At 40.8% G+C, this 72,089-nt stretch overlaps 4 protein-coding genes across 6 annotated transcripts in view; all 4 read right to left on the bottom strand.

The window, feature by feature from the left end:
* The window catches only part of zgc:65851 (uncharacterized protein LOC321113 homolog), a 7,671-nt gene extending 7,189 nt beyond the window's left edge, over window positions 1–482 (bottom strand). The window contains exon 1 of the mRNA XM_022218951.2: window positions 1–482. This exon is cut by the window's left edge and continues 502 nt beyond it. Within this exon, the coding sequence (XP_022074643.2) occupies window positions 1–242 (242 nt within the window). The 5' untranslated portion in view covers window positions 243–482.
* A 10,944-nt stretch (window positions 483–11,426) lies between these two features.
* On the bottom strand, window positions 11,427–36,679 carry mxd1 (MAX dimerization protein 1). Of its 2 annotated transcripts, XR_007942864.1 has the most exons (7): window positions 35,750–36,679; window positions 34,982–35,081; window positions 26,465–26,494; window positions 18,922–19,036; window positions 18,577–18,736; window positions 12,645–15,722; window positions 11,427–12,384 (listed from the first exon to the last, which is right to left on the bottom strand). XR_007942864.1 is itself a non-coding variant. In XM_022218958.2 (6 exons), the coding sequence occupies exons 1-6, from the start codon at window positions 35,814–35,816 to the stop codon at window positions 15,526–15,528; spliced, it is 669 nt and encodes a 222-aa protein (XP_022074650.1). In that variant the 5' UTR covers window positions 35,817–36,679; the 3' UTR covers window positions 11,427–15,525. The 2 variants fall into 2 exon arrangements, 1 of the variants encoding a protein (XP_022074650.1); XM_022218958.2 differs by having other exon boundaries at window positions 11,427–15,722.
* A 902-nt stretch (window positions 36,680–37,581) lies between these two features.
* snrnp27 (small nuclear ribonucleoprotein 27 (U4/U6.U5)) lies at window positions 37,582–45,267 on the bottom strand. Of its 2 annotated transcripts, XM_022218957.2 has the most exons (6): window positions 45,066–45,266; window positions 41,645–41,777; window positions 41,118–41,233; window positions 40,920–40,999; window positions 38,247–38,311; window positions 37,582–37,880 (listed from the first exon to the last, which is right to left on the bottom strand). In XM_022218957.2, exons 1-6 carry the CDS (start codon window positions 45,100–45,102, stop codon window positions 37,826–37,828), a joined length of 486 nt encoding a protein of 161 aa, XP_022074649.1. In that variant the 5' UTR covers window positions 45,103–45,266; the 3' UTR covers window positions 37,582–37,825. The 2 variants fall into 2 exon arrangements, with proteins under 2 accessions (XP_022074649.1, XP_051806281.1); XM_051950321.1 differs by lacking the exons at window positions 37,582–37,880; window positions 38,247–38,311 and adding an exon at window positions 39,457–39,707 and having other exon boundaries at window positions 45,066–45,267.
* A 920-nt stretch (window positions 45,268–46,187) lies between these two features.
* Window positions 46,188–71,377, bottom strand: add2 (adducin 2 (beta)). Its single transcript, XM_022218953.2, is given in 16 exon segments — window positions 46,188–47,517; window positions 49,196–49,249; window positions 49,252–49,278; window positions 50,989–51,115; window positions 51,210–51,296; window positions 51,407–51,523; window positions 52,370–52,618; window positions 55,902–56,078; window positions 56,666–56,764; window positions 56,987–57,130; window positions 58,248–58,397; window positions 62,001–62,081; window positions 62,537–62,688; window positions 67,521–67,662; window positions 68,187–68,384; window positions 71,247–71,377. Coding segments are annotated over 15 exon segments (2,010 nt in total). The 5' UTR covers window positions 68,334–68,384; window positions 71,247–71,377; the 3' UTR covers window positions 46,188–47,260.
* Window positions 71,378–72,089: the final 712 nt, after the last annotated feature.

The following is a 72,089-nucleotide window of genomic DNA, read 5'->3' as shown; positions in this document are numbered from 1 at the left end:
TGGGTCAGGTCCATCGCGGAGTCCGGCATGGAGGAGAAGACGCGGCCGGGCGCCGCCGTCCTGCGGTAGGCGGTGGAGGACATCACGGAGGGGGACCCATAGGTGCGGTGGCTGCTGCGGTACCCAGCAGAGTGCAGGCGGGACGGGCTGCTGCTACCCAGACTAACACGACCGGGTCGGGGGGCATCTCCGAAAATCTTCCGATAGGAGCTGCTGCTGTAGATGTCGCTGGAGTAACTCATGTTTGCTTTTGTGGAGTCCGGCCGGTAGTTCTGCACAGGAGAGAAAAGTGCGTGTGGAGTTTCGGAGTGTGTGTGAGGGTGAGTGTGTGTGAGAGAGAGAAAGTGAGATGCGAGTGATGTCTGGCCAGGACATGTGCTTTTATAGCGAAGGCGCAGCGGCGCATCATTTGACGCAGCAACAACAGAAGATGAGGGAAACCTGCAACCTTTTGCAGAAAGCCTCCACCCTCTGGGGAGACACGAACTCACTCATGCAGCTCCTTGTCTCTGTCCTGTAGCTCAAGCAGCAGCACAACAACTAATCATGGTCACGTTTTGTATGAAGGGGCTTTATTTTACATATTTCATCTCATACATCTATTCAACTTCACTTTACTTCAAGTTAATGTGTCACGAGTACCTGTTATGTTTTGTTTTAGTGACATGCAAATAAAATCGCATCATGCTAAAATCACACATGTAATCTCAGTGCATTCATTATGCCACGGGACTGTCTCATGTTACCTCAGTCCATACTGTCCACTGTCATTGCAGTTTTTCTTTGCTGTCCCAGCAGAATGGTAAATGGGATCGATGTGTCGAGCTGTGCGCCAAAGTGTGTTTTGGTGCTGCAGTCTGCATCCAGCCGCCCTCATCCCTCCGACCTCCGCAATATCGGAATACAAGATGAGACTCATTACAGTGGCCTGATTCCTGCACACACACACACACACACACACACACACACACACACACACACACACACACACACACACACACACACACACACACACACACACACACACACACACACACACACACACAGCCTCATCTACATCCCTGGACCGTGCAAAACACCAGTGTCCCGTGCAGTGATATGGTGTTATATTGATTAATTAAAGTATCGAGATAATAAAGTGTGTTTTTGTTGAATGTTATCTTTGTCACAAGATAGAAAAAAGCATTACACAGTTGTTTTTTAAATAAACTTAGGTCGCTTTCAGTGCGTGTAGGTGTATACACAGCTATGGTGCATATCAAAATTTGATTCCCAAATACCCAGAGGTAGGTAGAAGTTGATGGATTTACTGAGTTAATATTAAATCCCTCGCAAAAATGTAAGGTGCATCATTTCTAACACAGAGTGAGCTATCCCCATCCAAAACTGAGACTCTGTAGTCAAACAGAAAGTCCAGTGTGGCCTGTGTGGGGTTCAGAGCTGCAGAGCTGTCGCTGGCCTTGGTCCTGATCCAGCCTGGAGGCAGGAGGAGGACCACGCCCCTGTGAAGGAGAGGGCGGCCACCCACAGGACTGCAGCCTCGCCACCTCCAAACACCACCCACGGCGCCTCCAATGCACTTGATCACGCTGCCTGTCTGGAACTTTGCCAAAACAACGAAAATGTGCAACACGGTGAGTGTCAAGTCATCTTAAATCACCATAACCACGTCCGAAGAGACTGTTTTATTACGACTCATATGAATAAATGATCATGTAAAAGCCATCACACACAGCATATTTACATAGACCTGTGTAAATAGAAGAGAGCTCGTTAGGCTGCTTGTCTTATTCTTTTGTTGATACCAGAAATAATCTATGTAATCTGACCTAACTTTAAGATATCAAATACAATTTTATTAGCTTATTTATCGATCTGTGATGTGTCCTAAGGGACTGACTTAAAATATTCGGATACCGATATTGCTTGAGCCCCTTCTGCACTGAAGCATGATTCTACATACACTATATACATACACTGTATATATGTCTGTGTGTATCTATGAGTGAACTAACTTTATATACCAGCACAATTATCTGGAATTGCAATTCTATCCCTGTAATTACTGTCAATGTGTGAAATATGCACTTATGTTTTATTACTGTATGTAGACAGAGAGGCAGACAAACAGATAGATAGATAGATAGATAGATAGATAGATAGAGAGAGAGACAGAGAGAGAGAGAGAGAGAGAGACTACAACCACTAGGGGGCACCAAAGCACCAGCATCACACACCTGTACAACAAATCTGAGCTGACGCTGAGCAGGTGAACAAAAAACCCTTAATGTTTGAACTTCTTCATGCTCACGTCTGTGCGTGTAACGCTGATGATGGATTTCAAGTCTACTGGGCAACTGCCTGTAATCTGTAACAGAAAACTGTGATGGAGCTGCAGGTGACCCCCTCAAGGTCACCGAACTAGAGCACAGAGGTGTGAAACCACAAGATTAGAATTAAGTGAAACTAGAATACAGTCTTTGAACACCTCTATATTCATACAAGTAGACTACCAGATTAACAGAGCAAGTTGGGTGGGATGGCTGAATCTATTATGTAACAGAAAAGCATTTCAGATTTATAGGTGTGTGTGTGTGTGTGTGTGTGTGTGTGTGTGTGTGTGTGTGTGTGTGTGAGAGAGAGAGAGAGAGAGAGAGAGCGAGAGAGAGAGGAGACCTTGGCAGTTCAGCCATTTTGACCGTTTGTGGTAACAAAAGGGCCAAATGACGGAGAGTGCAAGTGACTCATCAGGAAATAGCAGGTACCAGAAAAGTCTGATTTCTATCATGGTGTGTGTTGCTCAGCCTCCCCACCCCTCTTTATTGTTACCAAACAGCTTAGTAACAGAACAGACAGCAGCGTGATTGACTTTATTCTACTGATTCAGTAAAGTGATCCATACCTTCAAATACTCATTCACTCAGTCAACTAACAAATCCCATTAGTAATAATTCAAAACATTTACTGTATTTCGGCTGCACAGTAGAGTAGTGGTTAGCACAAGTGCCTTGCAGCAAGAAGATCCCCGGTTCAAATCCCGGTCTGGGCCTGGGATCTTTCTGCATGGAGTTTGCATGTTCTCCCTGTGCGTGCGTGGGTTTTCTCCGGGTACTCCGGCTTCCTCCCACAGTCCAAAAATATGCTGAGGTTAATTGATGACTCTAAATTGCCCGTAAGTGTGAATGTGAGTGTGATTATGTGTCTGTATATGTAGCCCTGCGACAGACTGGCGACCTGTCCAGGGTGTCCCCTGCCTTCGCCCGAGTCAGCTGGGATAGGCTCCAGCACCCCCACAACCCTAGTGAGGATAAAGTGGTGTATAGAGAATGGATGGATGGATGGATTTACTGCATTTTTTCAGTTTTTTAAAGTGTGCAGAAGAAAAGTACAGCATTTTTACAGCAATAAATAACTACTACATCAATTCAGAGACATCTATACCATGACTGTAAACACATTAAACAGCGGGCTGCCTTGAGCAGTCCTTACATTACCTTTGCCATGCAGCCCATGCCATTGGTTGGATTTTACAGGAAACATGCTGGAGTGTTTTACAGCACAAAACCAAAAGAGGGCATTGTTCTCCCAGCAGAAACTGAAAGGAAGCTTCCAGGGTTTGTGGCAATGGCAAATGGTGGAACAAGTGAAAGGCTGGTGGAATAATACAAAATAAATAAAGGCTATAAAGGAAAACAGAACATGACCACACACAGCGAGCGATGCCTGGTAGAAGATCTTTGTGACATGCTGTAGTAGGAGTGCATGTTATTAATGACTGCATTCCATTTTATCCCCCCTCATACAGCACCATTTTATTATGAGGCTGGCTCACTAGCATGACATAGTGGTTCAGTTAATGGAACCAAGCCATCAGTCATGCTATTAGTTAAACTTTACCTGCTTGGTGATTCAGAATGTCTGCCATGAAAGAGTAGCCTCACAGTGCCTGATTGAAGCTAAGCCAGATCATATTCATTATTATTAGGAAATAAATATTACAAGCTATTATGCGCTGTCACACTTAAAACATGTTGTGTAGACAATGTACAGTATCCAGTAAGGGCTCTACTAGCTTAGATTACATTTTAGTTGTTAGCATATAGCGATAGTGAGAGTCTTGAATTTTTATAAGATGGTATTAATTGATAAGGAACAAATGAGTGTTTAAAAGTTCATCGCTTATGTTATTGTTTGCTATTGAGTGTGTGCGACTGTTGGTAAATAACAATGATTACATTTAATTTAAGATGCATAGTTATGAAATTTTATCAAGTCTTACACTGAGACAATTTTTCAGGAGTAAAGCTTTGCCTATGAAATTTTCTACTGATTAGAATAATTTGCTAGGTTGTACATTTTAACAGCAATAAGTCCTTACATGCTGACATTTCTAATTTTATTTTCAGAATAAAGAGGCCTCTTTGTGGTGTGCAGCAAGCAAACAGGAGGCATTGTATACAGGCTAATATAAATTCTTCTAGCATATGTGTTGATGCTTAGCATTACAACTGGGACTAGCTGTTATTTGTCACAGGAACTTCATGGTAGCTAGCAAATTACTTTAGAAATATGAACAATTAGAAATATTATCTATCTTGACATTGTGTCAGTGAATTCTACATCATTTGTGAAGGGGAAGCCTGCTTGTGAGCCAAGTGGCAGTCATTTTTATTCAGAATAGTTAAATTTATTTGGAATTTTGCAGAAAAAAATGAAAATCTTGCTAAATTAAAAGAGATATTTTCAGCAATTATTCTTTAATGTAGGTAGATAGATGAGATAATGGTGTTGGTAGGACATTGTTTGACACTAAAGAGTGGTGACTACAGAGAGAGAGAAGCAGCTGTATCAGTACCAAAGTAAGTATTTTATTGAAAATCTTTTTTGTTATTATTATTTTTTTCTTTAAATGGGATACTTGGGCTACCCATATTAGAAAAATGTCAGTGTTGGATGTGAGAATTGGCCAAGCTGATAATCAGTTGACCACAAACAGTTAAAATCAGCCTAGATTCTAACAAAGGCGCATGCAATAAAGATAAAAGCATGTTCATACAATAAGAATGTAAAAAAAATGGTGCAATTTCCAGAATTATTATTATTTTTATTATTATTATTTTTCTACAAACATCTATCTATCTATCTATCTATCTATCTATCTATCTATCTATCTATCTATCTATCTATCTATCTATCTATCTATCTATCTATCTATCTATCTATCTATCTATCTATCTATCTATCTATCTATCTATCTATCTGTACAAGCTATGAAATACAGTTAATATTATGCTCAAAGACGCAGATAGATTATAAGTACAAAAGGCTTCCATCATTCTAGTCTTGGTCTCAGTGGTTTATAGTTATAAAGGTACACTATTAATTTAATAATGTTTAAGACGTTTAAACTTGCATATTTCCTCTGTTCTCCTACCTGCCTTGGTGGGACTCCAACACTATGACCCTCCCTTCACCAGCTTGCTCTCTAACCTTTCTGTCTCCACTACTGTTGCTGGCAGCAGAGCCACACTCTACTTACCGTGGTTCCATGTAATTGACTCATAAACAGTATAAAAACTGGTTCACAGTGTGCACAGTACTCTTCAGTTGTTTAACTGCAGCAAAACACGGCACTGACCGGAATTAATCTGAAGTAGGCTTAGGCCCATTTATAATTGAACACTAGATGTTGCTCCTTCAGTGTGATTACATATTTATCGTGTTCAGTGCTGCTTTGAAATACTGCAAACAGCTCGATTGCCATGTGATTACTGTGTATTTTAGCATCTAATCATTTAGTGGTGTTATTTTTTGTGCATATAATGGCATGTAATAACTCAGAAATCCCAGATCTCCATGGAGGCCCAGACACAAAACATTCTCCCGCAGCCCTGCTCCTTTGAAACTCGTCTCCCTTTGGTGCTTTGATGTGCCAGGTGTTACTCACAGGCACTAAGCGAGGACTTCTATGAAGAGCTTTACTACGTGTCACGTACAGGCCACTCAGCTCCCTCGCTTTTGTTCTATCTTGGATGCACCGATCTTGTCTGATGTGCACTCTTCACTCTGGTCCCCTGAGACCTCTCTTTACTGCATCCGGACGATCTCCTCCATCTGTTTGCACACACACACACACACACACACACACACACACACACACACACACACACACACACACACACACACACACACACACACACGCACACGCAAACCACACGTATATGCTCACTCTCAGACCTCTATCCCTTGATCTGAGCCACCGGCTATGATGGAGGATGATCATGTGCTGCTGTTGTCACTCAGCCATGGAGCCTGGCTGCATGTGGATGCTGTAGAATCTCTGATCTGATGATGAAATCCTGTGAAGCTGAGATAAAGTGGCTCAGATTGGATGGAAATTTACTTACTGAATAGTAAGTAGGGGTATGTAGCTTGATATGTGCTCTCAAAATCAGTTTCTAAAGATACACCCTAGTTGACCTTACTGAGGTGGATGATACTGATTCATTACATTTGCATGGTGTGAGTTCCACAGATTTATTAAGTATTAAAAAATGTTAAATTATTTTCTAATTCAAAATCATCAATCTTTGGAAGACTCCAGAGCTGCACATGGTTAAATAGCCTTTATTTTCCAGCAGATGTTTGTCATACACAGGTAGCATAAATAAAAACAATATTAATGGAGTGGGTTGTGCAGGTCACAGCTTTTAATTTTCCAGGTATTGCACATGGTTGCTGCGACTAACTGGTGATGTAGTCTTACACAGCTAGACCATTCTGTAGTGCTGACACAGGGCTGTGTAGAATGATCTGATTGCACTTTATTATAATACAGCTGAGATGAATAAGCTGCAGCGTGTTTGTATTTCTTTACAAACACATTCTACATCTGGTGAGTCAGACTACTGGTGACCTGTTCAGGGTGTAACCCTACTCTCACCCAATGTCAACTGGAATAATCTTCAAGCCCCACAATGCTGTACAGAGGCAAGGGCTGTAGCTAATAAATGAATGGATGAAATATAAGCATGCAATACAAAATGCCAGCATCAGTACCGTAACAGCAATTTGGGGTAACAAGATTTGTTTAAGCAACAACAACAACAACAACAAAATCTGTGACGTACAAAATAAACAGAGGTCCTCATCTCAGTGTTTTTGATTGTTCATAGTTTTTTTATTTTTATTCCTTAATTCACTTTTATGTATCTTATATATTTTGAATATTTTTTACATATGCTCTTCTACAGTTTGTGAATAATTTCCTTTGCACCATCTTTGCATTCAGCTGCACATTGTACTTTTGATTGGGCTTGAGAAAAACCAGTGAGGCTTATTACACTAGTAGAATCCATCCATTATCTATACCAGGGGTGTCAAAATCCGTTCCTGGAGGGCCACTATCCTGCATGTTTTAGATGTTTCCCTCTTCCAACACACCTGATTCAAATGATCAGGCTCGTTATCAGGCTTCTGCTGAGCTTGATGATAAGCTGACCATTTGAATCAGGTGTATTGGAAGAGGGAAGCATCTAAAACATGCAGGATAGTGGCCCTCCAGGAACTGAGTTTGACACCCCTGATCTATACACTGCTTAACCTTCATTAGAGTCGCAGGGGACTGGAGTCTGTCCCAGCTGACTTAGGGCAAAGGCAGGGGACACCTGGACAGGTCACCAGTCTATCACAGGGCTACACATAGAGACAAACAAGCCCTCACTAGCAGAATACAAAACATAAAAAGCTGTAATACATATCTGAATGTCCTTCTCAGTATAGCATGTAAGCTTTGTGTGTTTTGTCTTTACAACCTCTGGTGGTTTAGCTTGCCTTTTTCACTTGTGCAATAGAAAACAATAGATATTATTGATCACAGGAAACATGCAGTTCAGGTGTGATTGTGCTTAATCATCACCATCTGCAACCACCATGACTGTGGGCAGAGTCAGAGGGTGGAGTGAGTCATTACTCTATGCGCTCTTCATTAGTGACTCCATGCTCATAACTGATTAGATTTCTTGAGTCCTCACTCAATTGTTCTCAAGGGCTCAGTGTTGTTATGTTTCCATGGCACACACCATTTGTTGTTTGACCGTGACGCTTGTGGGCGTGTATGTGTTGCGCAGGTGTGTTGCCTGCATTAGGCGTCTAAATGCAAGTTTGTGTGTGTGTGCATGTATGATTGGTCAGGACGGTGCTGGGAGGCGAAGGTCAAAGGAAGCTGGGTGTGCAAGTCCCGGATAAGCTGCTGGATTTGACTAATCTGACAAATGAGGACGTGGAGAGGTGGGTCAGTAGGCCCATGACCCTGACACACGCTGGTAGACAGATATGCAGTTACACAACTACGTGAATAACATAACCCCAGCAGATACTGTATGTTATGTCAATACACTCAGCTGAAGCGTGTTGTACTTGGCTCAGGCTTAGCTGCATTGCGGTGTTTGTCTCCTGTTACATGCGCAGATTAAATATAAAGTGTGTCTTTTGGTGGATGGTTTTACTCAGAGTGCTTCACAGACGGATGTGACTATGATGTAATATAGATAAATAGTTAGACAGACAGATAGTTAAACTGTAGTCACAGCAGTCTTGACTCTGTGGTTAAGGACATCAGCTCACCTCAACAATGAAAACCATCCCAGAGAGTTCAGGGTGTGCATGCTGTTGTCGTCAGTCATTCAGGGTTTGTTCTGGCGTCTCTGTTGTGCTGATCCTCTCTCCAGCCTTCCTGACCCTGCTGTAGCTCCCAAAACCACATAGCAGGCTCCCCTTAATGACTCCAACATTGTACAGTTACCATAAACACAGCAAAGCCACACAGCTTGGATTTCAAAATTATTAACATGTAGCAAGTTTTATTTGTTGCTATTTTTCGATACACAGAGGTCTATTTTTATACTGTCATGAAGCATTAGTCCCTCTCCAAATGTTGATTTAACCCCAAAAACTAACCTCTGTGTTTCAAAGGTACATATTTTAAAGTTGTTTTTCCCCATGAAAATAATCCCTTCCTACCTTTAAATGGCTTAGAAGTAACTATACTTGGCCGCTTCCTTTAAAATGTGCAGCTCTATAAAATCCTCACCTCTTTCTCCACCAGCCTCTCTGTTACTCACAGCAGCTCAAGCACACCAGCTCCTCTACGACTCTGCTCAAACACTGTATAGCTGCTTTCTATTACACAACTAGCAAGTTGCACTGTTGGAGTAATTCTGCTATACATCATTGAGGTGGAAACTGATTTTAAAACAGCCCAATGATACAGAAAGCTTCACCCTGCATGCTAACAGGATATTGGTTCTTTCAGTTTGTTACATATGGGAATCCAGCATCTGAATCTGTATTTTTGACACTGTTATCGGGAAACTACAGCTTCAAATAGCAATGCTCAGCCATGCTGTTAACTAAACGAGCTCAAAATAAACAAAAAAAATCTAAGAAATGATAGGTAGTTGATTATATTACTCCTATATTTTGTTAATGTATGCTAAATGAACCAATTGTTCCAAACCTATCAGGCTTTTGTCGCCCTAAAATGAGGCTCTTACGTCCTGTAGCTCATCATAACACTTCCTTGTGTCTGTGGGTTCAGGCAAGTTGTACAATGACAGTGTGTGAAAAAGTACTTACTAAATTAAAATTGGTTGCAATTGTACAAAATTCACATCAAGACATTAGCCTATATTATGCATTTAGACACGTGCTGCCTAATGGAGGAAGTGGAATTCACTGGCATATTGGACGCTAGCTCGCTAATTTGTTACCAGTTTAGAGTGAACGGTATAGGAAGTAAAACAGAATATGACTGACATGTCTTGTTTGGCTTTTGACCCTAAATATTTTTAATTCCATTTAAAAAAAACATGGATAAAGTTATGTTATGCTAGTAATCAGTTAGCTAGGTTAGGATGACCAAATAGCTCTCATTCATTTTTAATTCATGAATACAACTAACTGTGAAACCCAATATTTCTCCATGAATGTATTTATAAATATAACATTGAACACATACATACACAAAAAGTTACATTTTAATATTTTATTAGCTTGCTAAAATTGTACATTTTATAAGTTATGCTATAGTTATGCAACAGTGATTTCTCTTTGAGCTATTAGGGCGCTACAGATTATTCCTAGGCAAAAAAAAAAAAAACATTAGTTGAGTCTTTACCAGTTGAAACATTTCAGCTCGTAAACTAAACTAAAACCTAAGTAACGTAAACATTATTTAGGTTTTCATGGTCAAAGTCAATTTAGTCACTATTCTCACACGAGCTAGCAACAAGTTTCTCAGTAGCTAGTGCAACCCAGTTCCTAAGGGGTTGAGACTATTTGCTAAAGAATATCTAAAAAAAAATAAATGTTGTTTTATGTAGCTAAAGGATGTGATGTGAAGAATGAATCGCTGTGCAGACGTTTTCTTACAGCTGATATTTACAATACAATACAAAACAGTAACTTTATTCATCCCCAAAAGGAAATTCCATTCTCTGGGGTCTCATCTGTTTACTTGAGAATTAAATAATCTGATTGCTAATGGTAAGAAAGACTTTCTGAATCTTTCTGTCCTGCAGCACAGAGACAGGAGCCATCCATCAATGTTTCATTGCTCATTGAGGCAGATATGAAGTGGATGATCCATGTTTGTCAGAATGGCCTCCATTTGGGCTTGTCAGAGCAGGAAAAGCATATGTGTAATTGAGAATATTAAAATCAAGTGTGCATTCCTTGTAGATTCACCACTTCCTGGTATTGTGTGTGCTGGCTCAGTGTCACGACTTATTAGAACATCTGAGCTTCTCCTGTCTGCATAAGTCAAACTGTCTGTTGTGGAAACAGTCATTTGTAAGTGTAAAGTGCATTTGGGCAAAGGTGCAAAGTGTGGAGAAGGCTTGCATTATTGTTTCACCTACGGGAGCTCAGACATGACAACCAGCTCAAGTAATATTGTTGAATTGTTACTAAAACTGATGAGGACTTCCAGATCTCTCGTGACAGAGACAAAAAAAATCTATGGCTCCCTCCCCTCTCAATAGTCAGATAGCTCCAGTAGGGATGCGGGATGCTTTTCAAGATGCCCATCCCTCTTTATTCTCATTCTCCTGTTCTGGCTTAGTGTGTATTGGTTAATGAGCAGCAGTCAGATGGCTGTGATCACACAAACATGGGATATGTCCAACAGATAACTCTGAAGCACACTGGATGGCTGGCGAGGATCAAGCCCCCATGGAGGCTTTCTTTTCATCTCCTGTGCAAAAACCTCCTCATTACTGTCTATTCAACCTCTATGTGAAAATTATTCATTGCATGAAAAACTGGTGGGCTGGGATCCTCAGCTAAAGCCTTCATTTGTCCTTTCAGTATAATTATTGCTGAAGCTTTTGTGTCTTGAACCACAAATAAAGACAATGACAAGGAAATAGGTAGGTAAACAAGGGTTTCAAATGTTTTATTCCCTTAATGTCACTGGCAAATATAAATTGCTGCTCCACAATTCATTGTCAAAGGGTTTTCTCCCACATTTGAAGTGATTTATTTAGAAGACAGTGTCCAAATTCTCCAATTCTTAAAAAGTAAGTGCACAAAACGTTAATGTTTTTAGTCAGCAAATAGACATTTGACCTTTCCAAGGAGAAAGGCGGCAGGTGATGACGATGTTCATGGAGCTATGATGCAGTGTGTTTGTATGTGTTTTGTGTATAAATGCATGAAAGCACCATGCCTGAGACCGTCACAATGAAAAGGAATGACCTTTGTGATACATGTCGATATTTCATAAACACTCATACAAATCATATACTTCTGCTAGGTCGTACATTTGTGTCTGTTTTAAGGCATTATTAGCCACTTTGTATGCAGGGACAAAACGTGCAAAACCCAAATATACACAGGAACATGAGTTTCCCCTGATGCTGGAAGCTGTAGCTTAAACAACTGGTCTGACTATAGTCTTGTTCTTTGAGAGATTCCACACCTGCTTCTTAAGGCAGATGCTGAGAGCACCAGGGTCTTTGTATTGGGGGGTGAGGAAGGAGGGAGCAATAAGTTGCATGTGATCAGACACACAGAATACACTGCTGCTGCTCCATCACACACACCCACCCATCTCCCTGCACCATGGATGCCAATGCAGCATGTGGAGGAGGGAGTCACACTCACACATGGTCGCTTGGCAAACACAAGCACGCATACAGGAAATGCGCACGCACACACACACACGTCTGTCTTGCTATCATTGTGGGGACTTACCATTGACTCCCATTCATATCTAACCCCTACCCTAACCCAGACCAAAACAATGCCTAACCCTAAAGAAACGTTTTTGCTCTTTTACATTTTTTATTAACAACAACATGGCCAAGAAAATGCTGTTGCCACCTGTGGGGACCTCATTTTAGGTCCCCACCTATATAGCAAACAGTCAGGTTGTCGTCCCCACCGGTATAGACACACACACACACACACGTTTCTTTTTCTATACCGGTGGGGACTTACCATTGACTCCCATTCATATCTAACTCCTAACCCTTACCCTAACCTTAACCATCACCAAATCAATGCCGAACCCTAAACAAACGTTTTTGCACTTTTACATTTTTTTATTAACAACAATATGGCCAAGAAAACGGTGTTGCCACCCGTGGGGACCTCATTTTAGGTCCCCACCGTAAGACAAGTCCCCACCTTTATAGCAAATAGTCAGGTCAAAGTCCCCACCGGTATAGCAGAAACAAGTACACACACACACACACACACACACACACACACACACACACACACACACACACACACACACACACACACACACACACACACACACACACACACACACACACACACACACACACACACACACACACACACACACACACACACACACAGGTAGATTGGTGGAAGACAGATAAGAGGCCATGGATGGAGGAAAGAAAGGAGGAAACGTGTGACTCTCGTAGACAGACATTAATGCTCAGATTAATACATGAAGTCGTTGACAAGTGGACTTTTTTTTTTTTTTTGCATTTTACTAGTAAACAAATGAACAGGAAACCAGAACAGAAACAGAGCCTAACAATTTGTCTTTTTAACCCACCCACCCTGGAACCACCCCAAAAATTTCTCTCTGAAGACAGTGACGAAATAACCACACACACACACACACACACTTGCATACTGTACACACATGCACGCACAGACAGATGGCATTTCAGTGAACACACCTGCCCACACACACCTTCTTTTCAATACATTTCCCCTGTAAGCGTGGCTACACACTTCTTCTCCGTTTGAAGAGGTTTCAACTTGACAAAGGTAAGCGACATTCCACACTTAAAAGACTGAACAAGCCTATATCTATTTTTCCGGTTTTCTTTTTCTTATGTAGGTTTTTAAAATTTTTTTGGTGTACCATCTTCATGCTTTAACTGAGATTTGCAAGTGGCGCATGCACGAGCAGGCAGGGAGCTTCCTTTGGCACCGTGCTGCTACACTGCAGGGTTTGAGGACGTCTACATTCAACAATCTGCGATCCTCTCCCTGCCCGTGATGATTCTGAAACCGCGTGAAGGGCTGAGATCTCCAGAGGCCGAGCGGTCATTTTGTCTGAGGTTCCTCTGCACGGGAACGGGGCACGCAGGCAACACAGCTTTGCCAGAGGAATCATCGCCGCACTCAGCCTGGCCACCGGCTCCTCTCGCTTTTATACTTTTTAATTCACGTTTTTACAAGTTATTCAGATTTTTTTGTCTTATATTCCTTCATTTCAAAGGGTGGGATGGCTTTGAAAACAGGTAAAAGTTAGAATCAACCACAAATAAAACACTTCATTTCCTAGGAGCACCGTGTCGAATTCAACAGACACAAAAGCCTCGAGGCACAAGAGACAGTTCTAAGCACTCTATGGACTGACTATGCTGTGCAAACAAACTACATATAAGAAACTCTCAATAAACCTCACAAGAAGAACATAAGCTATGACTAATTAAATATATTTTTTATATATTTATATATTTAGTAAATCTAATAAATACATTTGCTGATAGACATAGAGATCTTTCTGTAAACTATTTACATTAAAAGGTTTACATTTTTGCAGAGACAATAAATAGCTATGAAGGCAAGGCAAAAGAGAGAAAATCTGTGGTTTTAACATTTTAGAGCTTTTCAGATGTGAACACACAGAGAAAGATTCAGCCTTGTGTTCCAATTGAAAAGCCAAAGCCACTTGTTCTGTTTCAGGGTGACTCGCCTCAACTCAAACTGAACTCCTCTCCCTTCATAAATAATTTTTAGGAACATCCACTCACAAAAAATAATGCTCTCAGTCTCACCTGCCTGTCTGCTCTACATAGTGGAATGTGCTCCAGTCTTTCGACTGCTCTCAGTAGATCAGCTCTAATACCTGGTGAACGGGGCAGTGAAGGAGTAGTGTACAAAAACGTACCAGCACCTGCGAAAATATACCAGCATTCGGCCTGGTGGCTGGTGTTAAAAGTTTCCAAATCTGCTAGTGGCCGCCGTTATCGCCAGGCTCAGACATGACATACACACATATGAGAAAAGGATGCTGTAAAAACGCCACCGTCATCAGAGAGAGGCAGAAAACATCAAACCCACCCCCATACCCTCCCCGAGCTCCCCATTCACAATCTCATGCTGCACGATTTTTTTTTTGTATGTTTTTCTGTTACGTGTTCCTCTGAATGGCAGGTGTGGACAGAAAATTACAGGGTAGTTGCGAGTCTGCCTGCCAAAGCCTGGGTACTAAGGGACGTATTGCTGTCGGCCCCGACAGTTTAACACCACGCACAGTCTAGTTTAGTGTCCGCAGAGTCAGCAGACTGACATGTTTTTCAAACACTCATTTCGTCTGATAACTGCCATAGCTGCAGCAGGGGCCTTTAGTTATTAGGAGACAGTGTTTGAAAAAGATGACACAGTTTTGTTTACAAAAGCAATTTTAAGTGCAAAGTACCATGCACAGATGGTTGACTGGTGAGCGGGGCAGAAAAAAAGCCCCACATCATGTCAGTGTGTCACACCTTTGGAAGGTCTCACTGGACAACTAGTCGGGATGGAGGGGTGTGTGCATGTGTGTGCTAATGTATGCGTGTGTGTGAAGAAAGGGTGAAAAGTGCTTCCCATGGCTCTTGAGGCATAGAAAAAGAGGCAGTGGGACATTGTGTGGTAACATTCTCTGGCTGACAGTTGTGTTTCTGACGGACGGAGGGGGTGGAGTGTCTTTAAAATCCCACTCGTTTGATTGGTGCAGAGCAGAGCGGGTGACACCCTTAAAGACTGACCGCTGATGATGGGCTGGATGTGTGGGTGTCTCAGAGAGGTCGCAGTCTGAATGGAAGCCACCGTGCGAGGCCTGGCTGGAAGAGAGGCCTCAGGCTTGGTCACTCCTGATGGGGAGGGAGGGGGCGGTGAGTCTGAGCAGGACCAAGGAGTGGTGAGACAATGTTGGGACGGGATTGGCTGAGGGGAGGACGTGGGTGTTGGGTCAGTGACCAGTGCTGTTTATAGGCTGCAGCCCAGCTGCTTGGCCCTCTCCTGAGTGTCCTGCAGGCGCAGCAGGCTGGCGCTGGAGTAGCCCTCATCACTACAGCTGCTGCGCAGGCTGCCGCGCTCGTCCCCTGAGTCGCTCACACTGCTGGTGCTCCATTCCAGATCACCCAGCAGGTAGTCCGTCCCCTCCACGTCCACGTCCAGGTCCTCTGTTGGAACACAAAGGCAACATGATTATAAAGCTGAATGACAACTCAACATTATCATTTATCTAATAAAGTTTCCCTGACAGCTGCTCACAAGCTCATATTACTACTTTAATCGCTCCTGATTAAACAAGGTTATGTACAGTCTCCTCAGTCTGTTGTAGCACCTGTACAGTCATCAGCAGCAGACAGCTGCACATAAATCTGGTTTCCCATGGTTGAAGTACCTGTGGGAATATGATGATGCCTCAGGAGGATTCTAATTTCCGTTGTTTATTTTTGCTTTTTTTTTTTTAAATCTTTGTTTAGGTATTCAGTTAGGTTGAAAGCTACCAGGTTAGGGCTACAGAGCATCAGGTGTCTATGTGAACTGGCAGTGGGTCTGATGGTTGTTCACTGACAGATTGACACATCTCTTCTCGGTTTCATGGAGTGTATATTTATTCTATGAACTCATTTCCTTCAAGTGATGAACACGTGCCCCTGTACATTAAGATAGGAAAACAGAAATTGGTCATATAAAAACATACTATTGCTCGTCATTGTTCAGTGGACTCCATTTAAAGGAGGGCCAGTACCTCCTATCATTTAATAAATCTGTCAAAAATCTAAGTTTTTGTGAAATGTTTGTGTTGTGTAACGTATAACAGAGGAAAGGACTGAACGCTACAAACACTTTCAGTATGTTTAAAGAGTTTGCTAAGCACATGGAAACACAGCAAACAGATTGATGAGCAGAATCAATAAAGTCCAGATTCTCCTGCATTTAGGGCTCAGCAGACATTTTGAAATAATTGTACACAAAAACGCCAAGTATGTGATTGCATGGCATGTACTTTGAGTCTTGTCTCTCCCATATAGTTTGTGTTTTGTCCTGTATTCAGATATTTTTGGCTTGTGGTTTCTGGCCTCACTAACCTGCCCTTTGCTTACTGTTCTCCTGTGTGGCCTTTGTTCCCTTTTGTCTGTTCCCTTTACCCTAACCCAAAACAGTCGAGGCAGATGGTTGCCCTCCCTGTTGGGCACTTTTTTCCAGATCTTTCCTCCTTTGTTTATAGGGAATTGTTTGGATTTGTTTGGCTTCTTTAAATAACATAATGTAAATTCTTCACCTCACTACATGAAGCCACCTTAGAGGACTTACGTTGTTGATGTGGAATACATAACATAAAATTGAATTGAATGAACTATTGCAAACTTCCTTTAGGTGTGCCAGTACTGGACAACTCTAGGATTGTTGTCTTGACTGATTAAGACAGCTGAATGGAACTGGCCTATAGTTTATGTCAGTGGTTATCCATTTACTTTCCAAAGCTTGTATCAAAACCAATCTTGATTAACATCTTTATAAATATTTGCACATTAGTAATTCATTTTTTTGGCCAAACTGTATACTCAATTTGTTTACTGATTTAAGTTAGATTCAACTAGGTTTATAGTCCTGCAAGTTTAAGCCTGACTTATTCTGTTTATCTCAAACTGTGATAATAAAATGTGGTATTTTGATTGTTTATTACTTTTATAAAGAACTGACTTTGGTTTGAGACGTTAATTACCACACAGCTGTTTACTTCATGTTGAGCTGACATTGAGGAGCTTTATGTAAAGTTTCATTAATATGTTTAATAAATTAAACTTCCCATCTTTGAGGCAGCTCTAAAGCTCTTGCAAATATGCAGGGATCTTCTCCCTACAAAGAAGAAACCTGCCTCTAGTGTGCTATAATAATTCTATCTTGTGTCAGATTTCTGGTGTAAAAAAAAAAAGTTACCCTTCATGCTTTTTTTCATCATGATTTACAGAATTTGATTTAAGGGGAGGACTGGTGTAAACGTTCTAAGTAACTCTGAGATTGTCAGAGTTTCTCAGCTCATTTAGCTATCAGCAAGAAATACTGAACAATTACAGAAATAATAGTAGGGTTATTGCAGAATTAGAGGTCATTTTACGTCCCACCCATCAAATTTCAAATAACCTATGTACAAAATACTAAAACATGTAAATCTAAAAAAAAAATAGGAGAAAGTAATGTTTGAAAACATCTTTTAGAACACCAAAGAAGTCTGGAGTTCCCAGTAGAACGCCATTTTTCTCTTTTGCCACCCCGATGATAATAAAATTGAATCTCAAATAAAACCACTAAAAGGAAATTTAAATTTTCTTTCTTTTGTATTATTTTTTCCATTTTTGTGTCTTGTAATTGTGGGAACATTTTGTTTAATCAACATAATATTTTAAACAGTAATTATTATGCAAGGAGCGTATGTCCCACAACATGCTAGCACAAACTTTATAGCTTTCAGAAGAAAAAGAAAATAGTGAATCACAAGATATTAACATCACCAAAATGTTTTCCAAAAGAATGGGTAGAGCAAAGCTATGTCCTCTCTTCTATTTTCCATATTTTCATAACACCGTCACCCTTGATCGAATGTCTCACTCTACCTCATATTATCAGGATAAGACAAATTCTTTTCACTTTTTTCCATCAGTATATTTGTCTTCTTGGTCAGCAAAGACAGCTAGCTAAATATCTAGCGTCTAATCCTGAGAAAAAGCTAACATTAGCATGGATTAGCAACCCTGTTAGTGTGATTACAGTAGGGTTAGCAAACAACAATTAAAACATGGAACAGAAATTTTACCACTGATGTGTAAGCTGAGCCAATCCAGCCTTTGATATTTTATTACCTATTGTTGATGAATCTGTAGTAGAGAACTGTAAAAGAGAAGGTTTATTTTTCAGAAAAATTGAAGCCCAAATGTCCTCCAATTCCGGAATGACCCAGTAACTCAAAATGATAAAGTCGAGCAAAAAAACAGAGATGGCCTCAGTTCTGCCTGTGTGGGGGCTCACCCTGATCAGAGTCGGGATTGTCAGAGGAGCGAGTGGAGCCGGTGCTATCCATGCGGGTCCTCTCCACCCCCAGCTGCTCCAGACGCCTCCTCAGGTGTCTCTGCTCCCGCTGTAGCTGCTCTACGGTGTGCTGAGCTCTCCTATCGCTCTCCTCCAACCTCTGCAGGAGAGAAAACGACACACTGTAAGAGCAGCTGGTGCTGTCTGTGTGTCCGTGTCAGCAGCATTCATCGGAGACATTTCAGTCACTCAAACACAACGCTAAAACACCTACCCACCGCAGTGGTCAACAAATTGCCCTCTTCACATAGATTAGGTGAGTAGTGCTCGCAGGCATACACGTACCTTGATGTGATCTTTGGCCTTCATCAGCAGGCTGAGGGTGGTGTGCCTGTTTGCATCTGGTCCCAAGGGAACGAGGGATTTCAAGCGTTCTAAGCACAGCCGTAGATGTGCCCGTCTGGAGGGAGAAAAGAAACAAAGGCAGAGGAAACTGTCAAACATCATTTCTTCTTTCTACTGTCAGAGATGCACGGACAGCAGGCACACATGGAGGTGAGGGGAAGTGACGGCAACTCAGCCATCACCATGACCACTCCATCCACTAACGAAGAAAGTGAAATGAAAAAAGAATTATCTCACCAAAAGTTCAGATTTTTATTCTTTTTTTTTTATTTTATTTTATTTTTTTTAACCAAATCTGGTTTGATAAAATCATTTCTGATACCTTCCTTTTATTGACTAAAAAATGCGTTTCGCTTATACTTCATTCAGACATTTGTGCTTCATAGCTACATAACTGGAAAGTCAACTGTGGTTCAACTTGCAACACACACAAGTATGAACCCTCCATTGCTCATATACAGCATGGACAGTGAAATATGGGACATTGTCTGGCAATAAAACTTAAATAGAAATATCCTTACATATGCATGGATTTTAACCCCATATTTTTCAAATGTGTGTGTGATCACTCAATCTTGTCTATACTTGGAGTGTTATAAAAATAGTGTCTATAATTTGCAAAAACAGTAACGCATGAATCTGAGCAGGCCTTCCATGTCATCTTTGTGATCTAGCAACTTCTAACACAGACATCATGTAGCCTGCAGTATTATTAGATTTCACTGCTCTGTCAAAAGTCAACAGTTGTGTTCCTGTTATGTTCACACAGCCTGCTGTAAACTTCTCCAAGTTGGGAAATGTTAAACCAAATGATTTTATCTCAGCGTGAATTCTTTTCAGCCAACTCTGTGATACAAAATAAACTTTTGCAAAATAAAATCACTGATAACATGCCTGTTAATCAAGTCTCCACTGTGATTCTGTGCCTGGGTTGATTAAATGTTGTATTAGCACATGTTCTGCACTCCCACAATTAGACATCTATTGCCATTCTATTGTTTTAAAAACATAATAAATCACAATAACCAGTCACAACGACTGCAACAGTCACATAGACTGCTGATCCTGATGCTATAAGGGCAGAGAACTTATTTAATTAGAGCCACTGTGGAACTGCCAGTGGATCAGACTGCTGTGAAAAGTCCTTCACATGGGAAACTTTACTCTAAAATCGGTCACATATTTGCTATAATGTAGGCTCCAGCTGATCACAAGCAGCAGATGTCACGCTACACTGTCCAACATCTTCCCATTTATTGTGTAGACAGGAAGCTACAACAATTAGTAAAACAACAGGAGGGCTTCCTTGTTGTTAACAGTAAAGCTGTTAAGCTGTGCTGTCACAATATGAAAATTCTTGCTGTGATACAATACCTGCACATGATACAATAATTAAGACAATACCATTGCAAAACCCTAAAGCATCAAGACTGTTCATGAAATAATTGAGAATCTGTTGCTCTTTTAATTCTTTGAACAAGTTGGTATGTCTGTCTGTGAGATGTCTGCCAAGTTGGACATATAAAAAAAAAAAACAAGAAAAGCACTCAGAGAGCGCAGCACTTTGCCAAGGCTGCTTAGTCATATCATTTCCGACAGCTGAAAACGTGAAAAAACTTTGTGTCAGTAATTACGGCATTATGGAACGTGGCCATGTACTACAGATGTGCTCACAAACAAAATAACTTTGCACTGAGCAGATTCATTTTATACATGTGTACGTTGTGTACAAATACCGAATCACAAGACCTAAACATGTACCAGGTGATGGGAATTGATGTAAGATTCCAATCATGTGATCGTCAGCAGGCAGCTGATGTAATGTTCACTTGTTGTCATGGCTACAGTGATGCTGTGAAGCTATCTCGCAATGATACAGAAATCCTTGACAAATCCACGGATCCAGACTATAAGCTGCATCACTACCAAAATCTAATCAATTGGTCCTTGTGTCATTTCTGACCTTCCCTAAAAATTTCATCCAAATCTGCTGATCAGTTTTTGAGTAATGTTGCGAACAGCGACAAACATACGCCGACTGTCACATAACTTCTTTGAGACTCCGCTTCTTGGCAGACTAATAAAATCTTGATGTGGACATTCAAAATAAAATAAACCTCAACACAAACCTGTTCTATTATATATACTATTCATTTAATCAGTCAGATATTGCTGTGGGTGGGTGGACCAGACATTGAGAGAAATGCCTGCATCAGAGCCAAAGCAGCACATTATCAAATTACTTTTGTTTGTCAGTAATTGATTTAAAAAAATAATAAAAACCTACACTGACAACCTAAAAAATGATGACCATGAGATCTCACAATAGGCCAGACATGTAGTCTGTTAACCACAAGAAGAACTAATGTCATGTTCTGCTTCATGCATCTCCTTTGTGAACAATCCATGGATGCCTCTCATCCGTCACCATCAAACTGCAGTGTGCTTATGAGAGGAACCAAAAGCAGTTGGTACGCCCACCTTGCCTGCAGGGAGAGGAAGAGCGTCACTCACACACACTGAAGTCGGTACTAATAAAGGGGCAGAGTGTAGTTTTGATTAGCAGTGTATTGCAATACCTTTCTAGTAACAGTACACTGTACAACAATAACGGAACACAACCAGAAGCTTCATTACCGATGATGTCATCACTTACAGTTTGGTGTGCTGATAGAAAACTCCCCTTTCAAATTCCATACCACCACTTGTTGTCTTCAGTCGCAATCCACCAAGTCACTACTTTCTCAAATCTGTCAGCAGGCTTTTAAGTGTAAAATCAGCAGAGATCCCCTTTAATGCAACTTTTAGATCAGTAACTGAACACTGGGAAACAAGTCTGTTGTATTTTCTGTGTGAGCTACTGCACATTTTGCTCTCTGTGCTTTTTGATGCTGATTAATCATCTCTATTAAGAGGCAGTTTGATGGTTCCATGTCATGTGAGGACACCCTCCTGTGTATGTTTCAGGAAGCTGGCATTGTAACATTATTACATAATGTTGCTTCATTTCATTGAGCAACAGTGCGCAAACGCTCCCTAAACAGGAAGAAAGCAGAAATCCTAAGATCATCTGTGACATATGTTGAGATCTGAACTGATGAATAATGTCTGTGGTCCTGTAACACTCCCCACACATACACATTTACATTTACATTTCTCATCTCCACTCTTGTTTCCTCCTGTACAGCTCCCAGCCGCTCTAAGCTGGCAGCCTTGGCAGTTGCTAAGGTCTGGTGGGTGTTGGTGACCACTTGACCCCGCTGTTACACAACACACACCTCCAGCTCCAGCCTCGTCAGAGTGTGTACGTGCCTGTAAGCTTGTGTTTGCCTGAGTGAGTGGGTGTGTGTACGTCAGACTCTTCCTGACAGCGAGTGTAAAAATGTATTTTTTTTTCATTAGGCAGCAGAGGGCTGGGAGAGCTGTTCATTTATTGTCTGCTGAAAATCTGATGTGAGCGTCACTGCCGGAAAGAGTTTATTCAAATCGGACACATGGAGAGGTGCAAAACTGATCTGACTGTGGGCAGACGATGCACACAAATATTCTTGGCCCTCGTCCTTTAAAAACAACAACAAGGAACACATACACAATGCAAGTACAACTCTAGCATGCACACACAAAACAGCATTCAGCAGCTGAAACGAAGTGCCTCTTTCTCAGCTGACTCAGTCCAAAGGGCAGGCAGACTGCTATTACATAACGTGGAAATGTCCTCGCCTGTGTTGTTCTGACAGAATAAGGGATCAGCAGGGCTAGATAATGTTTGTTAAACAACACTGATGAGGAGCAGACTCATCAAACAGCACAGGTCACACAGTGTTTGAGTGGCATGGCGCTAACACACAGTGCTATTTCAGCAGCAGGTTGTTCTGGTTCAGTGTGTCAATAGGTAAGTATATATGTGGAGCTACATGGTTGTGTGCTACCAGCCTGAGGCCAGAACCTACATTCCTGTGTCCTCATTTTTACACTTTTACACACACAACTGGTGTGAGCGCACGTTTAAAATGAAGTGAATGTAAGCTTCTCACATAAAAATGGTTGCAGCTACAGTGTCGTCCCAGACACGGAAATGGTTCATGAAACTAAAATGATTCCTCTTACTCTCACTAACAGCCACAACTAGGTCAGCTCGGGCAGTCAGTCTGGCCAGCAGTAAATCACTCCGTTGTCCTCGCCTTTGCCCTCTGACCTCTTACAGTGAGTGGCCATGGCTTGCGTGTAGAAACTTGCATGCAAAAAAGGCGTGGTGGTGGCCGGAGTCACGTTACGTGGACATAAACATGCACGCTCCCGTTTCTGTGAGCAGCCACAGACGGGAGGGAGGAACAAAACCGGACTATGAATATGTGCTGGTGATTCCACTGAGCCAATATTGCTGGAAGCGAGGCAGGTCTCGTTGCACCTCTCCAGCGCTGCTAGCTGTGGGCGGCCACGACTAATTTACTGTTTGCCGGTGATGGCTTTCTATCATCAGGCTACTGGTGGGAGAAACTAGCTAAAGGCCATGAACGTTCTCAAGCGGTTGTAATTTTGACTTACTGCTTGGTGTGAGGTGTCTCCACACACGGCCCTGCACACACATGCAGAGGGTTAAATCCCAGGCACAGGCCTCAGTGCTATATATTATTCAGGCTGTCCACTGAGCTGCTGGTTTGGATCAACTAGCACAGGCAGGATGGAGGCACAGAGTGACGAGGGCTCAGCTGGGACAAAACAGAAATATTTATATTCCAGCTCAAATAGCAGCACTTTGATTTTTCAAATCGTACACTCTGAGAAAAAAAAATATAATAAAATACTACTCATATTTCTACTCATATGCACATTTCTCTCATCGCCTTCCAAAAATGGCTTTCATCACTGATTGGGCTTCCACTGACAGTCACTTTTGTTGGCAATTTTTTCTACTTATTTTCAGCATTTCTCTTGTAAAATGGCAGAAAATCCCAAAACTATTTTTTGCAATTCAATAAAATGTACTCAAATTGTGTACTTTTTTGTCTGAAAGTCCAAAACCAAAGGAAAACCAGTCTGCTTTTTACATAGAAAAAAAATTGGGACATTTTATAAGCTGGACCCAGTGAATATTTACCATTTTTTGATGGAAGAATGACCGAAATGATTACTTGACAATCGAAGTATTTCTCTAATTGATCAACCCTTGCAGCTCAACTTTTTCAGTTACCATACTATCTTATCTCATTATAAAACCTGATTAACACAATCAAATGAAAGGTAAATAGGTAAACAGGGACAGTAGTGATGCACTAAAACATACATTTACCATTTTACAAAATGCTGTCAAGACAGACCAGCTGTACGTTACTGAAACAGGATCACCTGCTCTCAGGAGTCAAAGGGCAAACTGAGTCACCTGATACAACCATGTCACCTCATTTGTCTCATCAGTGTCAGAAGGACACAGTGAAAGAACACAATAGATCTGTTGGCACAAACCTATTGAAGCACTGAACCTAAAGAATTATTACACCCATCAGTCAGTCTCATGTGAGGACTGGTTTGGCAAGAACACACTGGGAAAAATGGTTTCCAGGTTCTGTCCTTATGTTGTGTTATAATACCAGTAAAAAAATTAAACCGTGCTTCTGCATTGGTCTTTAACGCAGCAATTTTGATCAAATCTGAGAAACAAAGTCTATTTTCACTACTGAATCCTCAACTGCATGCTTTTTTTGTACTTAAATAGTTCTGAATCTACCAAACAATAACAAGTGTATGACAGGGAGAGACACACCTGGGGAAACGGCTCAGTTATGGCTCTGAAACAGATGTTCTGTCTGCATATAACAGGCTATTTATGGCTATTGTGACAAAAACTGTGTATTCATTTAATTATGACAAAACAAAAAATCAAAGTATGAGATTAGTTGCAGTACAGGGCAAATAATTAATTATCAGCACTGCAAACAAGAACTGCTTGCTTATCAGTTCAAGTACAAAGCGTACGTTTACAAGCACACAAGAAATAAGGTTACACAGAAAGTCACACACTGTTACGACGCATGCAGTAAACTGTTTACAATAAAACCCATGTATGCATGCAGCACGTATGTAATCAGCCTCGATTATACTTCTTTGTGGAAACGGAGAGCTATGGACATCCAAGCGTACTTGTGGACAAGAAAGTAATTACTATACTACTGTCTGGTCCGCTTCTGTGCATGCACACATATTCCATGAATGCTCACTACTGCCTTTGTAACTTGGTTGCTACGTAGACCACACTGACGCTTGCAGATTTGCAAAGGTTGCAAAATCTATGCCATGTGGACCCTCTAGTACTTATGAATGTGAAAAGTAAACTACTGATCTTAGTTCACAGCAATAGATTTCTTCAAACATTTCCTAACAGTATAGACACCAAAGTCCTCATAGGAAAGTCCAGCTACATGGCAGCCACCTCGCTAATGCAGTTATTTTGTCCTAACAATACCAGGCTCCTATCTAAATGAATGATGCCGTTACAATGGTAACCACTACATATAAACTGCATGTATAGAATCACTAGTCAGTTCAAATAACATTGCTTAAAAAGTCTGGGAACTTTGCACAATAATGAGGCCTAAAAAGCGTTTTTGTGCATTTTGCAATACTGAACTTGAATGAGTGCAACAACACGACTGGCTGGATATTTTCTGGTTTGCTCACTGGGGTGAAGAGTGAGACATGTCTTAACCCCCACCTTTTAGTGTTACTCAAGTCTCTTATAGATTTCTATTCAGAATTCTTCAAGAGGCAAGTCTCTCCCTTATAACGTCTCTGTATATGGCTATGATTGAGTATACTGTGGATTCATTCAACGTACATTTGGGTCCATTCATATGCAGCTGTGAGCTGCTGCTGACTGTCAGCAGAGACTCCAGTCTGCTTCATGAATTCAAACTCTTCACCGATAATCCTGAGAAATGCATTGAACGATTTACCGAATAAAAGGTCAAGTTTTACTTTCACCTCTGTCTGTCCATATTCCCGGTTCGTCTCTTTTATTATCCACATTAACAACATGTGAGCAGACTCTTGGCGGACAACTGGTTAACGCATCATATCACAATTTAAAGTACTGCATTTAAAAATCTAAGCATTCACATTTAAATACGTCTTTTTTCCATCTCAAGGTATTAATCTGGCTTTGCATTTTATAATTAATATTTTACATAATCAACTTGTCATTTCAATTTCCAATTTCTTTTTTTAATCATTTAATTACAGGCCGTTTATCCAGAGTACCAAAAGAATAATTATTTATTTACTTTTGAATTTTACATTTTAGCTTTTAAATTTTAATTCTGCACAAAAATCCTCCTTTTCTTCAAGTGACAACCCATAATTTCCCTGCCTCCACAGTGGTAGCAGTGGGGATGGGTTTGGCTGTGAGTGGTGTCAACTGATATTCTTATTGAGGAACAGCACAAATATGCACAAACACACAGAAATGAATCTTTTTTTTTTAACATACCTGTTCTTTTCCATTTCATTGTGCGTAGACCTGTGGAGAAAAAACAAAACACATATGAAAACCACACATAATAAGAGAATTACTGATTAAAACAGGGCAAGGTTTCCCATCCCCAGTGCGCCATCACTGCAGTCCAAGGCCTCACTGCAGGGGAGCGAGCGTGAGAGAAAAGGCTGTGTGGGAGTCTATGAGCAGTCAGGACGGCTGACAAAATGAGATTCTAGGACAAACGAAGAAAAGGCTGGGTATTCGGATGCCCGAGGCCTGTTCTAAGGAGGAAGCTTTTTTAAGGACGACATTGCACATAGCTACATGATGAGGAGGCCGGGGGTAAACATAGTAACAGTAACCAGAAACAGTAGGATGAAGCAGACGGTGCTATGCCTCTTCATATTGCCTGATTATCCATTGTGAATGTGGTCCTGAGCAGGGTGGGGGGGAAAAACAGCGGAGGTAAAATGAGACGGAGGTGTACCAGTGGCCGGCCACCATGACTCCTGCATTGCAGTGTTAAAGCAGACCACACAGACAGAGCAGATTCAGAAACGAGGTCAAGTGCACGTTTTGGTAGACGTGTTGGACTGACCTGGGTGAAAAAAGGGCAAGTGAGACGGACAAGCAGAAGGCAAAGAAGATCACCTCTGCATTCCTGAACTCTCCCTCCACCTTCACCTGGCCCCCCTGATCCTCCCACTCCAAAGCCCAAAATAGCCTTTGCATTTTCAGCTCTGCTAGATCCTTAACTGTCACTGACTCGCCCTAACACACCCAACATGTTTGTATCACTGTCTTTGTAAGGACATTCATTAACATTCCTCCTCACCCTAACCTTCATGTCACGATTAAGAGCCTGACCACAACACTAACCTTCACCTAAACCCAATTCTTCACTGTCAAACAGCTCTCCTCATTTCATCTAAACGTCTTTACTGTAATGGTCGACATCGATAGTCCTCGAAAAGATGGTTGGACAAGTCTCACCACCTTGATTCACCTCTATGTTGTTGCCACATTTTACAAATCATTCCCAGTCTAACCTTATTTACAAATCTTTAAAAATATTTCAACTGTCACAAAAGATGATGTTGAAAGGCTGAGAATACAACCTCATTTTTTCTCATATCACAAGGCGTCACCAGTATGGGTGTCATGTGTGTGGCTGCAGGGTGTCATCTTGTTTCAGCTAGTCACTTTGGGTGCTCCCTATCTCACACGGCCCCTCCAGCCACTGTACATTCCTGAACAGAGCAGACAGCCGTTGGTGACATAACAGCACAAGCAGGAAAGTGATCCCACTTATTCAGGCTAGATTTCAGGCTCTGGGATCCTTCCACCTCCTGTTCCAGTCCCATAAACTTCTGCCCCTCTACTGAGCACACCCATGCCATGGCAATGTACAACTGGTATTATATAGTACTGAGTAAGAATGACATTATTCACTGTGCACATGTGGAAAAATGCACTGCTTGCTGTAATAATACCATAGCACGAAGTCACACTGATCTAAATATAGTAAGACCTCATTGTAGGATTACAATTTTTTGGGATGATCACCATACTACTAAAACATCACATAATTGCTGTATTCAATAAGCTCTGTTTAATCCTTTGTAGAAAATGGGGGAAAAAACACTTCTCAGATCCACCCAGGTGCTGTTTTCATTTGTTCATATGAAGTGAAAATTTGGGAAAGTGAAGGAGCAGAGTGCTGCAAGTTGGCAGCGACAATCAGACCTTCAATTTAACTATCTTCCCATACTGATCCCTTGACAAAGTTTTACTACTAAATGAGTATTTAAACTCAAAGTCTGTTTGGTGATTCTTGGTGAGAGGGTTTAACAATCTGTGATGAAGACGATGCACCTGTCCTTCTGCTCGGTCAACAGCCAGAGTCTTCCAGCTTCACCCAGTTCACCCACATTAGCCTAAACAACAACAACAACAACAACACACAGTGATGAGCACTGAAAGACTCCATTTGCCTGCACAAGGATGGTAGGATCCCTGTATGATTTCCATAGTGCACCGTAGTTACATAGTGTGTGTGTGTGTGTGTGTGTGTGTGTGTGTGTGTGTGTGTGTGTGTGTGTGTGTGTGTGTGGTGGGGGAGGACTCTCTCCATCTCTGTAATGGAGGAGCTGGTGTTCTCCACTGACTGCCAAGATTGAGAGCAGAACGGGAAAGACATAGAAGGGTGGAGGAGGTGAGGAGAGAAAAACAGCAAGAGAGAGAGATGAGGGGGAGGGCGGAGTCACTACTACTGACACACATGCACACCAGAAACACGGTGACTCCCCTCCCCCACTACTCACACATCCACGCTTTAGAGAAACAACACATACTGGAGGGGCTTACACACACGCACACGGCCTACATACAACCAAATCTTGATAGCAACAAAAATAACTTGTCAGCCATGATCAATTAAAGATCAGCTCTTCTCTGGCACAAATCAACTATTTCCCCTGGAGGTAAATTCATTCAGCACTAGTGCTGGTCTGCCTATTAATGAATAAGCCCAACATCATATCAGACCATATCAAATCATCTAAGGCAGTGCAGAAACCCTTATTAATAACAAGTGCAGCTCTACTGTCCTTAAATGGTAATGAGTAGAATTGGAAAAAGTGCTCACAGTCGATGAGGGAGTTACTGCAGTTTCACATAACCCTACAGTTGAACAATAGTAAATGGGAAAGTAAATGCTGGTAAGCTAAAAGGTTTTCTGACTGGAAACCAGCACAAATCTGCAGCAGCGAGAAATCTACTTGACATACCAAGCTAGTCCCATGTCTTCTTCACAAAGCAGGTCTAAAAATGTAGCACCACCTAAGCACGTCAAGACATGATCTGAGCTGGAAGCATGTTCTTGCAGCGCTGCACACCCTGTGTCTTTTAGAACATGGCGGCAGTGAAAGCATACAACAAGTCTGTCCGTCTCCGTAAGACAACAGACAACTCCAGTGACACATTTACGGTTATATTTGATCAACACCAGATTATTTAAGAGGTTTTTTCTGCATACACATGTAACCACAGAAAGAGTGAAAAACTCTTTTCTGTTTATTGAGCACTCTATTGAGCCAAATGCAGGTAAAATTATTCTGAATTTAGAAACAGAATCTTAACACTTCACTTCAGCTAGAATAATTTACCTGAATTTCTCAGGTGAGGGATCAATAAAAATTACGTTATTAACTAACTGGCAGATAATTAATCAATTCAATGTTCAATTTAATGATCTAATAATGGTTTGGTTCATTTATGGAGAAAATTTTGTTAAAAAGTTTTCTTTCAATACACAAATGTAAAATAGATATAATTGATTATATATATATATATATATATATATATATATATATACACACATATACAGTGGCAGCTGGTGGTGAAATTTGTTGGGTGGGCTAACAAATGCATAATACTGATTAAATGGTTAAATTAAACACAGCTGCAAAAGCAACATCAGGTACATCAATTACAGGTACACTATACTTTTTAGTGTTCTACATCAACACTCTCTCTCTCAATCACACACACACCACTACAAAACGTGTTCCAACTGCAACGACTGCCCACAGATAGTATGCTGCAACTGTCTTATTACAACTGTTTGGCGACATGTAGTGCAAAACACGCCTTCATTACAACAGATGACCTCAGCAAAAACAAGGTGTCACAGTCCTTTAACAGGTCAACATGGGCCTACCTTATTTGAAAAGAAGCTCACATCAACGGCCGATGTGATCCTAGTCTCTTAATTTCCAGCTTTTCCTCCAAAGACATTGAGGAAAATGGACATGAAAGCAAATAATCCACCTTGTTCATGCTAAAGCCCGCCACAGCTTAAAGGGGAACTTTGGTACGGTCGAAAGCAAATCTCATTCCGAAATCGTGCGAGCTATTGCGCGATTTCAGAACGAGATTTGCTTTCTAGCGTCCTGAGATTTGGATACAGACCACAACAAAGAGCGATCGCCAAGTAATGTGGAGGTTTTCATTCACTTCTCATCTCTAGTATGTTGTGGGACACTCGTTGAGAATATCCGAGCCGGTCAGTGTGGGGAAAAAAGCACGTTAGGGCAGACTTTGACACGGGGGGGGCAAGTTGCCCTATACTTTTCGCTAGCTGAGCTGCTAAGCTGCCTGCCTGGCTAAATACTGGAGCTATGTCAAAAATTCATTTCTCCATCACTCACATGTATGAAATGACATATGAAAACAGACCCCAGGTTGAAAAAAACGAAGTTCCCCTTTAACCTTTTCTCCCTCCTTCCCAACTCTGGCACAAATAGCAGCACCGCTGCGTCAACTCGCTACTATTGGTCAAAAGTCAGCGGCCTGTGGGCTGAGTGAAGTTAGTCGAAATGATCAGTAAATTACGGGGGCGGGACATGACACCTGTCAATCACTTACAAGAACGAAATGAATGAAAGCGGACTGTATCTGCTGGGGCTGTAAAAAATAAGTCCATTGAGAGATATTCTATGTTTTTCTGTTGACTGATTGGTGCTGTTGCTACCTTTGTTTTCACCTAAACTTAAAACAATCTGTTCCAAGTTATTTAAAAAATAATTTTCTCATCTTTTTTGTGTTGGCCTGGGAGAGCTGAGCCCTGTTAGCCCATTTATACCAGCCGCCCCTGCACATATACACATACATACATAAAAGGTATTTTAACAAAGTTGTGTGCATGTTTTCTTCTATTTTTTGCCAATGTATATTGATTATCAGTTTCAGCACTGGCTCTGACAAAAAAAAAACATATCGGTCTCCCCTTAGTGAAGATTTGCTTATTTTTATATTTCATTAATAACATCATTAGATTCTGAACTGATTGTGACAAGGAAAGCAGGAGACAGGAAGACATGACCTTGGACTCCTCAGTATCTTAAAATCACCTAAGTATCAGCAAATGCAAACAGTGTTAGTTGGAGGTGTTACGCTAAGACACAGATGGTGCAGAACGAGCTGTGATTGAGTACTGGTGGTGTGGCAATCTGCATGGATGGAATACTCCAATGTCTGTGTGTAGCAACCCTGTAACTTCAGATGTGTAGATAAGACAGCTGGATATACATTGGTTCACAAGAGGTAACAAGCCCATACAGCCTATTTATATGTGCATGTAGATGCTTCACCTCATGTGCTCTATGCATTCCATCACTGCATATTAAGAGTGGCATTAAGCCAGCCAGCGGTTGCTTCAGGTCACAGTATCAAACAAACCAGTTTGAGTACATCTGAATGTCAGAGTATGTGTAGCTGTTCTGATCAGGAACATCATTATCATCATTTATTACTTATTTAATCTTTACAAATTACAAGAGATGGACTAAAGAAATGTATCTAATTCAGAGAAATATTTTGATGTTCCAAGACACTAAAATGTGCATTTCCATATGTGTCCTTATCCAAGGTTTATGATGCTCACATGTCTGTGTACAGCAGCTGTGTAACTTTAGATGAGCAGCATTTAAATCAGGATATACACTGGGTTGTACGAGGTAAGAGGCCTATTAATAACAGGGCTCCAGACTAATTTTTTTTCCCCGAGGAGCACAGTGGCCCCTAACTTAAAATTTTAGGAGCGCAACCAGAAAATTTAGGGGCGCATACCAAAATCGACTTGCAAAGTAAATATTCACATTTCCTTTCATTTTCACTGTATTGCTGATAAATACTTGCACAATAAATGCAGAAACTATGTTTTCAATTCACATTTCACTGTGCAGCAGTTGACACAACAAGAAAAGCACTCAGAGAGTGCAGTACTCCACCAAGGCTACTCGGTTGATGTATCATTTCCGACGGATTAAATCTGTAATAAAAATGACCTTGTGCTGAGTACGGGCATGTGTTATGCATGTGCACGTTATGCATTTATACCGAATCACGTGTAAATTATTGTTATAAAGGTCTGTTGATCAGTTCATCAATTTTGGCAAGCCTTTGTTTTGCTAGTGTTAAAATAACCGTTCCCTTCAGGCTTTTATTTTGAAGAAGTATTTTTAATGCTACAGGCTTTTATTTCGTTACCAATTCAGGTGCACAGGAAGTGGTTCTCTAAGAAGAGGTTTCTTGACATGACGAAGATGCTGCTGAAAAGTCCGAAAATTCACGTAAAGACAAAAGAAAACGGTTCCAAGCTGTTGCTGTCTAGCAAAGGATGTGTCTAAACTTAGAAGCAGCTGGAATGGGGACAAGAAAGGAGGGAAAGAAAGGAAGGTGAATTTGTGTTCAAAATAAGGCTGAACGTAAATGAAGGCTTTGTGAAACATCAGGACCTTCACCGTCATTCACCCCCTGCTCTCACTCTCGCTCGCCTTCTTCTTCTTTGGTGTTCGTCTCCTTTCTTCTTTTGGAGTTAATGTCGGTTGGTAAACCAGCTCATTTACGCATTACTGTCTACTGGGCTGAAGTGTGGAGCAGAAGTTTGTCAGCAACAAAAAATACTCAATAGTAATTTAAAATCGGCAAATTTACTGGTCGCACATGCGTGAGTAGATGAAAAATTTACTCGCACTCGCTCCAATTTTGGTCACAAAATGCGATCATTTAGTCGTAGTCTGGAGCCCTGTAATAAACACATTTCTGCTGGATGTCCCCCCTGATGTGCTCTGCATGTTCATTTCCATATGTCAAACTGGCAGAAGAAGGCATTCAGTCCTGTGGAGGGTGGAGTGGCAGTCAATGTGGCCCTCATGGCTGACATAACTGATGTCCAAGCAACAAAGTGTCCCAACAGCCTCAATAGTTAACATGCATTATCTGATCAGGCCACCGCTCTGCTCTTCTGTAACTCTGGTACACCACAACAATACTAATTAAACGCCTCTGTGCAAACACCTACCAAGTTTTTATCACTTTCTCATTTATCATTCTAATGAAATGAGGGCACATAAAGGTGATGGGGTCAGCAATATGGCAAAGCTGCACCTACAGAAGAAGCAGGTCAACCCCATGTCACTGAAAGAGCTATTTCCATCAGACTGCCTCAGATCCTGCCTATACTGACCTCAGCCAAGTGTTTAACTGTTTATTTGCACCTATTAGGTGTTTTTCTTGAGTTGACATTCAAGGTTCTTCATGTGGTTCAGTGAAAACAGGTGGACAGAAAACATATTTCATGAAAACTTCATTCAAATAGAATACAGTGCCACTTTTCATCATGGCCCTACAGGGGATATCCTGGCTCAGAATAGGTCCTAGGAGGACAACTATGCACGAATGATCAGACTGTGTTACCTTATTTGACAGAAATATGTATATTCTCGAAATCTATTTATATGATTATTTGAAAATCCCTATTAGCATATTTAGGTGAAGAATTAAATTGCTATTTTCATCGACAATTCTTATCATTTTGGTGCTAGTGATGTTATTTTGGTGCAGGATAAATGTCATTTAGTGGAGGGCATCAAAAATTCTTAGCAGGAAACACCGTTTTCTCCATTGAAACAATTCCACTCACAAGTTCACAGCTGCTTGATATTTGTACATTTTGTACAAGCCCTAACGGACTGCACAAGTATAGTAAATGTACATATATCCTCCTACACAGGGTCAAGACACCCAATTGCAATCTAATCACAGAGTGCACATTGATCTGTGGAGTGTGGATACAAGCATGAATCTGTCCTCAAATGATTGATTTATGGAATTCAGGTTGCAGACTCTGAATGCACTTGTGTCCACTGAGGTGACTAGTGCTGCCAGGACACGGCTCCCTCATTCAAATGTCTTCTGCAGTCACCTTGGCTGACCCAGTCTGCTTTACTGAGTGGTCATTCATTTTGAGACGCACTGATGTTTGCTGCTGTCAGTCACACGATTCACAAAACACAACGGGAAGTCTAAACATGATCTTACCCCAGCAGACTCCCACATACACATGCAGCCACAGGTTATATTATCAGACGGCAAAATATATTATCATTGCTGTAATGCCATAAATGAGTCATTCAACATGAAAGAATTAGATGAGAGGTTTGACAGTTTTACATATTCTTTTTTTTTTAACATTGCTGCATATATACAGATCACAGTGCAGTCCGCAGCACAGCCAGGTCAGCTGAGAGTCTAATACCTAAATTGGGTAATACGTACACCAGATCAGTGCTGAGCTTTTAAAAGTTCTGCTTTAGCTGGAAAGAAAAACATTATTTTAATATAAGAAATTTCAGGTTTCGTCACCTACTATGTGTGCAAGTACATACTGATTTCGATGTTATCCTAAAACTCATTTCCCTTTGCACAGTTTAAATGTGCAGAATAAGTTTCATTTTGCACTCCTACATTTTGCTATTCTAAATTTATTTTTCTTTCACACAGCACCAACACACAAAATAAGTCTGTCATCACAAATAACAAATTATTGATACACCAGTAGCAATGGCTCGATCCTGCTCTCAGTGGGGGCACACTTGAAATGGGGAAATGATGGGCGGCTTGTTGAAGAGCTGAAAAACAATGAAGTCTGTTGGTTTTGCCCACAAGAAGCTGAATAGCCTTTACCTGCTACTTGTGTTTTTCTTGCTTTTGCTTTTCCTTTTCAAGTTTTCCCTCTCTCGACTGCTGATGAAGGGCGGCATGGAGGCATAACCGTGTTCAGCTTCTGCAAGCAAATAAACAACATAATGGCCACATGTCCTGATATGTGGCAATGCAAAACATAGCCACAGTGAAAAGAAGCAAAGCGGGGAATAGGGAGACTGCAGAATGTGCCACATTTAAGCTTGATCTTGAGGATTTCAGTAGCAATGTCTTGTGTAGAAGTGCAGACATGCAATGAATGGATTTCATGCAGTATCTTTCTACAGTATTTTCTCCCCTCAGCCTGGACAATGATGTCATCTTGAACTGAAATAAACCCCACTAGCAAACCACAACAGAAGGAAAGGAGGGGCCTCCATGAAAACAATGTCTCCCTGCACATCTGACGGCATCTACCACATATGCATTCATTCTTTGGTTATTATTATGAAAATGCACATTTATCTGTGCATATATGTATAATGTATGAATAATGTCTATTGTCTCATTCTGATTAGCACCTGTTTGGGGAAGGTGATGCAGCCTGCTGTATTACTGTGCAAAACCAGTTAATGCATTTAATGCATGGACCGATTACTTCATCTATTAAAAATAAATAAAGGGCATCAACAGGATTTAAGACAGCTTTAATATGGTATGTGCATACATTCACATGATTTCAGGGGAGGGACGTCATTGTAATTTTCTGGTTAAAAACAGACTATAGCAAAGAATACAATTATACTTTACCTCGTTCCCTGCGATCAAGGTACTCGGCTGCTTCGATCAACATCTGCACCATTCCGATCGCCGCCATTTTCAACAATAACACTGATAATATAACAATCCGATGAGGGATTCCGTGACTGTACACAACCTGCTTCAGGTCCTACCACTGGCACTGCTTTAAACCCTCAGTAGCTCGCTGTCCTGTCACTTATTATTTTTAAAAGGCGAAACGTAACGGTAGAGAGTTGCTTCTGCAGTCTATTAGTCGGGATATTTAAAAGTTAAAGGTCGTGGATACCACGGCGACCAATTTAAAAAGCCAAACTAGTCTCTTGATGACTATTTTAAAAAGAAATAATGGTGCAAGTAAGGTTTGGATTTAGCTGGCGAGACAAGGCTAACACTTCTACAACAGCTAAAATTACTTTGCACCGCTTTAAACCAAACCGTTAGCTAAATATCGTTGATTTTCTTGGCAGCTCTTCGAGAAAAAAACGGCTTGTTAACAAAGATAAAACGAAGGGCTGATCACAAATAAAAATAGTCCGTTCTATTTGGCGAAAAAATAAAATTGGCTAACGTTAGCGCTAATGACAAGTTGCCAAATAAACGATGGAAAGTTGTTGCTAGCTCGGTTGTATATTGTAAAGCTTCAGCCAGTGAAAAAAGAGCGTTAGCCAGTGCAGTTGTCACACTTGCCTGATGTGAAATGAATATAAAAAAGGAGCTAGCTGTCTTAAAGTTCGACCGACGATGTCGTCCAACCTTATAGGTTCGGGGCTAAGTGGCTGGCTAGTTTTGTGCTGGTTTATCGCTGATAGCGCGTGATACGTCTCGCTGGAAACGCAGATAGCGACTGACATCAAATGGTGAACAGTGACTGTTTGTCAAACTGCTTCCAAAATAGTGGCTTGTTGATCTGCACGGCAGCTAACTACTGTACTTTAGCACAAAGCTCCTGTGTGCTGCGATATGATTGGGTACCAGCTACAACAACTCGAGCTCCTATTGGCCCTCTAAATCATCAATCGCTTAAAAGGGGTTGGCCGAGGCGGCCACTGAGGGCCCTGGTTCAGCCATTTTGGTTCTAATTCACATCGACTGAAGCATGCAGTGTGGAGCCAGAATGGAGGCTAATTCTGCGCCACACACTCCTACATGGTGATTGGTTGGTTTCTGTTAAACTTGCTAGCTATTGGCTCGAATGCACACGAGCTTAAGTGACAACGCCCGCTGTTGACATTGGACACGCCCCTCTGCCATGCTGTTTCGCGGTGTATGACAATGTTTGGCTCCCGTGGTGTTGTTTGCCTTATTTTGTGCCCGGTGATTGGTCAGATTCACATGCTCTCTTACTATTGGGCTTTGTCTGCTCCTATCACAAAATATAAGACCGCGCAGGCGCACTCTCATTGCTTTCCGAAATATAGCAGTAAAAGCCTGTTTCAAGATGAGACGAATGATGAACTTCATTTAAGAATACGACAAACCCTGGTTTTTAACAAACGCCAACCTGGCACCGATTCAATCGCAGAAAATCGTCCTTCACCTCAGATTACATTTAATCCCGGGTGGGAAAGCGCCCTGCAGGGCACACTTACAGAAAACACCAAATCAGATTAGAAGGGGACACTGCCATCAGAAAAGCATGCACAAGAATACAAACCAATTGCATCCTCAAATGCAGGATGAGTTTGATTTTAAAAGCAAGCTTCACTGACTGACATACTGATGTGACCACATTCATTTTCCAATTATAAAAGAACATTTTATTAATCCCAATGGAAATTCCTGAATATAGATATAACAGTAGAAATACAGTAGCAGTTCAAATCAGAAAGGATTCTTGTACATCCTCGAAAACGCTTTTATTTCAAATACAACAGAACACATCTTAGCAACATATAGCTCAGTCCCCTACCAATACTCTGCTGTGACTTACTGCAAGTAATACTATTTACATTTATGCACTCATTTCTGAAAAGGTATAAACACATTTGCTGCATGACACAAAACAAGTTAGCCCTAACAAGAAACAGCAAAATGTCATCTGCTACTCTAAGGAGAGGTAAACTCAGGAGACACATCGATGAGACTTTAAGCGATGAAGTCCAGCGGTCTGTTGAATCCACCTTTTCTGTTCATGTACTGCCTAAAAAAAAACAGGGAAACATATAAGAAAACATTACATCACTGTTTCCCTCGCAACACTTGCAGATTACATCATCGAGCACCAATGGGAGTGCCGGGATCTCTGCATAGAGACACCTGCAGAGGTGATTGGCTACTTTAACAGTGGTTGATGCTGTGAGTGCTCAGTGTGACGGGACTGAAAAGTTGACGCTGTAACTCATGAACATGACTGACAACCGGAGTTCAAACAATAACTTCAAAGATCTCAGTGTAGAAAATAAAGACTAACGGAGCATTTCTAAAGACTGTGTGTAGCGATGTGCAGCACTGAGGGACAGACCACAAATGAAACACTCCGAAACTAATTTTTTATTTGTTGACATACCTGTATTTTCTCTTCATGGTCACGTTGACAGCATAAGCATTTACTGATCCGTCAGTTTTCTTCCCCTGTTTAAAAACAAAGTTATTGATTCTCGAATATGGCATCTCAACATGAATAGACATACTGAAAAATGAATGAAATGTAGCTGTGTCTGTCTGACCTTTAATTACAAGGTGTGAGGATTATTTAGAAGATCAAGACCTTCTAAAATAAATTACAAACTAAACAACGTAAACTGAAAAAATGGCTAAATGAGACTGAGAAAGTCTACAATATGTGATTATATGTGGTGGTAAAAAAAAATTAATTAGAGTAGTTTTCAAAGGGTACGTATTCTCAGCACTGGACTATTTTGATCACCTTTTAAAAAAACAAAACAAGATATAAGGATACACGATAATGGCTAATGAGGGTTTTAAGAGATATCGACATCAGCCCAAAAGGCAACATTGACAGCCAGATAAAAGGGGGCTGAGTAATGCTCAGTGCTTCAAAGTGCGAGGGGGCACACGTGGACAAAGATTACATTCTTTTATTTGTTGTGTAATTTGTAAAAGAAGTCAGATTTGGTCTGCTTGTGAATGGTGTCGGGACAGTCTCAGAGATCAGCATCAACAAAGGCTGATAGTTGAAAGACGTCTACAGTAATTTGAAAAATGATACATTAAAAATAATATATTTTGCCAAGTGAATATGCATGTTTGAATAAAGCAATGTATTTTATTTCTGCACCCACCTAGGCCATCACAAAAACAGGATGCATGATATTATGTTACACCGTGTCCCAAAAGTTTGTTCTCCCCACTGGACAACAGGTTTGACTGTTGGCCACCAGCATAGGTTCCACCTGGTCAGTCAGGTACCGTTTGGTTGTTTGTCTGGTCAAACTGTCAGGTCCCAATATAGAAATTTCTTGCTTGACCAAAATGAATTATACTGCAAACCAAATTGTGGAGCATTAGAGCGAAGAAAACAGGTGGAAAAGCTACTCTTTCAGAGTCTGAGATTCATGCACTGGCCATTGCTCTTCAAAATTCAGGAAAAACTCATCAGGTTTAGCTATAGGTAGCTCAAGTCCTTGTAGAAGTATTCTCTGGGTGCAGAAGTGGTGGCAAAGATACAACAAAGGAGGATCCTTCAAAGACTCGCATCGCTCAGGACGTCCATCTGGCCTAACTGCAAGAGCCAAGGATCTGATGAGAAAGGCCAAGAATAAAAGACACCAGTCATGTCAGCGACTCAGTCAGAGGCTGAAAAATCTTGGAGAAGATGTTTCTAAGAGCACTGTGCATCGTTATTTAACAGAAACATTGGAGCTGAAAGCTTACAAGAGGCAACGAACCCCGTGACTCACCAAACTGCAAAAGGAGAAGAGATTGGCTTTCGCAAACAAGTTTCTCTGATCAATACCCCCTCGACTTATTTCTGACAGCCAAAACGACTGCATCTATACAGATGATCCTGAAAAAAATATCATCTTATGAGGAAGTTTAATTTCCTCAAGGTTCCACTGCTAATACACAATATTATACCAACAACATTCTAGAAAAGGAACTACTTCCAGTTTTGGCCAGGAGGAAAAAAAATGAGGGCCTGTGACTGAACGGAAAATGTTTAACAGACATTCAGAATTGGTATTTATGCAAGATGGTGCCCCTGCTCACATTGCCCATCTGACTCAGCCATGGTGTTCTGAGCATCTACCTAGCTTTCTGTGTAAGGACGAATGCCCACCAAAGTCCCCTGACCTCAACCCAACTGAGAACTGTTGTGAAATCCTGAACAGTCGCATCTTTACCAGTCCACCACCGACCACCATGAAACAGCTCAACTCTAGGGTTGTGCGGGAAAAGGGGAGGATAGAACCATGCACACTCAAGAACCTCATACATTCCATGGCTGAAAGACCGAAAGCTGTGATCAAAGTGAAATGGGGAAATACTGGTTATTGAATAAAGTGATTCTATTGGATATTCAGTCTTTGAGCTTTGTTTTTCTGGGGAAAACAAATTTTTAGGACAGTGTGATTCATCACAGAAGAGACTTATTCTCTGCAATTAAGTACAAAAATATGTCCTAATATTAGTTTTGGCCAAAATGAGTGAAAATAACAGCATATCAAAAAATAATCAAAAATCCCATATTGCACATTTCTACAGGACACTTTGTCCAGCTTTTCTATCAACAAATGAGTTTCATCTCATCAGTGGCTGAGTCAACACTTCTTTTCACATCACCTGTCTGCACCTGCTTCACAGAGCAACATGGACTACTGAAAATCTGATAAAAAGCAAGGAGTATCACTGTAAGACCTTTACCGTAAAGGTTTACAGGTTTATCAGGTCAATTAAATGTGACATAGGCCACTGAGAGCTCGCTTGTTGTCCAGCAAAAGCTTTTCTAAACTTGGATCGATTCCATTTTCAACACTTAATTGTCAATAGAATAAAACTAAAGAATACTAGAAACGAAAGACTTTAATCATACCTGTCACTGAGAAAACACACATGTGAATTGCAAACATTATACAAAAACAAGCTGCTCTAGTGGGTATGACAGTAGAAATTCATCCCTGAAAGCATGTAGGTCTTCAGTTTTGCAGTAGAATGCTGTGATCTTTATGTGAAATTTAGTGCACCTACTTGTGGCAGCACAACACCACTGTGCTCTCACCTTGGTAGTATCAAAGGAACCAAATCCCATCAGTTTCATCATTTCAATTTCCTCCTCTGTTTTGTCCTTCATGTCCTCCGCTGTTAAAAAAAAAAATGATTGTATTGAATTTTGTGAATGCAATTAGAAAAACTAAACACATTTACATGAACACTTCTTATATGTATAGATAATATTGGCATGCTCTTCATCTAATACCTGAGATCTGAATAGGCTTTGCCGGCTTTTCTTTCGCCTCTTTTCGATCATCTTCCCGCCTGTCCTTTTGTCTGACAGGAGACAGGGAGGAGGAGCGATGGCGTCTGGGAGGAGACCTGCAGACAGAACACAAAGATGGCTGCAAGACGGGTTATTACAACCACAGAGAGCTGATATGTCTGCAAGTGATCTACACAGTGTTGTTTAGTTTATTTAAATCACTGTGATAAATGTGCTTTTTAAAGAACAAAGAGTACCAGAAGCACACAGTAGCTAATCTGAAACACAATGTTTCTTGATGGCAATCAAGCACCATATTTCCTGCACTAGGTCACTATTAGTCTGAAATTTACCATTTTTGCTTATTCTCCATTTTTGCTAGGGAACTCCTTCAACATAGCAACTGAGGTAGAACACATTGACACGTTAAAATGTAGTTTTTTAAATGTTACTCATAATATTCTCATCCAGTCACAGACAGACTCAACAACAGACAAGAGAAGTATCCAGGATTCTGAAAAACTCACCTTGAGCGTCTCCTGTGAGGAGACCGTGAGCGACTTCGACGCCTCTCCCGATCCCGATCTCGAGAACGAGAGCGATCCCTCTCCCTTCGCCTTCGTTCGCGCTCCCGTGAAGTTGAACGAGAACGTCTTCTCTCTGAGGGGAGAGGAAGAAATGAGATCATGACTTTAACTTTGCATGTGGGAATTTTCTAAACAACAGCCTGATACTCATGTGACATATTAGCCCTTAAAATTATGTTGTAACTGATTTTCAGTACTTCATTAGAATTCTGTGCAACATATTTTGACTATGCTATATCTGGTTATGTTTTTTTCCTGCATACAATCTTCTCTTCAAAGATATTGGCCACGGCAAAAGGAAAACCCCCAAAACGAAAATGTTAAGAATTCAAAATTTAAAGAAGCTTTCAAACTAGTTTTGATAATTGGAGTCACATTTACAAAAGCATAAAGTACATATTTGTTTCTCAAATGGTCAAACATAACAGGAAACTGTGACCTTTCAGCTAAATACGGTAACACAGACTGATACATCGTGCATTGTCACACCTTAAAAGCTCATGCTGAGCCAGGAAAAACCCTGCTGACACTCATACAACCTGTATGAATGTCACTGACACCATGTGAGTCCTAATGTGGAATATACAGGTTTTTGTGTAATGCCACTAGGCAAACAAGGTATCATTAGTTGACCGTAATCAGACTTTGCCCTGTGCAGAAAGTCATTTTTAACTGGCAATTTTTGGGTATACATTAATACTGACTTTTCATTGTTTTTTTTGTATCTTTCACATAAGATTAGCTCAGTTTTTTTTTTTTGTTAAAAATGAGGATGTAGTAGGTGTTTTGGATGAAAGAGGAGTAGGAGATTTTAATCAATGTGCCTTCAAACATCTTTCAAATAGAAAAGGAATAAAATTAGTGCTTGATGATGCACACTTTAACGAGAATTCTGTAAAACGCAGTTCTGGCTGAGCTGGGACAAGAATGATGGGGTTTATGATGAACACCACAGAGAATTTTTTAAATGTGAAAACACTAAAAATGCAGACGTGATATCAACATAATTAGAAAATGTAACCCACACATTTGTTAGCAGTCCTGACTTGCACACAAATCAAGAGAATGAATGGGATATTGACATTTCAATGCATCTGTACATTGGTGCACAGAGTCTTGGTAAAACTATAATGGCCAACTTGTTTGCTCTTTACACATTTAGCATGATTTAGCTTGGCATACATCCAGTTTGACACTTGTGTTCAGTTAACCTTGCTAAAACGTTTGTATTCACAATTATTTTTGCTTGTAGCCTGCAGGAGCATATCAGGTATTTTAATATGTTGCTACAACAGTTACGCTGTACGCGGTTCATAACATTTAAAGTAGAAATAAAAGCAGCTGCTACATGGGATGAAAAAAATACTCCCATGTAGTAACTCCAAGTAGGAGGTGGGGGTGAACAATTAATTGATTTCATACCAGAACCGCAGCTTGAAACAATGCAATCGGAGGGATAAGTGAGATACAGGTCATGTAGTGTGTCTGACTCAGGGTTTAACCTGCTGCGTCGGTGATTTTATAAATTCATGCCATCCTCCACCTTTGATGGCATCTCTTCTGGTAACGCTTTATCCCGTTTATTTATTTATTTAGCTCGATCAACACTTGAAGTGATAAGTGGAGTCACACAATACCTGCACAAAACTTTGCTCCGTCACCTGTCTATATGCACATATGCCAAGAATATGTGCTGGTAAGATGATATCTGAGCTCCCTAAAAATTGGGACAGACGCCAGTAACTTGCACAGATGTACTGCACTTGAGCAGACTCAACTGCAATACATCAGTGAAATACATCTGTTTACTCCTACATCAGTTCCTTTCCTGTTAATCTTTCTTGTTATTTTTATTAGTATAAGGTTTACATCTTGTACTTGCAATTTTATTTTTCTTGTTTTAATTTGTATTTTTTCTCGACACTTGACACACTTCACGCAAACACTTTTAGAAACTACATTTTGTACTTTGTATTCTTTGTTATTTCTATTTTACTATTAACCTTTGTGTAATTGTGTATACTCCACTAATCTTTGTTTATTGTACTCGGGCAAAACAATTCCCTCCAGGATGAATAAAGTAGATTTTATCTTAATCTAGTAATGATCAATCTCTCTTATACAGTGAATAATCAAGAGAGGCCTGACTTTGAAACTCACATCCAAAATCAAATCATATTCTCCAGAGAGAAACAAAACAAACAAACACACATTGACCTTTTCCCAAAACGATTCAACCCAAGTATGGGGGACTGTCATTTCGGACTAGCGCAATTTATGAACAAACCCCAAACATGCTCCCTCCCTCGCTCATGGCAGCTTATGACATCCTTTGATAAAGGAGTCCCTTCACTGTCCGTCATTCTCTTTGTGAATTATGTGCAGGTCTCCAAAAGCATTTAAGTCTGCTTATCAGCTTCGCCTATGCCCACAGATGTCCAATGCTGAAGGCTACAATCAGCCGGGACTGATGGTTATCCTTCCAACACAGACTTTGTGGTCGAAAAGCCCCCACAAGCTCAAACTAAGCAGCACCCTCCCAGAGCTCCACTCCTAGGGCTGACAGACCTGAAGTCAGGGCTGGTGTCATACCAGGATCTTAAACTGCCCTGTGGTGCAACGGGTTAACCCACCATGCACCACCAGGTTTAACATGCTTTCTTCATATAATGTGTATCAAGATGTTTTTTCTTTTAAATCTGCATGCGTTATATGTGAGCTTTTCCTTGTTGCGTTACATTTAAAACTGCCATCTGTGTACCCTAAACAACGGGTTAAAGTGATTGCATTCCAAGTAAGGTGGTTAAACTCAAATGAAAATGTATCTATCCTGGTCTTTAGATATTGACTTAAAGGAACCATTTTATTATGACATTTTTCAGCTATATTACCCAGCCCTCTTATTGACACAGATGATATACTCAGTCGAGGATAATTTTCTCTGATGGCACCACCTCGCAGTTCTTCCAGTAAATTTTAACAACTACCTGACAGAAAAAAATAAAGATTTTTCAACAGCGAAATTAAATAAACTATGGATGCGTCGCCTGAGGATGAATTTCTTTCCTCTGAACGCAGCTTCTGAAACGCAGCTTCTGAAACGCTTCGCGTCTGCAGTGAGTTGATCACATCTGGAACCTTCTGTTAAACAGCAACACAAACCCCACAACACGTTCACTAACGTTCAAACACGAAGTAGGGTAAACTGGCTTTGTAATGTACGAGTCAAACTCATTACTGGACAGAAATATACGCACTTTTAGGTTAAGCACATTACCTCTTACAGTGTAAAACAAAAAGGACGTTACTGAAGCTAACGGTAAGCTAACGCTACACTACTTAGCTTCTTGGAGTTTCTTACCTCTTCTCGGAGGAGTTCGACTCCTGCTCCTGCCCATTTTCGGAAAAAATCAAATGCTACAATCGAAGATAAAGGTAGCTCTAAACAAAAAACTATTTGTGGAGGGAAATGTGAACAAACAGCGGGTTTTGTAGATGTCGTCCCCAAGGCTCTTCCGTTGTCCTCCGAATTGTTCACAAGTCCGATGAGCTGTGAGCAGCAGAGCGCCCTCTTCAGGACCGGAGGGGCGTGAGGTCGTTTCACTGCGGTTGGCAGCAATGAGCCAATGCAGCAAAATAAAAATAAAATCGCTGTTTATCACAAACTCAAGCACGCTCAGTTAACGGACAACACTCGAACTATTGTCAGTAGTTGAAATATCGCATTTTTAATAACAGAAATCGGCATTATTTAAATTGATTCAGTGCATTAGATGGCTGCCATTTATGTACAGACAAGTGACTAAGCGAAGAAAAAAATAACTGAAAATGTGTTAGTAAAGCATTGGCCCAACATGTGTAGCTAGAACAGCTTTAGTGCTTCTTTGAATAGATTCTCCAGGTCTCTACTGGAAGGATGGCCAACACTCTTCCAAAACACATTTCCTCATTTGGTGTTTTGAAAGAGCGCTGTCCAACATTTCCATCTAAAATCTCCTATAGGTGTTCAGATGGGTTTAGATCTGGTGGCCATCAAGGTCATAGTGCATTATTCATTCATCAAACTATTTAGTGATTCCTTGTGCCCTACCGATGAAGACGTCGTCACTCTGGAGGAGCCCAGACCTATCAGGATAGAAATGTTTCATCATAAGATAAAGGTGATCACTCAGAACAACTCTGTGTTGATTATCAGTGACTCATACCTAACCCAGACATGTCAACGTGTCCCCTCACTGTAGGGGTTGGGGTTTTTCCTGTAATTTACCACCCATGTGGTTGTAAGCAGCTGTCCTGAGCACTTGTTCATATTCAATTTAACTTATTAAATATCTGCAGTGTAAATTTGCCATTATGCTTTTGTGACATTCTGATCCTTTTCATTCTGCAAGTTAACACTGAGTCAAAGTAACATGTGGAAAATGTGAGAAATGAAGTGCAATACAGTATGACAAAGCAGAGAAAGACAGAACTACATTACCAGTTGATTCTAAATCAAACTTGATCTTTAATGACTGATACATGGTAACCTTGCAACACTCACTTATACATTCTAATATAAAATAAAATAAAACCATGAGCAAACATCACACATCAGCATTTCGATAACAGCTACTGGTTCAAACAGAAAATAAGTACTGTTAAGAGGTATTTTGCACACATACATTTAAAAGAAAATGAGAAAAGTGGAATGTTTAGTACCTTCAGTATCTTCTATAACTGGGTTTCAGACTGCATTGACAAGCAACAAATTCTTTATCCTTTTGGCTTTGATAATAGCGTTCACAGCGAGTTGTTTTGTTGAGAGCCAGTATATTTCCCTCTTTTCTTGTTCCTTGTTTGCCCCTGCTGTAATGACGTTAGCAGGCTGATAGTTTTACACAAAACCAGCATTCAACAGAGCACAATCATTAGCTATCAGTATATTTCTAAATGCACTGCACCTGTGCTCACAGAGTATACCTGCAACATCTATCTGATAATTAGAACCAAACTGTGACTAGAAGATGCCTATGACGATGAACAAATGCAACATACTAGAATGTCAATCTACATATGCCAAGTGCCTATACATGGAGAAAGGGTGCATAATTCATGGAGGCTTTAGTTTCCACTGTGATTTGCAGAGTTGTGGATTCTTTAAAAACTGTCAGAAACTAATTCCGAGTGTCAGCTGCACAGGATCACAGCAGTAATCCCAGCTTTAGAGAGGAACATGTTTGAATGTCTGTACAGTGAGATGAAGAAACAGATCGATAGCAGAGCAGGTGAAAATAAGACGTGAGTAATACAGGGACTGTAGTGTGTCAAAATGTTGGGTTGTGTCCGACCACGGTCAAATAGTATGTGAAAATAACTACCAGTGCACCAGATGAATCACCACATACATTAAAATCAGTGAGTAGCAGTGGTACAGTAGTGAAGGTCAATTCAGTACACCATATCTGACATTTTAAATGGCTCTTAGAATAGATCTGATGTGGGTGACTCCATCTGCACCTAGGAAGTATTTCACCGTAGTATTTCACCGAGGTTTGGTGCGTCTGAATGAGCGTCTCAGGTCTCTGCTTTCTCTTTCTGCTTCTTGCTCTTTTTCAGGAATGAAGGTGGTTTGAACTTCTTTTTCTTCTTGGATGGGGACTTGGAGGGTGAGCCCTCGGGGGTGCCACCTTGCGGTTTGGTGGGCGGAGCAGCAGGTGTGGAGGAGGTGTCATTGGTTGAAAGAGCCTTCATCCCTTTCTCCAGCTCCTCTGTCGTCTGCTTCTCCTCCTCGCCTCCGTTCTGAATGGCTGGAGAGTCAGTCTTTGCCTCTTCTGCTCATAGTTTTTTTTGGGTTTTTTTGAAAAACAAACAAAGCACACTGCATTTAGCAATCAGGTGCAAAGTCTTGAGTCGGGTGCAGCTGCAAAGCTACATGCTAGACTCGTCATTGCAGATGAACATGCTTGCTTAATGAGAAGTAGGTTGTCATACGGTTTCTCTGTACTTACTAATGAGGCAAGACCATAGCACCAGAAGTGTGCCCTATGAACAAGTGTGGAGTAACACAGAAAAGGACAGACAGACAAACACAAAAGGAGAGAGTACAACAGATACAGTGGATACAGAGACAGGTGGGTTTACCAACAAAGGGCTGAAATGTGGCAAATGTAAATAAAACAGTCACCAGACATTTTGACTTAACTATTAACATGAATAAAGGCTACATTCCATTTATTTTTAGGCAGAGCAGATTCCCTGACACAGAAATACACCAGAGCCTTTATTAGAGCTTTAGTTAGGAGAACTTGTAGTAACATGGTTGAACTTATTACTGGATGAGAAGTCAAAATGTCGTCCTTGACAAAGATTGAAAACACACACACCAACAAAAGCTGACACTCCATGTTACTCCTTCATGTTTCTGACATGTAGACGTATTCCCAGTCTATAAAACACGCCGTCAACAGTTTTCACAGAGACTGCAGCATGTTACAATACTGAAGTGTCTCAATTATCCAGAGAAAGTGGGACAATAGTCTTTGGAGAGAAGTGACACTGTTGAATATTTAAAATGAGCACACAACTGAAATTCCATTCACCTCTATTGTAATGGGTGGAGGCAGGGATTTATTTTGTGTTGTAAGCCATAATCTTGTTCCCCTTTACCAGGATTTTATTTTCATTTTTTAATCAATAACTACAGCAACTAAAAAGCTGTCACATTTTGGGTAGATGGACAAATCTGTTTGTCAAATGATACATCATACATGTTGACAAGAGACAATCAAAGGTAGAGATGTGGATTCAATTAAGACCACTCTGGGGACTGAATTTCAATAATAAAAAAAAAAGATTATGAGACATAACCATGCATGTCTATCATTTAATACACAGAGAGAGCAGAGGCTCCTGCGTGCTCAATAAGAGTTACCTTCTGCATGGTTCCACACTTCTAAGTGTGAGGAGAATAGTTCCATTTCATGCGTACAGTTCCTAATTGTTTTTAATAGTATATTTTGACAAAATAATCTTTTAAAAAAAGGTCCACTTTTGGGATTTTTCCAGAGCTTTCAACCACATCTCTCAGTCATTGAGCCTGCCTGGGTTTTAGCTTGATGCTGCCCAAGCGCCACCTGCTGTTGAAGCCCCAGAATAACAAAAATGGACCTAGTGTTTGGTTATTTAACTGAAACTAGTATTTCTAAAATAGACAAGTTTTCACACTCAATATTATATCTAAATAAAATAGGAAAAAGATACTTTAGATCTTCTCAAGAATATTTATGGGTATGCAGTGTTTTTATCACCCAGTTCTACCTGAATGTGTGTTTTCAGCACATAGAGTCAGTATCTGCTGTACAAGAGAAGGAGTAACATGGCAGTCAGTAGGTATTTGAAGCATGAGAGGGCAGAAGCAGCACTGAGTCAAACATGAGTTCACAGAAGATTTGAAGCAAGCTGCAGCTCAGACATGTAAGGCAAGACAGGCGGCACCTGGCCGAGCCTCACCTGACGGAGGAGGGTGGCTGGGTGAAGGGCCCTTTGTGGGGGAGGTAGCGGGGGAGACTCCTTGTCATTTACCACCTCCTCCCCTACTTACACAGACACAGACACACAATGAGGGACGGTGAGGGCTCAGCTGTGCAGGACGTTAGATTCGTGAGGAGTGAACACAGGTTACACCACAGGCACACGTGACATCTTGTGCGTAGCATTTTAAACTCAAAAATGATCACAGAATTTAACACAAGTTATGTCCATATACAAAAAAAAGATCAGCTGTATTGCTCCACAGTACTAAATCTGAATTGAATATTTTTGTATTTAGAATGCTACACACACCTGTCAGAAGGTTAGAACACTATGAAATGTGTCAGTAGAGAAAGTGAGGGGCGGCACATAAAGCTGCCTTTACTACACTACACTGCGAGAAAACATGGAGAGATCTCCGTGGTGCTACGGAAAGGCAGTTAAAGAGTATCAGACGAGTTAGGAAGCTAAGTAAATACATCAATAAATATTGCAGTTTGTTTAACTCATTAAAATGAACAAATGAACTGAATCAGAATCAGGAAACGCAAGTACATCACTCCTCTTTAGTCTGGCTCACAGTATATTTTAGAAAAGGTTGATATACTGTACATTACTTTAAAACTCTCATAGTTATAGTTCTGACCTTTCAGTACTGTGCACACCAGTTTGTGGTTTAATATCCTCTTTTCTGTTCTTGGCTGCAAACTAAATGTTACAGAGCTTTTGCTGTCAGGGTTGTCAAGGACCAGGAACAATCTGCAAAATTAAATCAACTCCACTTGGTCAGTGATCTCTTGTCTCTTCTTAAAACATGCTTTTATTGAAGAGGCTTTCCTGATTTTATTTGAGTTTTATTTTCATTGAACTGTCTTTTATTTCTTTCAATAACATTTCTTAAATACTAAGTTTGTGTTTTATACCAAGATGCCTTTTTATCTTTCTTTTAAATCTTGATTGTCATTAATTTTGCTGCTTTGTGAAGCATTTTTTGCCCAAGAAACACTATCTATTTTCCTGCCCAAATATCTAGTCCAGTACATTACATGATATTATTCAGAATCATATTTCAGAATCAAACTAACTAATGCTAAACACCAACCTTTCCAGTTAGCAACAAGGCTGAAGCTAACTAACTATTTGTAAAATTGCAACTGTGAATGAACCCACACTCGACATCAGTCATGTTTTTAATGGAGAAAACACAGCAAATCCCTGCAGTTATAAAATCTGCTGACCTCCCCAGAGCAGTAGCAGTATATTAATATCTGCTCTGTCTGCAGCAGATTTTGACTGAAGAACCCAATTTTCTAGAAAAGAGTTTACACAAGTCCACTAGAGTTGGCCACTAGTGGCTCATGTCCAGTAATATTTTGCCAATAATAGGTTTGCCATTACAAGCAAACATGTCCGTTGGTTTACAAAGTCTTGGTGGAGTACTGCACTCTCTGAGTACTTTTTTAGTTTACAAAAGAAATTGTGACCAATGGGTGCAACATTGACAAAGGTGTACCCCGACTGCTGACCAGCAAACTAAAACCCGTTTTTGTAAGGGTGTGGTTAAAATGTGACAAGGCATTTCATTACCACTTACAGGCATGATGTTCAGTTTCTGTACACTTTTGGCCACATAGTGTTTAAGACCACAACTGTTGATAATGTAATTCTATTGTAATGTTGCTTTCAGGATGCATCTAGCTCAAAACAGCAGTTAGTCTGCTGTTATATGGTTAAGAAGCCAAACAGAGGGAATAAAACTGAATAAACTGTACCATCGGTCCCTCCATCCTGTTTCCTCTCCACCTCTTTGCGGTACTCCTCCAGCTCCTGGTCCGTCAGCTGGTTGAAAGGATTCGGAGGTTCTGGCTCTGGTGGGACTTTGGGTGGGCTGACTGGGGACTGATGATGAACAGAAACACAAAGTCACAGTTTTAAACTCTGAAGATCAAATGGGAGGACATAAAGAGGACAAGAGTGACAGACTGCAGTTTACCGGAGGGCTGTCTTCTGTTATGACGCTGGCGAGGACTTGAGACTGTGGTCCTGCAGTTTTCATGTCCTGACGATTCTGCTGTCGGATCTGAAGACAAAATGATTTTAGTAAATACTGTTGATGCATGTGACAGTACGCAGAAAGTCGACATGTGAATTGTGGAGGAGAGACTAAAGGGAAAAGCAATTGAAAGTTACCTTGTTTCGTGTCTCAATCACCTCTTGAGGGTTGGTAAAAAGAGGCACAAACTGGTTTGGGTTCTCAATCTTGATGGATGTGCTGCCAGCTTGTGTCACCTCTTCTGTCTTTAACCACTACAGGAAAGAAAACAAACATCAAAACAACATCTTATGTACTACTTTAAAGAAAAAGCAGAGACAATTACTGAATATGAAGACTCTATATTCCGAATTCAGTCAGACATGGCTACAGTTCCTTCATTAAAAAACACATTTTTTCCTTGAAAAAAAAATGTTTTCAAGAGAGATTTACTAATATGCAGTATGTTTTGCCAGCAGAGGGCAGCCTCTGCACTGCAGCAGTTCTCCCAGAGATGGTGGGCTTCCCCCTGCAATGCAGAGAAGAGGGAGAGAGGGGAGGGTGGGAGGAACAACCAAGCTCCTCCCACTGATGTAAGACAACCTCTCTCATAATGTTTTTGTCTTTAAAGGCCTCACCTACTTCATCTTTCCTCTACGGTATAAGGGAATTTGAAACAAAAGCTCTGCAGTCTACATCAGTCTCCATGAGAATCAGAGGGATAGCTGCTGATTGTGGATATATATCACAATTATTTTGTTGCTGTGTCTGCCTCCTCCTTGCATCATCTGAAACCATAACTCCAAACTTGAACAAGTTTGAAGTCTTTTCTACTTTCCCCCTTCACAGCTCACTTTGATCTCACTGCAGGTTCTGATCTCTCTGTTCTCTGCTGCCCTTTCATCATTTTTTTATCCCTTAACATTCAAACTGACACAGTCTACCAATTCCCTTTTTGAACTGCGAAATATTACAAAATATTTAGGTCAAACTGGTCAAAATTTGGTTGTAGAACATGCAGAAAAGATGGATTTTTTTGGACTATATTGCAATCTCAGTCACAGTGACTTCCAACATGTATTGTTAGTACAGATCCAGATCTTCCCTCCCTGGAGGCTCACAGTGGTGCGCTGGTGTCCTGGGCTGGCTTCCTCCTGGTTGACTTTCTGGTAGGTGTTGGGGGTGTTGAGCCATCGGGTCCTCTCCTGCTGCTGCCGCTGTGCAAACGGGTGCTGCCTCAGAGCTGGGTGGACTCCGTCATCATCAAACTGGTGGAAGACTGTGACGGTAGCCGGCACCTCCACCTCCCTCCGTGTCCGCGACCGCTCTAGCAGCACAGGGAAACGGTAGGCGTAGCCGGTACGGTAGCCCTGAAATACAACAGAGTGAGGAAGCTTTAGAAGTTAGACATGCATTAGGCAGCTCAATCATGGTGCTGACTACCATGTTATGAAATCAATTAAGTACTATGATACTTTATTGATGTCTGTGGCTTCTGAAGAGGAAACATGTCTGAAAATCTTCCTGTGTTCAGCTTGTAGATTAGTACAGTTTCTGTGGTTTGCACTTTTCCTCTCACAGAGCAGCTGAATCCGACCTGTGTCAAGCTAGTGTTGATGCAAAATGAGGAGTTCATGCTGCTGCTTCGCATTGAAAGCTTTCAGCAAACCACAGGAGGGCTTTTAGGCTTTTATTGTGAAGCAACTAAAACAAGCGCAGCAGTATTTGTCAAAGTGCGTATACTCTGTTAACAGGATGTTGGAAATGTCTACGACGAGCAAAGTTCACATCAGGTGCGTTTCAATACCAATACTATCGTACTATATGACAGATAAAGATTTAGTACGTCTCAATACAGAGTATGTCAAATGTCATATTCCAAAAATACCAGGATGTCCTACAGCATCTGCTAGGACTATACAGAATGCAAGGCAGCATGCTGTTCTGGCCATTCTGACCCACAATCCTCTGTGCAGTTATGTCACATTCATAACAGTGTCTCTTGTGAGTAAATAAGCTTGGCTAACAAGAGGACATGGACAGATGACACTTTCACACTTAAAACTGTGACAGTCAAAATTTAGGGCGCCAGTCGTACATCCCAACTGTATGTACGCTGCATGACACAGTAACTTTGGAAGGGCAGCTGTTGTCTGTACTTAAAGTAAAAGGAAAAGTGTATGACTTGTAACACAGTCAATGATTTCTAGACATCTAGGGGAGACTGCTTTCCAATACCGGGCCAGTACTTAAACTCATAGGGGCAGGCATAAGCTGAGCATGAACAGGAACAGCCGGACAGTTTTGACCACAACATTAACTCTGAGAGTGCACCAAAACAACAACAAAACGTAGCTACTAGACGTAGCTCCAATTTTATGTGAAAAAAGGAAATAAAAAAAAAAATGGAGGTTTGTTATGTTGGCCTATATGGTGACTCTTCAGTTACTGATGGTACTGTCATAGAGGAGAGGGCTGCAACTCGACATGGACACTGACATTACAGAAAAAACTATGCTTGTTGTCCTCTACCAGTTTAACTGATCACTTGCAAGACCCGAATAGCATTTTTTGGGCTGTTGAGAAGTACAGTGCTGAAAGTTTCTGCAGTGGTGGATAATGACGATTCCTGAATAAATAAATAAGTGTAACTAATCGACTAACTAACTGGTGTGTGAATTGGTGGCATCAGAGCTACAGTTACTACACATGTCCATTATTTGGATTTAATTATTGTCAAGGACAGACTTCAGCTGATTTAACAGTTTTTGTATCATGACTTCATTATGGTGGTGACAAAAGTATTCAGATCATATAATGAAGTAAAAATACTAATACAATAATGTAAAAATACTCCATCACAAAAATAATCTTGCATGGAAAATTCTGCTTAACCCTTTGATGCACAACATGGGTCATCATTTTCCATTGAATATGGGTCACTTTTGATTCATGTTGTGCATCAAAGGGTTATGTAAAAGCACATAATGAAGTTGAGGAATAAAAGTAGAAGTGCTGGTTTAGTCCCTCTGACTGATATATTATTATAAATGACATCATTACATCAATAATAGTTAAACATCAGTGTGTCAGCAGCACATTTGTATTGATGCTGCAGGTAACAAATACTTTATATACAGTTCATATTGAGGCACAGCACATTCATTTGAGGGTTTCACACATAAATAAGGGGAGAGGAATGAAGAAAAAAGTTCTGATCCACAACTCTGTTGTCAAGTTTGCAGATTTTCTTTCTAATATTTAGATTTTTGATGTTTATTGAATGAAACCATGTCACAAGTTTAGAGCAAAAACAATTATTTGGTGGAAAAACCAGGACTTTAACCTTTAACAGTGTGTTGTCTTTTAAAAGCTTCTTATTATCTTTTGTGTAAAACCTTCATCTAAAAAGCAGCTAAAGCTGTCAGATAAATATAGTGAAGTAGAAGGCACAAAATTTCTCTCTATCACATACAACTGAAATACTCTAATGAAGTACCTCAAACCTCAGTAAATTGTACTTAAGTAAACTATTTGAGTAAATGTACTTAGTTACTTTGCAGCGCCACTTCGTTTTTAAGCAACAGGATAGAGATATTAACAGTCACAAGATTGAAGCTGATGAATTGCATTACAAGTCAGACCACAGTACATAAAGCAATCCCATATAACAGAAGAGGAACACATGCAAAAGCAGCAATGCTTTATAAAAACTGGTCTGCATAGTAATGTGAGAATGTTTTCTGCCAGGATTTGATATTGCATGTGTGAAGAGGTGAAAGCAGCAGCAGCTACACTGAGCTGCTTATAGAGCTGTGCAGCTGACAAAACCTCCTGTGCTTTATGCAAATCAGCACACTTAAACCTTCTGGTGTGTCACTCTTAATTCCAGCAAATCTTTAAAGTGGTTATCTTGAATATGAGAATTGCACTACCATAAAGTTGGAAGAGTTTTAAAAGACACATTAAAAAAAGAATTATTAAAATCAGTGCAGAGATGTACTGACTTGTTATTGCCCATTTAAAAACACTGAAACCTACCCTTTCTATAGCAGGACTCACCTGGCATCCATGGCCTGTGTCTAAGATGTCGGCTTCCTCTTTAGTTACAGAAGACTGAAGAAAACTAAACTTCCTTTGTAAACAAAATCTAAACTAGAAAAGCACTCAGAGTGCAGACCACCGCCAAGGATAGAGAGGAAAACAGGAAACCCATGCAGTAAAGGATCATGAGCTGGAATTGAACCTGCGTCTCTGACACAGTTCTGCTTACGAATGACCTTCTTAACCAGTTGAGCTATCTGAACACCTTGTTCCAATTTGGTGGACGACTTACTAACCTATGATGTTTTTGTCATATTTTGGACCACATACTAAAACATACCAAAAAATTCAAAGTGACCCAGAATCCAGGATCTTTCCGAATTGCCACCAAAATTAAATCAGCTCTTCCTCTTACCATAGTCTACATCCCCTCAAAATTTCATGTGAATCTGCCCAGGCGTTTTTGAGTTATCTTGTTAACAGACAGACAGACAGACGGATGGAGACACAAACACCGGGTGTCACATAACCTCCTTGGCGGAGGTAAAGATTTGTGTGTCCTCAACCACCACCAAATATTCTGTTCAGTACACTGTAACTGCTGCCTACCAGGTTATCCAGAGTTCTCATGAGGGCTTCAAACTCATGCTCTCCAACACGACTCTTATGCAGCGGTCCAAAGGTGGAGCCAGCCCAGCCGACAGTGCCAGTCGGGTTGGGTTTGTGGGTGGTTCGGTCCAGCAGAATCAGGTTGTGTTCTCCTCCGGCACAGCACAAAGCTGACACCTGCAAAGATGAAAACACAGACAGAATTCAAGCAACTGCAAAGACTCTTTCGCTCTTTTTTTAACGAAGGAAAGGTCACTGAGTTTAGGTTTTGCTACAAGAAATATTTTTGCTTCACACACAAGCACAGCACTTTGCACAAAAGCTTTCTTTTTTATTCCATTTCTTGTGTGTGCGGCAAATATGACCTCACAGTTACATATCTGCTTCCCTACGGGCCACTGCTGCTCCTGTAGGATTACTGCAGTGTTTCTTTGGCACATGACACTCCTCTAGTGTATTATGCTGCAGTGCAGAGCTGCTGGCTGAATTACAGTGAAAGGGTACCAAAAGAAGGACAACTGTCCAGGTGTAAAATTAGTGCATCTACATTACCTTCACATGCTAATTCCCACACACACACATGCAGCAGCAGCACTCTCGTTTTCAGTACGTCAGCTGTTTGTCAGTGTAGAGTGTGTGTGAGTGTGTTTGTCAGTGTCGTGTGTGTGTGTGTGTGTGTGTGTGTGTGTGTGTGTGTGTGTGTGTGTGTGTGTGTGTGTGTGTGTGTGTGTGTGTGTGTGCGTGTGTGTGTGTGTGTGTGTTACCTGGATCTGGCAGGCAGCCTGGATGTGGTAGATGGTGTAGAAGGCCTCCTCCACAGACTCCCCCAGAGCCACAATGCCATGATTCCTCAGCACCAGAACCTGGGATACATCACAGAATCAACATCACCACTGACATAAAGCCGACTGAACTGTGAGCAGCAGCAGCTTCAATAATTAATCCGGTTTAAGGCCACGTCACCTCATGTCTTACCTCTGTTCATTTATTCATTCTCAAAGCTCAAGTGGGAGGCACCGGAGCAGCTGAGTCAATCGCTAATATGTATGATTTACATTTAGTCTTGCCTCTTGTGGTGTGCTCACCTTGCAAGTGGGTCCTAAGCTCTTCTGCAGCTCCACTCTGTCCTCCTCCTGCTCCATGACTCCATTGTAGTCATAATAGGCCACATCCCCGACCAGTAGTGCCTCATGGGACAGCGGCAGGAGGCCGCACTTCATAGCTGAAACCTGGGGACAGTTAGCTGTCAGTTGTGGCAGTAAAGGCCATGATAGTCACAGCTCACACAGTGTTGGAGTTACAATGTGCTTTACAAGCAAATCCACAATGGACAAAGGTGTAATGCTATCAGAGCTCACACAGAGCAAGAAGGCATTGGAAAGACTGCACCTTTGACACAACATCCATCCTCTATACACCTCTTTATCCCCTTTGAGACAACATTCACCTGTGATTTCAAATGTGTAATTTAAAGGATCTTTTTATGTTCTGGGTATGAATGGGGAGACATTTAGCTGTGTGTATGTGTCTGCTCTGATCAACAACAGTGTTTCCTCTGAACAGCATAGGACATCAATTTAATCAACTAAAACTATGATGAAAAATATTTGCTAAAGACCCTTTTTTCCAGGACAAAAATTAAACTAAAATGAAATAAAAAGTAATATTTCAAGATGGGAACTACATCAAAATATTTACTTATTTTTTGTCAATATATAAAAACAAAATGATATTGAAGGAAATACAATTGAACTAATTACCGTTTTGATACAAGGTCTTATTCAGTGACCAGCAGCATTTGTTGGATTACACATTTGCATTTAAACTAGCTGCCCTTAAAATTGGAGTATCTCCTCCCAGGCAAAACCCAAAGAGTAAACAGCACCTTAGTGAATCATCTACTTAATGAGCTGCTGCTAAGGCTAATAAAGATGGTTCTGTTCAAACAGAGTTTGAAAATGATGACTGCATTTGCTGAGGAGAGTCTGTCTGTTGCATCAATGTAATACAGGGGGACATGGACACTTAGCCTTTACCACGACCCTCATAGTAAATGAGAACAACTTCTGTAACCATGGTAACTGTATCCAAAGATGACAGAAATTTAGATGAACTTTCAAAAAAGCAAATATGAGACTAAAATGTGACTGATGAATACTAGACTGAAATGACTGTTGCTTGTGTTGGCTACATCTAATTCAAACCAAAGAACTAAAATGTGACTAAAACTACTACACATTTTCATCAAATGACTAAAACTAAATCAGGTGCCAAAATGAACCCTGCATTATGTAGCTATGAGCTCACCCCCACACTGCACCTCAGATTTGGCCCAGGCTGACTCACCGCGGCTGTAGCTGGTGTGTGGAGGTGAAGCAGACAGCGAACATCTGGCCGGGCGGAGTAGATGGCAGAGTGTAGGCTGAACTTCTCAGTGTCCACTCCCAGGTTGGTGCTGCCCTTCTCCACCACTTCTCCCAGGATATTCACCTTCACCTGTGAAACCACACAGCAGCTTGTGTCTGTCAAAGAGGTTACTATTAACAGCTCTGCTTCCAAGCCAGGTGTTAACATATTCACAGTTTGATAGAGCTACACTCTCTTGTATGCATTTAGTATTTGGTTAGCAAAGTCAGAGTGCTAATATATGCTTACACCAGTGATGCTCTAGTGAAGGAAATTATAACACCCGCAGCATTTGTCATAAAATCAGTTTAAAAATATATTTCTGGTTCTTGTTCAGCTGGCTGAGCCCCATAAACAGGGGCTATAGTCCCCAACACAGTGGTCATGTGTTCAAATCCATTTACTGCATATCAATCCCCCACTGTCTGTCTCTCCACTCTCCTACACAACAAAGGCCAAAAAAACATCTTATTAGTATTATGATGATGTGTAGGCCCACTTAATTCAAACTCGCTTTTTTGAAAGACAAAAACCTGTAAGCTATAGATGAATCTGCCCACAGCCGATGCTTTCAAGAATATAATATAAAGCAGAATATAATACAGTGTTTTAATGTTGTGAAATTTTACCATCATCAGGGGTCTCTTGTTGCTAGGGAGGACCAGTCTCTCCAAAGAGTATGAGATACTAAAACGCAATAAAGTTCCTCTACAGTCACTGATTGAATCCTTAAAAAGTCATCTGCGTATCAAATTTACATATATAAAAGCTTCCCCATGAAAATAATCCTTCCTACGCTGTTGCTTTCTCTACAATGTGCAGATCTATGAAATCCCTGCCTCTCTCAACCCACTCTTTCCTGCCTCCTGCAACAAGAGCACTCCGGCACACAATGGCAAGTTGTAATACTGGAGTAATTCAACCATAGATGCTTAAAGCAGACACCAGATCTGAAGAACAATAATGATACAGAAAGCCCCATGTGCAAGTTGACAGTATTGGTTTCTTAAGTTTGTTCCACATGACACACTTGAAGTAAGAATCTATGCTTTCGAGACTGTCGTCAGTGCACTCCAGTTTTAAGGTAAAAAGGCTCACTCATGGCACTGACTCCTTATTTTACTCATGATTAGGGCTGAAATGATTCTGAGTTATTTGAGTAATTCCATTACTAAAATTCCTGAAGGCAAAATTGTCTGAATCGGGCTTCATTTATTCCACTACATACTAGACCCCAGGTCACTAAGTGGCGGACCGCGGTCCAAGTCCACACCCAGACTTCATCCTGTACGGACCCAGACCTATAATCAATAAACTATAAGGGGATTTTTAAATTTGACAGGACGCTTCTATTTTAACCAGCGCAGTTTTTCTAGTGTTTACAGCATTTAGCAGATCAGAGAGTTGAACTACGAAGGCAGTTTAACATTCGTCAGACTTTCTTTGTGTGAGTCAAAACTGAAACGTCAGTCTGACTTAACAGGTATGAAGGTCATTAGCAACTTTCTTTGTTACCTCAGACTTTCTGCTTCAAACTCGTCACACAAACAGGAGTGTTTAACGATCATTTGACTCATTTTTCGCACAAAATGAACAAATCACGAACAGGTTGTTTTAATGAGAACAAGAAGAAATTATAAACATTTCTGATGACAGAAAGCTGCAACTGGAAATTATGTAAGACAGAAATCCCGGAAGAAAACTGTTAAACGTGCGCAATGTATTTATTTTAGCGATGAATGCAGCTGATTATTTTTAACAGACAACTACACAATAAAACTATCAAACTTCATAAATTCAAACATGATATTGTATTGAAGTGCATGTAGGTCTGACAGTGTCTCATAATGAAGGAAATCACTTTAATTTGTGGCCAAATCAAAGTGGAATTAATGTTATTGATTAATATCCTCTGTAATAAATACAAATGAACTAATACATTTTATTATTTGTGTTCTATCAGATGCAGTACCAGCAGTTTAAATGGACCCACCTACACACGTGGACAAAATTGTTGGTACCCCTCAGTTAAAGAAGGAAAAACCCACAATTCTCACTGAAATCACTTGAAACTCACAAAAGTAACAATAAATAAAAATTTATTGAAAATTAAATAATCAAAATCAGCCATCACTTTTGAATTGTTGATTAACATAATTATTTAAAAAAACAAACTAATGAAACAGGCCTGGACAAAAATGATGGTACCTCTATAAAAGATTGAAAACTATTTGACCAGAGTGACATGATTAACTCAGGTGTGTCATTTAATTGACATCACAGGTGTTTCCAAACTCATAATCAGTCAGTCTGCCTATTTAAAGGGAGACAAGTAGTCACCCTGCTGTTTGGTGAAAAGGTGTGTACCACACTGAACATGGACAACAGAAAGCGAAGGAGAGAATTGTCCCAGGACATCCGAAAAAAAATGATAGACAAACATCTTAAAGGTAAAGGCTATAAGACCATCTCTAAACAGCTTGAAGTTCCTGTGACAACAGTGGCTCATATTATTCAGAAGTTCAAGACCCACGGGACAGTAGCCAACCTCCCTGGACGTGGCCGTAAGAGGAAAATTGATGACAAATTGAAGAGACGGATCGTTGGAATTGTATCCAAAGAGCCCAGAGCAACCTCCAAAGAAATTAAAGGTGAACTCCAAGGCCAAGGTACATCAGTGTCAGATCGCACCATTCGTCGCTGTTTGAGCCAAAGTGGACTTCATGGGAGACGACCAAGGAGGACACCACTGCTGAAAAAAACTCATAAAAAAGCGAGACTGGAATTTGCAAAAATGCATGTTGACAAGCCACAAAGCTTCTGGGAGAATGTCCTTTGGACAGATGAGACCAAACTGGAGCTTTTTGGTAAGGCACATCAACTCTATGTTCATAGACTCAAAAACCAAGCATACGAAGAAAAGAACACTGTCCCTACGGTGAAACATGGAGGAGGCTCAGTAATGTTTTGGGGCTGCTTTGCTGCATCTGGCACAGGGTGTCTTGAAAGTGTGCAAGGTACGATGAAATCTGAAGACTATCAAGGCATTCTGGAAAGAAATGTGCTGCCTCGTGTCAGAAAGCTTGGTCTCAGTCGCAGGTCATGGGTCTTCCAACAGGACAACGATCCAAAACACAGCCAAAAACACCCAAGAATGGCTGAGAGAAAAGCGTTGGACTATTCTAAAGTGGCCTTCTATGAGCCCAGATCTGAATCCCATTGAACATATGTGGAAGGAGCTGAAACATGCCATTTGGAGAAGACACCCATCAAACCTGAGACAACTGGAGCTGTTTGCTCATGAGGAGTGGGCCAAAATACCTGTTGACAGCTGCAGAACGCTCATTGACAAATACAGAAATCGTTTAATTGCAGTGATTGCCTCAAAAGGTTGTGCAACAAAATATTAAGTTATGGGTACCATCATTTTTGTCCAGCCCTATTTCATTAGTTTGTTTTTTTAAATAATTATGTTAATCAACAATTCAAAAGTGATGGCTGATTTTGATTATTTAATTTTCAATAAATTTTTATTTATTGTTACTTTTGTGAGTTTCAAGTGATTTCAGTGAGAATTGTGGGGTTTTCCTTCTTTAACTGAGGGGTACCAACAATTTTGTCCACGTGTGTACCACCTACCAGCCCCCATTATCAATCTCAAACCTGCCCCATGTGTCGTTAATCCTGACTCACCAGACTGGATCCAGTCACCTCGCTGTAGGCCAAGCCGTCTGGAAGCACCAGGAAGTGTTCCTGTTCTTTACTCACACGCAACTGTCAGAGAGGAAAAATGACACTGGTTAGAACACACGTTGAGAAAAGAGCAGAACATTACATTACTGAGTGAAAACTCTTCTGGAGTCTATCAATTAGCAGAGCACAGATTTCTATCATCTCACCAGAGATAACAGGCTCCTTCCTAACCTTGTTACTGCAGTGCTTTTCTTCTATATTGACTGTTCGAACGCTTCAAAGTTCAAACGTCACGTTTCATTCATTCTACACAGAGTTAGTCAGTGCCTTAATACTGCTGTCAGATAAATTAATGACTCACTAGAAGTCCAGAAGTTACTGTCATTACCACAGAGACAATCTGACCAAAGCAGACTATTGTGTGGGCTTTAACAAGCAAATAAAGTGCATCTTCTACTTAAACTGATGTATCTCAGCAAAAGGAAAAAATCAAATATAAAGTCAGGAATGTGAAGTGAAAAGGTGGAAAAACTAACTGTGAGACAGGTGCGGCTGATCTGGGCCCAGCCGTACAGGTCAAACAGGCGATGGGTGCTGGCCAGCTTGCAGCGCATCAACCTCTCCCCCTTCACCATGCTGCCAGGCTCCCAGCCATGCAGGTCGTTGATGGGTGTCACCATCATCATGTCTGTGTGGGGGAGGAGGACAGAGAACCACACAGAGTCAGAGTGCAGCGAAGATGATGGTCTGTATATATAAATGATAAGTAGGAGAGCAGCTGATTTTAACATACGGATAAAGCCTTGGCACTTAATATGCTGTTAACGCCTATTTTCTTTGTACTTTAACAGTTCTGGTAGTTTTTCCCCATACAGGTTTTCTATCACATTAAAATCATTTTTCTGCATGAGGTTAATCTACATAAGAATTCATCCACACTGCTTCATGATGAGGCTGCACAGTGATGTAGTGGTTAGCACTTTTGCCTTGCAGCAAGAAGATCGCTGGTTCAAATCCCGGGGTGGGCCTGGGATCTTTCTGCATGGAGTTTGCATGTTCTCCCTGTGCATGCATGGGTTTTCTCCGGGTACTCCGGCTTCCTCCCACAGTCCAAAAATATGCTGAGGTTAATTAGTTACTCTGAATCGCCCGTAGGTGTGAATGTGTGTGTGATTGTTTGTCTGTATATGTAGCCCTGCGACAGACTGGTGACCTGTCCAGGGTGTCCCCTGCCTTCACCCGAGTCAGCTGGGATAGGCTCCAGCACCCCCCGCGACCCTAGTGAGGATAAAGCGGTGTATAGAGAATGGATGGATGGATGCTTCATGACAACACTTCATCAGTGCTTCAGTACTTCTCCCTAAACACAGCTTGCAGCTCATGTACAGAGCTTTTATGTAAAAATGAAACTATTCCAAAACCCCTTAGAAAACAAATACACCTCATTTAAATATGCTACTTATAACTCTTATTTTTCCTTCAGTCACACTATATTTTAGGGCTGGCCCGAATCGTGGTTTCTGGCCTCCGAATATTCGGGCCCTATTAAAGACGAATATCCGGATATTCGTTCCGCACCGGGGGGGCAGGGCGGAAACGGCGGAGGTGGCCCGAATAGTCGGATCAGTTCGTCTGGTCTCCCGGGTCCACATTTTGCCCTCGTTTAGTCTTTAATTAAGCTGAAGAATTCCCAAACACCGGTCTTCAGCATCTTGTCTTGTGTTTATGCAACGAAGTGAAGCGTGACTTCAGAGTCGGCAGCCACCCAGCCATTCAGGTGGTGTTTACAAACACGAACGGAGGAGCCGAAATGAGCCGAAGAACACGCGGGATGAGCCGAAATGGGCCGAAGGCGCAGGGAAGAGAGGAGCTCCGAATATTTTCGTCTAGGGGGAGGAGGGGGTGATCACATCGACATATGTGTATGGGAGACGCCAGCGTGTCGTCATTTCTTATGGTCACGTGGTACAAGATATATACAGTGCCTTGTGAAAGTATTCGGCCCCCTTGAACTTTTCAACCTTTCGCCACATTTCAGGCTTCAAACAGAAAGATATAAAATTTTAATTTTTTGTCAAGAATCAACAACAAGTGGGACACAATCGTGAAGTGGAACGAAATTTATTGGATATTTTATACTTTTTTAACAAATAAAAAACTGAAAAGTGGGGTGTGCAATATTATTCGGCCCCTTTACTTTCAGTGCAGCAAACTCACTCCAGAAGTTCAGTGAGGATCTCTGAATGATCCAGTGTTGTCCTAAATGACTGATGATGATAAATAGAATCCACCTGTGTGTAATCAAGTCTCCGTATAAATGCACCTGTTCTGTGATAGTCTCAGGGTTCTGTTTAAAGTGCAGAGAGCATCATGAAGACCAAGGAACACAGCAGGCAGGTCCGAGATACTGTTGTGGAGAAGTTTAAATCCGGATTTGGATACAAAAAGATTTCCCAAGCTTTAAACATCTCAAGGAGCACTGTGCAAGCAATCATATTGAAATGGAGGGAGTATCAGACCACTGCAAATCTATCAAGACCCGGCCGTCCGTCTAAACTTTCACCTCCAACAAGGAGAAGACTGATCAGAGATGCAGCCAAGAGGCCCATGATCACTCTGGATGAACTGCAGAGATCTACAGCTGAGGTGGGAGAGTCTGTCCATAGGACAACAGTCAGTCGTACACTGCACAAATCTGGCCTTTATGGAAGAGTGGCAAGAAAAAAGCCATTTCTCAAAGATATCCATAAAAAGTCTCGTTTAAAGTTTGCCACCAGCCACCTGGGAGACACACCAAACATGTGGAAGAAGGTGCTCTGGTCAGATGAAACCAAAATGGAACTTTTTGGCCACAATGCAAAACGATATGTTTGGCGTAAAAGCAACACAGCTCATCACCCTGAACACACCATCCCCACTGTCAAACATGGTGGTGGCAGCCTCATGGTTTGGGCCTGCTTTTCTTCAGCAGGGACAGGGAAGATGGTTAAAATTGATGGGAAGATGAATGGCGCCAAATACAGGACCATTCTGGAAGAAAACCTGTTGGAGTCTGCAAAAGACCTGAGACTGGGACGGAGATTTATCTTCCAACAGGACAATGATCCAAAACATAAAGCCAAATCTACAATGGAATGGTTCACAAATAAATGTATGCAGGTGTTAGAATGGCCAAGTCAAAGTCCAGACCTGAATCCAATGGAGAATCTGTGGGCAGAGCTGAAGACTGCTGTTCACAAACGCTCTCCATCCAACCTCACTGAGCTCGAGCTGTTTTGCAAGGAAGAATGGGCAAGAATTTCAGTCTCTCGATGTGCAAAACTGATAGAGACATACCCCAAGCGACTTGCAGCTGTAATTGCAGCAAAAGGTGGCGCTACAAAGTACTAATGCAAGGGGGCCGAATAATATTGCACGCCCCACTTTTCAGGTTTTTATTTGGTAAAGTTTAAAATATCCAATAAATTTTGTTCCACTTCACGACTGTGTCCCAATTGTTGTTGATTCTTGACAAAAAATTAAAATTTTATATCTTTATGTCTGAAGCCTGAAATGTGGCGAAAGGTTGAAAAGTTCAAGGGGGCCGAATACTTTCACAAGGCACTGTATATATTCGGATACCAAAATTAATATCCGGATAGTGCAGTAGCGAACGGATATTCGGGATATTCGGGTCCAGCCCTACTATATTTGTGGACAAATACTATCCCAGTGGTTGTATTCATACATTTTCAATGACACAGACCTCTCTCAGCACAGGTGGAACTAACAACACTAATGATGACTGTGTCCCTTTTAAGGTCGAGACACTGAGAGGTGGCCAGACACTGCCAACACCTCCTACACTCAATCACTCATTCTTTCTGTTCACATTTACTGCTGCTTCCAATGTTGTTATACTGTTTAAACTGACAAATATCTTCACTCTGGTGCTGCTTCAGGTCTGAGTTTTTGCATAATGTGGAAAAATAGAAGGTAAAATTACATTCATTGGTTGATTTCAGGTGTGAGTGCTCTGTAGGAACAGACCGGTTCATCACCAACTCCAAGCCTGCAGCGTTCAGAGTGGTTCTCCTTCATTTATTGTAAGGCCAGCTGTGTAGACTGAATGCAGTCATCAGTAAAACTTAAGTTAGCCAATAGCAGACATTCAGTTTTTTCTAAAAACTGTTAATCTTCTACATTTTGTATTTGGTGGTATCTCAGGTGAGAACTGCACCTAAATATTGAACCGAACCTTAAAAAAAAGCACTATATCTGTTAGAAAAATTGCAATATTTTCTCCAAATCAGTCAGCCCAAAACATTGATCCTTCCCCAAAGAAATAAACTTTGATGCAGCTTCATGATAAAAGTAGGCCACACTGGCACGCTGCTGTGCTCCCACAGTGTTTTATTCATAATGGCTACGATTGATTATTGAGGGAAACATTGCACAACTAGCACACCCAGCCTCTATTTTTGACATGATGATCAATGGAGATGACTCTCAGTCTAATCATGAAATGAATATCCGGAGTAGCAGCTGATTGCATAATAGTGGATAACGCAGTGTTAAGAATGGAGATTCAGGATGACAAAACACTTGGATTAAAAATAAAATAGTGTACTGAGCTAACAGTAATAGGATTTGTTAGTAGCTGACAATACTAACTCACAGTTATGGTTACTTAAAAAATGTAATTTAATACAATTACTAAATACATACTGAATTAAATGTATTCTGTAATATAAATGGCAGAGGTGCATTGTGAAAAGGACTGTGGATTTACAGATAGTTTATATAATATACTTAGACCAGCAGGAGAAATGCAGCGCTGCGTTTGAGAAGCTCCACAACACAAAAACACCTCAATATTTACAACAATGTGAAAATGTATATGTATATGCATAAATGTGCATAACTCACGTTGTATATGGATTCTGCTGCTGCTGCCTAATTCTGCAGGTATTTAACAAAGAACAAACTAAACTTCAGCTCCTGTTGTTTTCTTGAACTACAATGATTACTGGTGAGTCTTGCTGACATGTGACAGTCTCCTCACAGTAAAGTTGTATTAATATAGACATTTTAATCTGCACTAGAGTAAAATTGTAGAGCAAAGTGAATGAGGCAAAACTCACAGTAAAGAAGTTTTGCTGAAAGTATGTGAGGCGGCATCACTGGCACTAATATAATGTTATTTAGTCTATTTAAAAATGCATTTTGAAATTGTAATCTAATATTAGGGAATGTCATGATGTCATTTTGGTCTGTAACTTTTACATGGTACAGTTACCTTTTGTTGTATTCTAATTATTGTTTCATTGCTTTTGTTACTCCTGAAGCGAACATTGACCCCAAAAGATCAAAACACTTGAACTCATTAAACTGGCCACTTGTCATTGAAGTTGTCAACTCTGGTGACATTGTTTCAAATCTAGGGACTACATCTGACTATGACAATGTTTAAAAGGTAAACAAGGTTACAACGGAATTATGGAATGCATAAAGGCTTATTCGGAGGTCTTTAACACATACTGGAGGGGGAGACTGGCAGGGCGGCTGGAGATCCATGTGAGGCCATGAAATCAGCCAGCTGTCTCAATGCCCAGAGGTTGGATGAGCTGCCACCCTTCTTCATCTGTTCCTGGATCAGCACGTCCAGCTCCTCTCTGAATGACTACAAACACAGATTGGACATTAATACATTATCAGGCATGCATGTATACACAGATCATCATCATTTTCAGTTTAATATAAACACTCAAAGTCCCTGTGTGAAGGATTTAAACATTTCAATACTGGATTGTCCCGTTTCTCCACAAACAAAATCTCAGAGTAATTTAAAAGATACTCTAATAATATGAAAATTCATGGGATTTTGAACATGCAAGATGATTCATAAACACTCCTCTTCGACAAGGGTGAGAGTGAGTAAACGCATCTAATGAGTCAGTCCCATGTTATCACTCCTTTCACATCATGGCCACCTTCTCTACTTCACACACAAATCCACCAGCATCACGCAGATTCACAGCTTCCCTGGCACAGGCAGAAGCTCACAGTCCTGCACACACATTGGGTTCCAGCACTGACTGCAGCCCAGAACAGATTTATTCTAATGTGAGGAGGTAACCACATCTGGAGAGGACAGAGAGAAATAAAGGAAAAACAATAAACCACAAAGCTAAATGGTCAGCTCACTGGACTCTGAAGGAGGCTGGAGATGCGTTTCTTCTGCTGCGGTCCGGAGCCGGGTGTGGAGTGCTGAGGAGACGGGAGGCTCTCAGGGACCCCATCACTGGGGCTACGCTGCACCGGGGTGCCCTTGGGGGTTGGCGATTTACTCATCTTCTACTGTTTTGCAGTGGGTGTCTTACAACCAGGCGTGGGTGGGAAGAACTGTAAAGAAAAGACACAGAAAATAACATTACAACTGTTGTATGTGTTGCATTTTTGAAGTCGGTCATTGATTTCAATTCTAAAAATTCCTCTAATTTAGAACATCCCCATGAAGTGATCCCTTTTCATCGTAAAATGGCTTAGATGTACCCTACCGTTCAAAAGTTTGGGGTCACCCAGACAATTTCATGTTTTCCATGAAAACTCACACTAACATAACTGCACAAGGGTTTTCTAATCATCAATTAGCCTTTCAACACCATTAGCTAACACAATGTAGCATTAGAGCACAGGAGTGATGGTTGCTGGAAATGTTCCTCTGTACTCCTATGGAGATATAACATTAAAAATCAGTTGTTTCCAGCTAGAAAAGTAATTTACCACATTAACAATGTCTAGACTGTATTTCTAATTGATTTAATGTTACATTCGTTTAAAAAAAATGCTTTTCTTTCAAAAATAAGGGCATCTGTAAGTGACCCCAACCTTTGAATGGTAGAGTAACTCTACACTGTTTCTTCCTCTGGAACATGCTGTCCCCAACGCTCTCTCTACTCACTGTACCTTGAGCACATCAGTTCACCAACAACTCTGCTCAAACAAAGAATAAATTCACTCGATGCTACACAGTGAAATAAATCTAGTGTAAATTGGAGTGATTCAGTCACATGTTCAGACCAGAAACTGATTCTGAAGAATAATGACAGAGAAAGTTCCACCCTGCAAGGACTGGTTCCTTTGGTTTATTAGTCCGCCAAGGAACGTGGCGGAGTTCTGTAACAATTGGCGTCGGTTTGTCTGTCTGTTCACAACATTACTCAAAAACAGAATAAAGGGTTTACATGAAATTTTCAGGGAATGTCAGAAATAACACAAGGACCAATTGATTAGATTTGCAGCTTATAGTCTGGATCCATGATTTCTGTATCATTGATAACGGCACAGAGTCACTGTAACCATGACAACAAGCGAACACACAATTCAGCTCCTGCTGACAATCACATGATTGTGATCCTACTACAAATCAAACACTGCAGATCTATCAGGACTTATCTGTCAGAAATTATACAAGATATGAGCAGTCTTAGTGGAGTACTGTGCTCTGAATGCTTTTCTAGTGATGTAAGAGACCTTAGAAGTGTGAATTTTTATTTTTGAGACTGTCATCAGAACACTGCAATGCTCAACCATGCTGTTGACTAAAACATACAGTCATGCTGACAAGGTAAAAAAAACAACTCGATTTTCAGCAGGAGTCTTGCGTACAAACTGCCAGATAGGGGTAAATATTCTCATAAGATAAATGCAAAAGTCGCTGCTGAGGACCAGTGCAAACCACTGAGTATTTATGCTTCCATCTAATGCCGATGCTTTGTGAAGGACCAAAGGTGTGGCTAAGTGTGCTTGTAAAAATCACTACTTGTCATAACACCGAGTCCTTCAGACGTCCGTACTGTGACTTCAGTGCAACATGTGACAGCAGAAGCTCCATTGTACCAAACAGCATCCTTTCAGCAGAAAAGTAATCTGGGCAACCTGAAGAAAGCCTTTTAACAATTGCAGGAAAAATGATAAATCATTTAAGAAGATACAGTCCAATTTAAAACCTGCGCTTCTGAAAATAAATCAGGAAATTTATCTGGACCTTTTCCTTAAGACACATCGTCACACATTATTAATCAGAAATACATTTAAAATCACAAACACCCACTTTTTACATCAGCAATTCATGGCAAGTGGCCGGGTCATTTCCTGTGGCAGGAATTTCAGACAGGATGAGTGGAGTTTATATGAGGACACAATCTGAATTTAGAAAACAAGCTTAAATTTTTATTTTCCTATTTATACCTAATGGGGAAAATCCACAGTCCTGCACGAATGAAGCAGATTTGATTTCACGATTAAAGGGTAATGACTTTAGACATATCAGAAAAGGTCTATGAAATTAAGTGCAAAACTGTTCTATCTATGAATGCACAAAGTTATCGGCATCATCGTTATCAGTACTGGTGAATAAAGCCTTGAGATGAATAAAACGGCATTGGCCAAGCATGAGCACCAACAGACAGATAATGTCAGCAGGCTGAAAGTTTACAGTTTTGTGTAGAATAGAAAAGCATTGCATTGTATATCTGCCCATCTGCTAGTGAGTCATGATTATGAGAGTAGGCATAATAATATGTCGATTTCACTACCAGAGAGACCATTGGTTCTCGGCAAGTTAGTCAGAAGTATCAGCACATTGGATATATGTAATTATTTGTTTCCCTATTCTTAATCATAAATATGACTGTAGAAGCTCCATCACTTTATATTCTATTTTGAAAACATGACTTGGGAAGTCTGACATGAATTTGCATAATTGGTCAATGGCAAAAACATACGAAAAATAATCAAAAAATATTCTAAGATATCAGCAAAAACCCAATGCTGTGCATCACTAATTGTAATTATACGAATCAGATGCCCCAAAGCAGCAGCAATAATCCTTTTCAGACTAAAAGGCCATCAAGGTTTATCCAAAGAAATGTAAGTAAATGCGCAAACAGAAGAAGAAGATTTTTAATCTTGTGATTTCAAGACTACACAAGAGTGCTGCCAAAGGATCCCCTGCTGCACATGAGCCCAGAGAGTTAAAACATCAGAGGAGATCCACCAAACATGATCAAATATTAAATAACAACCATTCATTCAGTCAGAATACCGATACGTACTACAATTCAACTCTAATTACTTCTGTATCTTGCCTTGGCATAAAAAAAATAAGCTTCCTTTTTCACCATTAAAAATACAAACAATATGTTGCATTAAGCCTTGGTTTCTATAGATTCTCAAATGGCAGCATGAAGATGAAAATCCTACCCTCACATTACGGTTGTTGTATTCCTCGGGGACCTGCCTGCTGGAAATGCAGCGCTGTACAAAATGCAGCATTAGCAGTAAGAGCTCACATGCAGAAGGCAGCATCAGAACTACTAACAGGAAGCTAGCAAGTGATACGACTCTGTAATTGGAGAAAGAGTAAAGAGTTACCGTAAGGATCTTCAGACAGGAGCTGGCCCCTCCCCGACTGAACAACACTCAGCTCTCTGACACACACACAGTGCTGCAGGGAGCAGATAAGGTCCTAAAACACCACACCCTCCCTCCTCTGCTCCCTCTCACTAACTGACTTCATTAGTAGATTAGTTGTATCACTGTAACACTACTATTTGTGTGACCTTAGCTAACATACACTCTCAGCTCCATCCTCCAACCTTCCAGAGGCAGTTTTTAAGCTGCTCGTTCTAAAGATGCAACGGAAAATTGCATCAGCTCCGTGCATCACTAAATCTCACTGTGCTGCACATGTGAAACGCCTAAACCTTTAATGGAGTTTCTGAATAAACTGTGCACTTTGACTCAAAAGCATCAAGCTCAGGAACGCTGGAACATCTCATCAGCTGTCAAAAGTCATCAGCTATCCTCTGTAGCAGCAAATCCTCTACAACATGATGTACTATTCAAACCATTCAAACAAAGCCCTTAGATTTTTATGAAAGATAACTGTTCTGTTTAATATCATATTGAATCTACAATCTAAAAAAATAAAGGTACTAACTGGAACCAAAAATGATTCTTCACAGTGATGCCATAGGAAAACCACTTTCTTTGAAAGGTTCTTCAACAGACCACTAGGTACCATAACAAATGGTTCCTGTATAT

The sequence above is a fragment of the Acanthochromis polyacanthus genome, chromosome 7 (assembly GCF_021347895.1).
Source record: "Acanthochromis polyacanthus isolate Apoly-LR-REF ecotype Palm Island chromosome 7, KAUST_Apoly_ChrSc, whole genome shotgun sequence".
Lineage (NCBI taxonomy): Eukaryota > Metazoa > Chordata > Actinopteri > Pomacentridae > Acanthochromis > Acanthochromis polyacanthus.
Note: the sequence above shows the minus strand (reverse complement) of the source record. Positions and strands in the feature narration are given on the sequence as shown.

Coding starts and splice junctions, on each gene's coding strand:
- mxd1 (XM_022218958.2), bottom strand. CDS start 35,816: ATGGCGGCGATCGGAATGGTGCAGATGTTGATCGAAGCAGCCGAGTAC. Junction 26,495..34,981: donor AAGAAAAACACAAGTAGCAG/GTAAAGGCTATT, acceptor TTTTCTCCACAG/GTCTACGCACAATGAAATGG. Junction 19,037..26,464: donor AATGAAATGGAAAAGAACAG/GTATGTTAAAAA, acceptor TTCTCCCTCCAG/ACGGGCACATCTACGGCTGT.
- snrnp27 (XM_022218957.2), bottom strand. CDS start 45,102: ATGGGCAGGAGCAGGAGTCGAACTCCTCCGAGAAGAG. Junction 41,234..41,644: donor CCTCACAGGAGACGCTCAAG/GTGAGTTTTTCA, acceptor TTCTGTCTGCAG/GTCTCCTCCCAGACGCCATC. Junction 41,000..41,117: donor AAAGCCTATTCAGATCTCAG/GTATTAGATGAA, acceptor TTTTTTTAACAG/CGGAGGACATGAAGGACAAA.